Source organism: Microcebus murinus, chromosome 3, assembly GCF_040939455.1.
Source record: "Microcebus murinus isolate Inina chromosome 3, M.murinus_Inina_mat1.0, whole genome shotgun sequence".
In the NCBI taxonomy this organism is placed as follows: Eukaryota; Metazoa; Chordata; class Mammalia; order Primates; family Cheirogaleidae; genus Microcebus; species Microcebus murinus.
Genome location: NC_134106.1, coordinates 59409135 through 59481223, shown reverse-complemented (window position 1 = coordinate 59481223; position 72089 = coordinate 59409135).

The window sequence follows — 72089 nt, the reverse complement described above, 5'->3', positions numbered from 1 at the left end:
ATGACAAGAAAGAATATGAAAAGATGCTCCACCTCAAGTGTCAAAAAAAAAAATCAAGCTAAAATGAGACACTACTATACACCTATTAAAATGGTCAAAATGCAAAGCCTCAGTAATACCACATGCTGGTGAGGATATGGAGCGACAGGAACTCTTATTCATTGATGGGGGGAATACAAAGTAGTACAAAGCCACTATGGAAGACAGTTTGGCAGTTTCTTACAAAACTGAGCACACTCTTGTCTATTACATGATCCAGCAATGGTGCTCCTTGGTATTTACCCCAAAGAGTTGAAAACATGTCAATACAAAAACCTGTACACAGATGTTTATAACAGCCTTATTAATAATTGCCAAACCCTGGAAGCAATCAAGAGCACCCTTTAGTAGACAAATGAACAAATGACTGTGGTATGTCCAAACAATGGAATATTTTTCAGTGCTAAAAATAAATGAGCTATCAAGCCATGAAAACACATGAGGGAAATCTAAATGAATAATATTAAGTAAAATAAGCCAGTCTGAACAGGATATAAGCTGTGTGATTCCAACTATATGACATTCTGGGATAGGCAAAACTATGGAGACAGTAAAAGGATCAGTGGTTTCCAGGGGCCAGAGGGAGACAGGGATGAATAGGTGAAGCACAGAAGAGCTTTAGGACAATGACACTATTTTGTGTGCTACCACAGTGCAAACACAAACCCACCAAGTTGTCATCTATGTGTGAAGGTTATTGTCAGACATGTAAGGGTCCAAAGGGTATTGCATCCATGTTCCCTTCCTAGAGGAAGGGTATGTACTTGAAGACATAATCCAGCAATAAAGAACTAGAGAAAGGAGAGGGTGTAGGATAGGACTGTCAGTGAGCTCTGTTAAATATAGACTTGGGTATAAGCAATTATGGTTAATATGGTTTAAAGAAAAATGACTGCACCTGTCCAAAATTGGAGAGAAGATATCTGAGGCCTGGATGGCCATTTCTATGTACAGCTTCTATTTTAGATTCCTTAATTCTTTAACCATAAATAATTCATCTAAGCCATTAAAGTGATAACTTGATAAAAGTGGTATTTACATTGGTGCATCCATATGTAATAATTCATTAAGCTGTATACCTAAGATTTGTGTATTTTACTGCCTATAGGTTATACCATCTTTAAAAATAAATAAATGAAAGGACAAAAAAAATCCACTTACATCAAAAGTGTTAGAACTCTCACCGCTAACAAGAAATACCATTAGATCGATGCCCTTTATAGCAAATAATTGTTCCTATAATCTTTGTGTGAATTAGAAAATGCCATCCCCTTTCTCAAGATCCTTTATTTCCATATCTTAAAAATCATGCTAATAAATACACAGGTCTTTGATGGCTATGATTAAATAATAGTCCCTTAGCTTTGGTGCACTTGTGCAGTACACAACCCACACAACCTTATGGTTTAGCCTTGGCTGCCCTGCCTGCCTCAACCCCTTACCCTACAGCCTTTGCCTCCACCTAGAGTTGGAGCAGAATGAAACTGAGCTGTTTTCTTGCCTGGTTGGCAGAACTCATCAATGCTGGCCCATTCTTTACCTTCAAACTTAATTTCTGGAGTCATATGGTAGATTTCTCTGCATAGGGCAAGTCTGCCACAAGGTTTGCCAGGAGATTCCTTGCTACAATGGCCAGAAATGAGTGGATGATTCCCACATGTCAAGATGGCTTGGGAATCCCTTGTCTTTTTCTAAATCTACCACATATATTCTGGAGCCTACTTGTGGGTAGGGCATGGGCCTATTGTTGGTCGCAGCTGTCCTGTGTGTGACCAGGCACCCTAACGTGGGAAGCAAACTAGTGGGCACAGTCTCTGCAGGAACCCTGGGCTTGGTTCAGGAAGCCTGTGCCCAGGAACGGGAATTCGGCCCTGCTGCTCCCTATAAACCTGTGTGAAGCCACTTGTCCAGGTAGGGTGGGTGCCATCCCTCCCCACCTTCCTGCTTTGTTGGTCCCTTAAGGGCAGCCAGTGCCTCTACTTTCTCTTTCTCTGCCTGATTTAGTGATACTAATCACAGGAATCTGAGGGGACCTGTATTCTCATGAGTTATAACTTTTTCTAGTCCCTTGATAGCTCTAAGGCCCCATATTTCTTATCATAGAATCAACTAATTAATAAATTATCTCTTAAGGAATAAATGGGATCAACACTTTTCTATTGTAAAGAGCTCAATGGCCCTAGAGTTTGGGGGCACCTTTCCCTAAAGGTGAATTTTACAAATTGTAACAAATAAAACACCTAAGTATGACAAATTCATGCACAAAGTACTCTGCCCCAAATTGTGCCAGTTTAGTAAATGCTGTTACTGCAGAACACATACGGAGTCTCACCAACTATCCTCAAATGAGATAATAGTGTCGTGACTGACGTTCACCATGGCCAATAATTTCAGCCACAGAAGAAGTTATAAAAAGTGTTGGAGCACGTCTCCCTTTGGAAGCAAATGACCAGTTATGAGCAAAACTTTCTGCACCCATCTTGTCCCATGATAAACTGTGGAGTCAGGGAGACCTGCTTAGACCTTATTTGAAAGAGAGGCAGGTGGGCAGGGAAGGAGAGAGAAACGGAGGTCAGCTTACCTGGCTGTGCAAATATCTAAGTGTTATGTAACATTTGGGGTATCTGATGACTCATGTTCAGGCTCCTTGGTGTCCTAAAATGTCTTCCTTATTGCCATGTTAAAACAGTGTTTCTGAACCGGGAGGGACCTCACAATGTCTGGAGACATTTTTGCTTGTCACCACCTAGAGAGGGGGGTTGCTGCTGGCGTCTGGTGAGAACAGAGGCCAGGGATGCTGCTACATATTCTACAGTGCACAGGAAGGCCCCTTCCTCTGGGAATCAGCCAGCCCAAACTGTCAGTGGTGTTGAGGTTGAGAGACTCTGAAAAGAACTAGAATTAGGCCTAACTCAGAGAATGGGGTTGCCTCTGCTAAAGACAAGCACCGACACAGCGCTGGAAGGCTTCCCCTCCCCTCCCACTGGCAGCGACTTGCTCCAGGTGGGTCTGACTTCGCTGTCTCTCGCCTTCAGCACCTGACCGTGTGGCTCATAGCGAAATCTCTCTTGTCGCAGCACACGTGTGGAAGCCTTTTCTCCTTCTTGTTGGTTGCCGGCTGTGGTCAGAAACCCTAAGGGCATTTTGGGACCTTCCCACATCCCCACATGCCCCTTCTGGGGTCGGCAGGCCTTGTGCCTTCAGAGATGGAGAGGTGTCTGTGGCTTTGAGACCATTTATGCTCCTACCGTCTGTCCTGACTGACCTAGCAAACTTTCTCTCGATCTGAGCTCTCTGCCTGGGAAACGAGCGCTCGTAAGTTTAAACCACAGCACCAAGCCCTCCCCATCATCCCTCCCAGCTGGCTGGTCCCCGCACCTGGCCCTGGTTTCTGCAGTGTCCCATATCCATTAGGCACCAGAGACACAGCACCCAGGGCTTGCAAGACCTTTAAGAGTGCACTAAAATGTTTTAATTCTATCTACTTTTAAAATCAGGAGAAAAAAATATAAAAATGTGTAATAAATGAATTATGTTAGTCTTTTACCAACATAGTTGTAAAATGTAATTTTAAATGTATATATATTTTAGGGAGGAAGAGGGCCATGAAGCAACAGTGCCCAGGGTCCATGAGAGTCAGGATGGGGCCCTGGGTTTCTGGAAGCACAGAGTGCCAGGGGCAGGGATACATGTTAGCAGGTGAATTAGGGTTGTGGAAGCTGAAGGAAATCTGGCAAGGATCTCCCTTCCCCTTCCAGGAAAGACTCTTAACTTTTTAAGAAATTGTTTATCTATCAAGTCCTGCTGTTTTCACCAGGGAATCTCTTAGACTTACTTTAGTGAGTTGACATAACCCTGCATAACCTCAGCTCTCTGTCTGAGACATCCAGTATTGGATGGAGCCGCCCCCACAGGTTGTAAATCAGGCTTAGAGAGCTTTCCCGGCTTCCCTCCAACTGGGAGGTGGATTCTAGAGCCTTCGGCAGTTCATGCTGGATTAGTTCCTCCTCCAGGCACCAAGTGTCTAATAGCTTGGCTTTTGTAGTGAGGACATATTCCTTGGATGTTCAAGAATGATGCCTGAGGATGATGATTTAATTTGTGCCACGTCTGGGTACTGCCCTTAGATTAAAAACAACCTGGGCAAGCCTCCAAAGTATACCCAGGATATGATCCATCTTCAACAGACAACCGCTCTTGTCTTTCCATACCAACTTGAAGCCAACTTGGGAAACAGGAAAGGAAACCGTGCACATAGCAAATGAAAGCTGTAAGGAACATGAGACAGAGCCCCGAAGGGAATGGTGCACAACACAAATGATTTACAACTATCTCGTATATCTATGTTACCAGAAATATGATAAGAAACACAATTGTATGCCAATTATAAAACATACACTGATGCTAAAGTGGCACAGAAGAATTAGAAGTCAAAGGCTGAGTAAAAGTCTGCCAAATGAGGAAAAAGAAACAGACAGCGGAAGTCATAATAATATCAAACAAAATGACTTAATTGGATAAAGAATGGATCATTTGATAAATACTACAGCATACATCTGCTTCAGTAGTCATAAACCTTTATGCACCTATTAATATACTTTTGAACTTTATAGAGCAAAATCTGCTAAATATGCCAGGGGAAATTGACAGGAGTGTGGCATTATGGGAGATCTAGCATGTCCATCTCACCATTTGACTAACAAAATAACTACACAAGCAAGAGTATACAGCAACTGATACCACAGTTCACAAAGCAGGATTCACATGCTGATAAGCCCCACATTCTACAAACAGAATATACCTCGTTTTCAAGTATTTACAATATATTCAAAATAATTATATCTTAGCCCACAAAGAATGCCTCAAAATAAAATTCTCAAACTCTACAGACCATATTCTTTGACCACACACATAATAAAGCTAGATATTAATAAGAAAAATTGAAACAAAAAATTTCAACTACTTAGGAATTTACATTCATCTCCTGAATAACTTTTGGGATAAGGAGGAACTTATAATAATTCTGCAATTACAGATTTTTAAGAAAATAATGACAATGAGAAAGTCAATATAGCCAACTTTATATGTACCATATATGTACCATGATCATCATGTTAAAAAAAAAAACCTATGGCAAAAGGATGGGAATAAAATGCATTATAGTCTTAATGATGTTTGTCTCAGGGTAAATCTGAGTGCCTACTAGGAGCTGGGGACCATACACTGTTTTCTCATTGAATATTCCCAATACCTATAAGGTAAGAATTAATGCCCATGTTCACAGATGAGAAAAATGAAGCTCAGAGTGTATAGTGCTTTGGAAACTATCACATATTTAATGCATACAAGAGTGAGGATTAAGACCAGGTCTGATGCTACACATTCAAGTGCTCTTGCCTGCACCACACTTCCCTGTCTCTAAGTAACGCTGGGGGCCATAGATGGTTTCTAGGGTACCCTTCCAGCTCAGCCCTTCTGGGACTCTAGGAAACAAAAGAGGAGACAACACAACCCACACTTTGCCTTCATTCTAGCTGGGAAGCTAAGTTTTGCAACCTGGAATAATTCAGTGATTGGTCCACCTGGAGGGGAACATGAATCATCATGGGCTGGGGTACAATGACTTTACCTAATCCTATCAGACACACATTTATTGGGTGCCACTGGTAGGTATCATCATTGGGCATAGGACAGGTGGGCATCAGGGCTACAGAGGGCAAGTGACCAACTGTCCTCACGGAGCTCCTAGAGGGGAACTGGTACACTGTCCCAATGTCTTAATAAAACAAAGTACACTGCAATAAGAGCCATACTGGAGCCTCAGAGGATTTGGTGGAAACAGGACAAGAATTGGCCTCTGAAGCTTGGGTTGGTACAGAGAGGGGAAGGCATTCCTGCTGGACAAGTGACTTGGACAAAGACTTGAGAGCTGAGCTGAGTGCAAGGCTGACTATGCAGGCCCCTGAGCAGGACTGAGGTTGACTGTGCTCTCAACAGCTGGAAGTTCAGATCTTGGACTTCTCTTGTTTTGGGTACGAGCCACCATCTCACCAGTGTAGTGGTCTCAGCTCACCTCCTGCTCACCTTCTCAAAGACACCTGCAGAGAATGTGGTATCACTAACATCTCCACATTCTCCTCTTCCTCCAAACATCTTCACCACCCTTCCCTCTGAATATTAAGGCATACTTGAAAACTGAAATTTGTGGCAACACATTTGATGGGATTAAAAGATTTAAAACATCTTGTGACCATGCTGGTAGCTGAAAATGGAGTTGCGTGGGTGTCTTTGGCCAGAGCTCAGCTCTTGGGGCCACTGGATGGCCAGGACTCATACTTCATGGGGGTACCCCCTGCCCTTCTTGTCTTCTTGGCTGCTTTTGAGGAATCAAAAAAGGCCCCCACTTTCCCCATAAGATGGCTACATCCCAAAGGTAGGGACTATGTCTCCGCTGTCTAAGACCCCCTGAGGGGCATGTGGTCTGTATTCTCCCACACTCTTTGGCATGGTTTCACCCACAGCTCCCTGACATTTTGGAGAAAAGGACATAGCAATGCAGCTCACAGACCAGGAAGGCTGGAACATTAGCTTCATGGAATGCTAGAGATCCTCTAGGCCAGCATTTCCCAACCACCACTTCATAGACAGGCATAGGGCCAGGGCACATTTCAATGGTCTGCACAATTTTTCCTCCCCCACATTTCTTACCTCCTGAACCTTATGAACAGAAATACATCCAAGTGGCTTTCAGCCTCCACGGACAGATCCAGAGAGTTTCGCTGGGACTCCCATGGGGCTGGGGCAATTGTGTGGCATTGTTGCCTGAGTTCTGAGACCAAATCCTGTCTTACTTCCAGCATGTCAAGGAGCCTGTGGAATCCCACCCATCCTCCTCTCCTGCCTACAGATTGTGGGACAAGTCAAGGTTTGCCTCAGCTGCACGGTTTGCATAAGCTATTTCCTCTGCCTGATGCTGCCTTTGTCTGCCTGGCGAACCCCTGCTCACGAGGCATTGCCTCTCTTGGGAGGCTTTTCTTGAATAGCCACCATCTCTGAGGCTCAGCTGGTGATGCTAGCCCATGATCCCACAGTACACTGCTCGCCCATCTCACTGCACAAACACTCACACACTCACACACACACACACACCCTCTGACACTCTACCTCTGAGATTGTGCAGGTCTATTTTCACTCTCTTCCCACCAGACTGTGAATTTCTTGAGAGAGGCAACCTGGGCTTCATCACTGTGTCCTCAGGGCCTGGCATGGTATCTGGCATCTGGCAGCCGCCCAGTAACTTTCCATTGAACAAATGAGTGGGTAGATAGATGAATGAGTAGATGGATGGATGGAAGGATGGATAGGTGGATGGGTGAGTAGGTGGTTGGATGGATGTGTAGATGGGCGAATCGAAAAATAAATGGGTGGCTGGCTGGCTGAATGGGTGTGTAGATTGGTGGATTGATGAATAGATGGAAGGATGGATAGGTGGATGGATAGACTGATTAATGAGTGGATGGGTGGGTGGTTGAATGGGTGGGTGGGTGAGTGAATGGGTGGATGGATGATTGAAAGGGGGTCTGGACTTTTATATTTACACTCCAACAGGATGGGGGTGGGAACAAGTGTTTCTGGCTAAGACCCACTCAGGATAGTATATACACCCCTTTTTCTCTACCTCATGTTAGGTGAAAAGTGTATCCTGTAATCAAAGTTGAAATATTTGACAACCACATTCTTGTTACCCCCCTCTCCTTTCTCTTCTTCAAGGGCCAAGGAGAGAATTCAGGATGCACTCCTTAGTGCATAAGAGCCATACTGGAGCCTCAGAGAGCTGGTGGAAACAGGACAAGAATTGGCCTGTGAAGCTTAGGTTGGTACAGAGAGGGGAAGGCATTCCTGCTGGACAAGTGACTTGGACAAAGAGGGGTCCAAAAAAGACTGTAGTCCTTTCAATGACTGTGGCCTCAATGTTCAGGGCATAATGTGTGTGTGTGTGTGTGTGTGTGTGTCTGTGTGTGTGTGTGCATGTCCATGTGTGTGCAAATGGCCAGGTGTGTGGGGCATGGAGAGAAGTGTTGGGCTGTCCTTATCTCCCAAGCTGGGTTTATGCTGCTGCCAGCCCTTGATCACTCCTCCCTGCCATCCAGTCTTCCTGATCAGTCATTTCATCTGCTGTAGCCCTGTCCCCCAGAGGATGGATAGCCACTGTTGGGGGCTTGGATGGATCACAAATATGAACACACACTTACACATATTCACACATTCATCCATACCCACCCTTGTTCACAACACACATACATGTACTCACATGCTTACATACAAATTCACATACACACTGTCACATAGGCACCCTCTGTTTCTAATCAATGGAGAGTCAAATGATGATCAAAGCACAGGGTCAGAATCCCAATAATTTCCAAATGCAGCAATGCCTGGTGTAGGTGGATCAGGAACAGAGCAGGGCGGCCTACCTCTTACCTGAGTGCAGGCAGAGCCACTGGGGAATGATGTGGCCTTTTCTGTGCAGTGACCCAGCCCTCAGCTAAAGAGCCCTGGACATCAGTGTTTCACCAGAAGTCCCCTCATCTGACCCCTGACTCTCCACAACAATGGTGGAAATTGCTCCAAAAAAGGACCCAGCTTAACAAGCATCATGTTCTGGGGTTTTTTGCAGCGTTGTTGAGGTACAATTTACATGCCATAAAATTTACCCATAACAACGTCAGCAATAATTTTTAGTAAACTCACAGAGTTGTGCAGTCACTAGCACAATCCAGTTTTAGAGCCTTTCCTTCACCCCATCAAGTGTCTCTGGCTGAGGAAGATCCTTCCCTTCCTAGTTTATTAAGTATTTTTACCATAAATGAGAGCATCTTCTTTTGGGAGAGTAATGAAGTTCTTAGTCATTTATACCTTAGTGTGGATTAATTTAATACACTGCTTTCATACATTCATTTAGTCTATTAAGCACATATTTACTGCTTTTTCTACCATTAGTGGGGCTGGTGAGAGGCTGCTGTCCCTGGGCCCCTTAGCCAGGGGCTGGGTCACTGCACTGAAAAAGCCATGTCCGTGTCCACTGGCTGTGCCTCAGTCAGGTAAGAGGTAGGACGTCCTGCTCTCTTCCCCGATACAACCACACCAGGGAAAACCACACTTGGGAACAGAGATAGGTATGAAGTGCCCATTCCCAAAGAACCAAAGTTTTGTGCAGACAATATAGTAGTTGCACAGTAACCACGACGCAGCTTAGAAAGCTTACAGTGGGGTGACAGGTGCAATAGGACAGGGATCTGTGGAGTTTGGAGGGAGCAGAGCAGGGAGACTGGGAGAGGGCAAGGGCCTGTCAAAAGCCCTGATGGGGGGAAGCTGGGAGTCAGGGTCAGGGGAAGGGGCCAGGAAGAGTGCTGAGGACTGCAAAGCCCACTGGGACATTGTGAGGGGCACTTGTCATCGAGCTCCAGTTGTGAGCCCCATCTGGGGGGCTGTCCAGGCCAGACATTTCAGGGGCTCAGAGGCCTCTGGGTACTTTGGCCAACCCTGATGGACAGTGAGTCCCACTCAGCAAGAGGCAGGGTGGAAGACATACCAAAGCCCAGCCAAGACAAGACCTGCCTCCAGATGCTGTCACAAGGAGCTGCGGGCTGGGCTCCCTTTGAGTGTGACCTGACAAGACCAGCACCATGGCCCCGGGGTAGCCCCAGCCCAGCCAGCTAATCCTCCTAGCAGCTTCCTCTCCCCTTCAGCTCTCTCTCTCTCTTCCAGGACTTGGTTCCATCTCGCTTTATTTTTTCCGCTATCCCTTGCCCCCACCCCTGCTCTCATTTCCTCTTTCCACGGTGCAAGGGAATTTCGGCTGGAGCAGGCCACAGTGTGTGGTGGGCCTGGGGGGGCATCCAGAGGTTGCTGGAGCCGGGAGGGCCCCAGGCGGGGGCTGAGCAATGTGTCACTGCCAGGGCTTGGCAGGGGCTGCAGCCCTGGGGGGGTGAGGGGAGAGTCTGGGAGGTGGGAGGTAGAGGGCAGCCGGGCCTGGAGCCTGCCAGAGGGGACCTGAGGTGGGGGTGGGGAGGCCACGTGAGCCTGGAGTTTCTTTCGGCCTCTTCTGTCCAAGCTCCCAGGGTCTTCGGTGGGATCTCCTGGCTCTGGCCGGGTGGTACCACCCCAGCCAAGAATTCTTCTTTCTTTCTTTTTCATTAAATTAAATAATAAAGGAACTGTGTCTATCTCCATTTCCTTGTAGCCAAGTCTGAGCCTCGGCTGATCCTGGAAGCCAACCAGGTACGTGGAAAGAGGAAAAAGCAACAGCCAAAGAAAATGAAGCAATGGCTCGAAGGCCAGAGGGAGGCCATGGGCAGGGATCTGCAGGAGGCCCTGGACTAATGGGCCGGGGACGAGGAGGGGCCAGTCTGGCCTCGCAGTAGAGGGGAACGCAGGTCGGGGCTGGGTCTCCCACCGCGGGCTGCTGGGGGATGGTCAGCCAAGGTTGGAACAGGACACGGCACGGGTACTCCTCTGGATGGAGCTTCCCCAGGCTTCCTGAGGGGCCCACAGAGTGCAGGGGGGTCTCCAAGCTTGGAGGAGGGCAGGAGGGTGGGGTGGTGGGCTGGCCTGGTGGGAGGGCGGTCATCCTGTGCTCAAGCCTGCTGCCTGATCTGGTGGCCCTGGCTCTGTGCAGTCAGCCCACAGCACTTTCACTCTACGGCCGTGACACCCTCATTCCATACCCGGCTAAATCTCCCCGTGAGAGCATTAGGGCTGGGCCCCAAGAAGGAAAACACGTGAAAGGGGTGGGAGGAAGGTGCAGTGACTCCGCCCCACGGGCTTTTCCTGAGAAGTTGCACATCCACAGCTTTGCTGCCATTAGCTGTCACTCTTGTCCACCTGGTGCCCTGTGCCCGCTGCTCCAGCTGGGGCAGGAGCCCTGCAACACCACAAAGGCAAAGCCCCCCGCCCAGTTTGCTGGTGTACTCCAGGCCCCGCACACATCCTCAACCGTCTCACACGCCACAGCCAGAGTCATTGTTCTCCCTTCAAATACCAACCCCTGCCTCACATTATGCCCCACAAATGCTGTTCTCAGCTTTCGGGATAGAGTCCAAGTTCCCCAGTTACGGCCCCAAGCCCCTGCCTGATCCCCAATCGGGCCCCTCCTACCACTCCAGCACCACATCCTGTCACCCCCACCTTGCCCATGTCCTTGTGCCTACTTTGTACCACTGCTAACTCCCCCAGCATTCTTTACTCTCCCTGCACCCACCCAGCTGCACCTGCCAGGACAGTACCCTCCGACATGCACCTGGCTAATGCCTCTCATCCCAGCACCAAGGACAGCGCCTGGCACGGAGCAGATGCCAACGCAGAATGATGAACTAGTGAGTCTTCCAGACTCTGCCCTCCCTCCCCGCCCTCAGGCGGGTCAGGCACCTCTAGCTGGGTTAAGCTGCCCTGGCTTTGCTCACGGCACACTGACACAGCCTGCCCCCTTATGCAGAGGATAGGGTTTCAGTATCTCCCTCCATGTGCTTTTTCATCCCAGTGTTTATTTTCATCCCATGGCTTTCTCCTATTTTAGAGAGGCTGTGAGGCATCCATGCCTCAGGGAAGGGCTGTTCCCGTGGAAGAAATAGGCCTCCAGGGGTCACGGCATAGATCCTGAGGGATGAAAGGAGATGCGAGTCTAGACAGGCTGCCCCAGACAAGGGTACAGGGAGAGAAGGGAGATGGGAGGAGAGGAGCGGGGCCCAAGCAGGAAGACACTGTGCCCGGAGGAGGCATCATCCAGAGGAGGGACTGGCATCTGGAAAGGCACAGTCCCTCCTCGGTAGGCACCATCCATTAGTGCAGCCACATGGCAGCCAGTTGGAGCACCGCCAGATTCCCTGATGTCCATTTGCGTGGCCCCTGGGAAATTCTCCCTGGCATCTGGGCAGTACCTGCCACAGGCAGCAGCCAGAATGCTGCCGCCGACTGACCATGAAGTGAAAGGGGAAGTCTCTGTCTGTGCTCCATGTCCACTCAGTGTCCTTCTACCCGATCCAGGGTGAGCCCTCACGTTCCTGTGGGATAGTTTCCCACACCCATTTCACACTCAACAGCACAGAACCCGCTCAAGACGTCCCCCCATGCAGGACAGTGACAAAGAGCACATGTCCCTGTTATTCTCCTCTCTCTTCCACACTGGCCAGGAGCCCTGGGCCGGCTGCATCCCCAGCTCTTAGCACACTCCCTGGCGCCCTGTCGGTTCTCAGTACATCTGAGGCAGATATTGTCCCCATCTCCCTCGCTAACAGAACCTCTGGTCTGTTCAGGGAAGCAATGTGATTCCCTAAAAATAGTAGCCTTCCTAGAATCCCTTGCAGCAAGGGTGGCTTTAAGACAGTGTTCTGGATAATAAAATGTAAGTGGGACAATAAGATAAAAAAGATAGTGAATGGGGAGCCTGAGAAAAGCTTGTCAAAGGGACAGACCCAACTGACATGTTCTTTTTCAGCTTTTGCCCTTTGCCCTTTGCCCTTCATCCTTCCCCTTTCATCCATCTTTGTGCTTAGAACACAGACACAATGTTCAGAGGTACGAGAAGCAGTTTGCAATGAAGAGGACAAATTTTATACACTAAAGACAGCAATGCAGAATGGTAGGGGAAGTGTGGATTTCTAATAGCATTGTGGAGGCCAAACTATGCCATCCTTGAATTATCTATCTTTGGACTTCTTGGTAGTGAGTATATCAGTTAGCAATTGCCTCAACAGTGCTGCATAACAAATCATCCCAAAAGTCAATAGTTTAAAATAGCAAGCACTTATTCCCAATCTTGCATCTGAGGATCAGCCAGTCTTAGCTCAAAGCTGCAGGCTGAGGCTGTTCCATGTGTCTCTCATCCTCCTAGAACTGGCACATGCCCAGAGCATGTTCTTCCCACGGTGACAGAATCGTGAGAGGGCAAGCTCAACTGTGCAGGCATGTTGCAAGTCCCTGCTTCCATCACATCTGCCAGTGTCCCATTAGCCAAAGCAAGTCACATAGATGAGCCCGGAGAATAGTGAGATGATAAAGTATACTCTGCCTCTAGCAGTAGGAACCACTAATTCATGTGGCAAAGGGCATGAATATATAAAGAAGCGAACAATTGGGGCCAATAATTAGAAAATGCATGCTGAATAAATAAATGTTGAGAGCCTATAATGTGCCAGGCACCATTTTAGGTGTTTTGTATTCATTAATTATCTCATTTAAGCTTTGCAACAACTGATTTGAAGCAGGTTTTATTACATTTACTTTGCAGATTAAAACAAAAACTCTGTGGCTCAAGAGAATAAGTAGCACATCTCTTGTGAAAAGGCAGGGCTGGGACTCTCAACCCTGGCCCTGGCTACTCCAAAGGTTATCCTCATCCATTACATGTGTCTTACTTTTCCCCCAGAGTCTTCTGAGAAAGAGCAGGTGTGACTTTGAAAACCAACAAACCAACACTGGACAGAATGTCAACTTGATATCTTGTCACTGCAGGCCAAGTTGGTTCCAAGGCATGGGTGGAAAGTAGGCCAAGAACAGCTCTGAGGATGCAGACTGCATCAGGAACAGGCAACAGAAACTTAGTCTGGCTGATTTGAGTAGAGAAAGCCTATTTAGTGTCTCCCAGAATTGCACAAGAGGTAGAAATACAGGCTCAAAACCCAGATGGGAGCGGGGAAGGCTGAGAAGCCACAGCACAGAGCAGGCCACAGACGGGGTCCTAAGACCAACCAGCCGTGCACACTGGGACCACCACTGACACTGCTGCTGCTGCTGCCCCTCAAAACTGGAAGCTGCTGGTGCAGCCTCCACCAGAATCATTCTTCTCTGTTGGTGCAGCCTCCACCAGAATCATTCTTCTCTGTTGGTGTAGCCTCCACCAGAATCATTCTTCTCTGTCCTGGGTTTAAAGCCCAGGCAGGTGCCTCCAGCCCTGAGTAGATGCCCCTGTCCCAGCTGCTTGGGAAGGAAGTATCTGGCTCCAGCATCTGTAGTGGGGGTGGGGATGGGATCTGTGTTGCACCAGGACGCATTCAGTTAGGGATACCTGCAAGCAGAGGGGAGCAGCTCAGAGGCTAGGATGCCTCCACAGGCTCAGCCGGCAGCCAGCAGGTGTGATCAGTGAGGAAGGAAAGGGAGGCCATTCCCCCTCTGGGGGAGGGGGCAGCGGTGAGGCAACAGAGTACAGAGTTGGAGCCTGCACCTCCTGCCCTGTGGCCCTCACACCTGCCACAGGCCATTTTCTGATGCTCTTTTTCCCCTCAAGAGCTTCCAGTCTGGTGAGAGAAAAGTCTCACCCAGAGAAAACTTCTGGAGAACAGCACAGGGCAAGTGATGGGTCTCAGCCTTTAAGTGCTATTATGACTTCAGAGAAGGGCTGGGAATGTCAGGGAGGGCTTGGCTGAGTCAGGCCTTGGAAGAAGGTGTATGTTGCAGGATAGGGGGTAAGGGGCGCCTTCTGCTGTGAGTGGGGTTGTGGGCAGGAGGAACTCTGTCCCCTTCCTATCTACTGAGATATGCTAGCGGGTCCCTGCGGGTCCCTTCAGCTAGCCACGAAGTTTGTTGATAGAAGCTTTCTAGATGTTGGCAAGAGCATGGACTTCAGATCCTGTGCTTTCCTCTTCTGCCTTTGAGTGAGTTGCTTCATATCTCGGAGCCTCAGTGCTCCCATCTTTACAGTAAGCATAGTCGTCGAGCCTCCCTCCTAGGTCTGCTGGGAGTACTGCAATGAGCAGTAGGTGTGAAGTACAGAGGACATTGTCGGGCACATGAAAGCGCTTTATGAGGCTCAGGGACGCTGCTGCTGCTGCCGCCAGCATCAGTGACGATGAAGTGAAGTACCTGGCACGCAGGCAGGGCACGTACTAGGCTCCCAATAAATGCTTGTTTCTTCCCTTGTTCCCTCTCTCCCACCCTGGTGCACGGTGTCCTCAGGGCTGGGCTTGCTGAAGTCACCACATCCCTCAGATCTCTGAGTGTGTAATTAGGGGGTGCAGCAGGGCAGAGTGCAGGTAGGGTGGGCCCCGCCACCTCCCCTGCTCTTGCATCCTGAGCCTCGCTCAGCCTGAGCTCAGTCCGGCCTCCCCTGTGAGCCAGTTGATGCTCCCCGCACCCTGCTGAGGTCTAGCCCCTTCCTCAGTGAGTGCGACTGGGAGCTCGCTGAGGGGGAGCCATTCCTGCTACCTGGCTGGACACAGGGCTGGGTTGGGGGATAGTCTTCAGGACGGGGAGGGCATGGACCACAGCCGTAGCAAGAACGGGTCTCCCTTCTCTCCACCTCCAGGAACCCCCAAGGGAGGAGGGGGCAGGGCGCTCCATGGCAGGCCGTGGAGGCTTAGAGGAGCTTCACATGCCCTTGGCCTCTAAAGGCACTGTCGCTGGGTTGGCAGGACTGCCCCCAACCTCTGGGAGGGCGGAGCTTATTCGCCAGTTAGGGTCTGGATACTTTGCGCAGATCCGGGCCGCCGGCTGCCCCATGCAACCGGCTGAGCAGCCCTGGCCAGCCGCAGCCGCCTGCCCCCTCCCCGCCTCCCGTCCCAGCACAGAAGCCCAGTCAGGGATCACTGCAAAGCACCACGTGGAGATCTAATCTGGGGCGGGGGCGCCGAGCTGAGGCGGGGTGGAAGGGGTCGACGAGAGGAGGAAATTAATGATTAAATAATGGGTTCCAAATGTAGCGGCTCCGAGTGAAATCCCCAGCCGCAAGCCGGCGGGCTGCACGCTCTCGGCCCGGCTCCAGGAGCCCGAGGAGGCCCAAGCAGGCGGCGGAGATGCTGGTGGCGGCGGGCGGGCGGCTCCCCCCAGGCCCGGTCAAACAGTCCTGGCCAGGATGCGGGGTCAGCAGGGTGCCTGTGGGGCCCTGGTGATTCCTGATGACAGGTGGGAGCCCTGCCACTTGGAGCGGGGACCCACGGGGGGGGGGGGGGGGACGCGGCAGCGGAGGCTGAGCCGGGCAGGGAGGAGGTCTTGGCTGGCAGCTCCACCAGGCTGCAGCCACTCTTGGCCTCCATGCCTGGCACTGACACCCCCATTTCATTCCATCACTTCATCGTCCTGGCTACCCTGAGGCTCAGCTTGTCCTAGAGGAAGCCCCGGGAAGGAATCTGAGGAGAGGGGAAGGCCCAGCCGGTCTCCCCTGCTTCTCCCCCAACAATCACAGCCTTTCTATGGCAACAGGATGCTCGCCCCTTATGCAGGGCAGACAGTCTCCTACACTGAAACTTTGGGCTTGTCTAGAGCAAACTCCCTCTCATTGTGCCTCAGTTTCCCTATGAACACCAAGGGCTGGGGTTCCTCCATAGTATTCCCGTGGGAGCTAAGAATGTGTTGTGTGCATTTTTCTCTATGACCAGTAGGGAAGGTGTGTTAGCCACCCCCATCCCCACTCTGTAGACTCTATATGGTTTTCTACTAGAAAGTTCTGCCTTGGGCTCTTGACAAGCATCCTGCCTGTGGGGGGAGGGCCCAGGTCTGGGAAGCCAGGGACAAGCATCTTGGCCCAGTCGTTCCTTTCCTCCTCCTCTGGAACCCTGCTTGGAGCCTGAAATTTTCCACACTGAGCCTTTGGCTGCGGACGCTGGAACTTTTGCAATTTCCTGACTTGAAAATGACTCCCCCACCCCTATGCCTTCCACCGCGTCCCCGTAGGTCTTGTGGGGGTGGTCACCCCAGCAGGGGCTCCGAGCCCAGACTGTGGGGAGCACAAATCGAGGCCTTAGACGGTGACATTGAAAAGCTCACTCTTTGGCTGGAAGCTTCCATGCCTCCGTCTGCCATCGACTGCCTGTCTCACCTAGGGCCTCCTGGGAGGATGGCTGGCTCAAAGGCCCAGGAGAGCGGGAACCAGAGGGGAAAGGGGGAAACCAGTCTCCAGGTAAATTGGACTGAATGGTGGGAAGAGAATTTGTGTGCCTAAGTTCAGTCATACAGAACAGGTTTTAATCTCGAGGTTGGGCCACTGCTCCCCTCCAAAGCCAGGCGGGGAATGCCTGGGCCCGGGAAGGTGACACACATGGCCCTGAGGAGCGCTGGGTTCAGGGCCTGGGACCAGGCCAGCACTCAGAAAACACTGGAAGCCAAGCCGCCCACCTCTGCTCCCAGCATTGCCCACAGTGCTGAAGCTGTCACAGGTGGCATGGCCAGGGGAACCTGCCAAGCAGATGGCCACTCAGCATGAGCCTGCAGGTGAGAGCAGGGGGAGAAGGTCTTATAAGCTTTGCCCAGCAGTGCTGGGCACTCTCGTTTTCCACCCCTGCAGCTCTCCAGCGGGTATTTGGTGCCAACTTGGGGCTGGTAGCCCAGACCTGCCCCAAGCCTACCATGGCCTTTTGTCACACCTTGCTGAGTTCTGGGGCACCAATCCTGGGTCGCTTTTATGGGCCTCCATTCTGTACTACTGTGGAAAGGCAGGCCAAGTAAACGCCAGGCCAAAGAAGCCTAGGGCCTTCCTCTCCCCAGGTCCCCCAAACCGCCTCATCCAAGATCCACACGCTGTGCTGGGTTGCGCGTGCAGAAGAATTTTAATAAAAACAAGTAATTCGGAAGGTTCTGCGGGGCAGGCAGACTGACTGTGTGGCCTGGGAGGCCAGGAGGCTCCCCTAGAAACAAGCACTGCTTTGAAGATAGAGTGTCCAGGCTGGGACGAGAGGGAAAGGTCTAGGAGGGGTCACAGACAGGGGGCAGGGCTGACAGCAGGGGGCATTTGGGGTTCTGTCTTTAGGAAGCTCCCTGAGGGCAGGCATTTAGAGTAAGTGTATGTAAGCTTATTAAGGGGAAGACATTTTCATTGGCTTTGCCACCTTTCTGGCCTCAAGTTGTCACCTCAGTCAACACCATCTCCCCAGTCCCCCACACATGCAGCTTAATCAGGTACCTGCTGTCCCCAGTATGAAAATCAGTCCACTAAGGGCCCCAGGCCATGGCACAGATGGAGTGAAAACAAAAATCAAAAACAAAACTGAAAACTTTTAATCGCTTTTCTCTGTGGAGATGGATTTTTTCCAAAAGAAATTTAATTAAAGACAGAAAAAAGACCAATATAAACCAAGAAATCACACACACATGTGAAAAGTGCCATGATGGCCCTGGAGTCCTGGCCTAAGGAGAGACGTCCGGCCACAGGGTTCCAGAGCCCCAGCAGCTGGGTCTGCGGGAGCGACCTTGTCTGCGGCAGTTCCAGAAGGTCCTCGGGGGCCCCCAGCCCTCCCCAAGGCATGAGCCAGGTAGCCTAGTGGCCCCAGTCAGGGAAGCTCAGCTCTTGGTGGCCTGCGATGCATACGCAGGCCAGTGGTCGGGCCCTTGACTGCCACCCTAGGACATGGCCTCTCACTGCTCATTAGCAGGACAGTGCGGGGGGGAGGACACTCCCTGGCACTGCCCAGGGCTCAGTAATAACTTCTGCCTGTTCTGGAGAAGTATGTGACCCTTCCCTCGGGTGTATCTTTGCCGCACTCCCCCGCTTTATTTTAAAGCAAAAATTGGTCTATTTTTGTGATTTTAAAACTTTATACAATTTTCTTAGCCGAAATCAGTCCAGCACATTGTGGCCAGCGGCTGACCTGCCCCTTTACGCAGCCAGTGTCAACCACAGCCACGCTTCAGTCTCCTCCTCAAAGCTCCCCCAGCCCCTGGGCCTTCCTTTCCGACCTGACTAGGGTTTTCAGATTTTGACAATGTGACTCATCCCTTCCCAAGCCCTTGCCTCATCAATCAACATTGGTGGGCTCAGGCTGGTGGCTTCCCCTCGTCCCCAGGATGCATGATTCCCGCAGCTACGGTGCTGTCGCCCTGGGGAGATGCCTGCTCCGCTTCAGCCTGACTCTGGGCCCTTGTGTCTAGCACAGCCCCCCCCCCCCCGACAGTCCCCTTCTAGGTCTATCAGGGCCCCAAAGTGGAAATGAATGAATAAATGAATGAATGGTGAACTCGTATTCAATCTGCACACACCAAAGCCCTTCCCAAATGCCTAGGTAGAGCCACTCATTCCATTTAACCCCTTCTTCATAAGCCTTATTACACACTTGTCACACCATCATCCAATATTGATTCCCTCCAGGCCTTCCTTGCATCCCTTGTATCCTCCTAACAGTCAGAAGGAAGCCGGGCACATAGTAGATGTTCAACAAATGCCTGTGGAATGAGCGCCTAAGACCTGGGCTGTGACCCTCTCCCCTCCTGCTGTGTCTGCACCTCTCACATCTAAGCTTAGGCGGGCTCTTTCCTTTCCTCACCATGATCATTCATGACTTCCCTGGCAGCATCTGTCTTAAGGTTCCAGGGCCCTAAGGGCCTCTGCTCTCTCTCTTAAACTGTGAGCTTCTCAAGGGCAGTGGCCTCCCGTTTTTGTCCCCCATCACAGCACAGTGTTTGGCAGTCCTGGATAACTGTTGTGTGAGTAGACAGAGGAGGACTGACCGATGCCTGAACTAACGGATGACTATTTTCCTCAGCGTTCTTGGAACTCTCACTGGCTATCTAATGGTCACTGTTGGTTAGAATTCCTCTCACTTTATTTTTCTAATTAATTCCTTCTTGCCAATCAGAATTCAGTTTAAGGAAAGGCTATCATTTCCCCTAGTTGCTTCATAGACTTCTGGAAGATGATTTTCTACCCTTTATCCACTTTCCATCTCTCCCCCACAGAAGGCGCTTGGCAGCCAGCAAGGTATCAGGATAGACTAAGTTACGATTCAGTAACAGATAACCCCCGATATTGGTGACTTAACGTAACAAGGTCTGGGCGACTTGCCAAGGCCGGGTCCCCCGTGTCCTGTCTTAATGCTGACCCCCCCCCACACACACACACACACATCACAGGAGCTTCCACAGCTGCTGTGACAAGGACAGAGAGGGAGGTGCAGGGCTGAGCACGGCCAGTTAAGTTTTTCCACCGGAAGGCATGCACGTCGCATCTGCTCACATTTCATGGTCTAAGCAAGTCACTCGGCGACTCTTACTTCCTAAGGAATGGGGAAGTGTCAACTCCCGTGTACCTGGAAGAAGAGGAGAACAGATATGGGGGCCTGCCACGCTGTAATTAGGGCCACACTTGGGCCTGCCGAGGCTGGTGGAGGCTCAACCTGGGGCTGGGAAGAGAGGATGGGAAACAGGACAATGGGGACAGCCCCGCCCTGGTCTGAACCAGGACTTGGACTTCTCAGGCGCTCTAACTGCCATACCAGTCACTTCCTGGGGTTTGCGCCAGGAGCTCTGCCGGGAGCCCTGAGTAATCACAGCTTCATAGTCGCCATCAGGGAAAACTTTGTCAAACCTCTCTCAGGCCAGTGGTTTTCAACCCAGGTCTCTGGGATTGGGGCCTGGGCTTCTTCCCCTGGGGGCCTCTCATCCAAACCGTGTGCCCACTTAGGGGATGCTTCAGGGTAGAGCGACTGGAAGGAGACGGTTTGCTGGGTTGGGTCGTCTGCCACAATGTCACCCCTGCCGCCACCCACCAGCCTCTGCCCTCCCCTGCCCAACACCCCACATAGCACGGAGTGGCTTTCCTCTGGCTGTCGTGGCCAGACTGTGTGCTCTGAGTTTCTGAGGTGCAAGCTAGTGGCAGGGCAGAGAGCAGATTTGATCTGTGGCTTAAAAAACAATAAGAAAAATAAGGAGGAGAAGAAGGGGGAAGAGAATTATTAACCCTTCTGACTGGGGCAAGACTGGCTGAGACTCCTGGCCAGTGTTGGCCCTGGGCCCCACAGGGAGCACTGCCCAGCTCTTCAATCTTGCAGCCCTTGATTCTGTCCCCATCCGCCCTGCCTCCCGCCCAGCTGCTCTGCTGCCTCTAATCTGCCTCCGGAAATTCCAATGGCTCCCCCCAGCCACTCCTCAGGCTCTAAGACCCCACTCGCAGGGACAAACTCACTAGAATCCAGTATCCCAATGCCTCATATCAAACAGGGAGATGGCGATCCCACCTCTCTAACGAGCTGCCTGCAGCCTTTCCGCCTCTCTCCTGCTGATCGCATGGAGCCTGGCAAAGCTCCTTTGTCATCTGCGATTTCGGTACATTTCCTGGAAATCTAAGCGATGGAAATCTCACCTTGTGGCTTTGAGCACCATATGAGCCGACTCTTGAGCTTGTGCCCGTGCTCAGCACACTCCTCTGGGCTCCAGACAGCCTCCTAAATGCTCTCCTTGGGAGCACCACAGACTCACTGCCGTAGCACGTCCAGAAATGAGCTCCTGGGCCGCCTGGTCTTGCCCCCTCCCCATTGGTTTCTCCCCTATGTGCCCCATCCCTGTCTGCTTCATGCCAGAAACCGCTAGTGGTCCTTGGGTCCTCTCCCTCGCCTACCACATCCATCCACTGCCAAGTCCTGCGGGTTCTACCTCCCGGATTGTACAGAATCCACTTACCTCAGTTCCCTCCATCTCCACCGCCACCACCCTCACCTAAGCCTCCAACACCTCTTGCTGTCTGCAGCCCTACGCTGTCCTCCCCCGAGCCACCGCCCCAGTGATCTTCTTAGGTATCGGCTGGGTTGGGCTACCACCTGGCCTGCACTCTCAGCAGGTCTGCAGCTGTCTCAGGACACCCCAGCCCTCAGGCCATGCACAGGCAGTCCCCGCCCGTCCCTCCCAGTCTCACTCCCTCCATGTCAGCCAGTCATTGGGGTTTTGAACAAGATAAGCATTTTCCCAAGTCAGGGCCTTTGGCCTTGCTGTTCCCCTGTCTAAAATGTTTTCCCCCAACTTGTCCCCTGGTTAACCTTTCCTCCTCTCAGGTCTTAGATGAACTATCACCTCCTCAAAAGGCTCTCCCTGATCCTTAATCTAAATGAGCCCTCTTGCTTGTTCCTCACACAGCACCTAGCACCTTTCCTTCATAACACTCCTGAAATATGAAATGACAAATTTGCAGGTGGGGTTGTTTGTGCTTTAACGTGTGGCTTTCCCACCAGATTGCAAGCTTCGAGGGGTGGGGCCACGTCTGGTTAAATCCTGACTCTAATTTCAGTGCCTTGTTCAGTACTTGGTATATAGTAAGTGCTCAATAAATATTTAGTGCTAAGTGGATCATTGGCCTTACAGATGGACAAACTGAGGATCAGGTTGGCCAGGTGGCCTGCACAGTGTACAAAAGCCCAGGCTAAGACCAGAACTCAGTTCTCCTGAGTCCGCTGTCCTCTCCCCACCGACACTACCACCATAGTATTTATGCTGTCATTGCTGCTACAACCAGGACACTGATTCCCAAGGATGCTGGGCATTGGTGGGGAAGAGGGCCCAGGTGGGGGCCTTCCTACAAAGCCATGGCTTCCTTGCTGCCCCAGCTGTCCCAGGCTCCTCCTTGTGTCCCACATACCACCCGTTGTGGCCAGTGGGGCTCTGTGAAAGGATTCCCGCTTGGCATGCCATCCCTCCTGGCCACCCGACCCCTTCCCATCACTCTGGACCCTGTGGAGGGTCACCTACTCCAGAAAGCCTTTTTCAACTGTGGGGGTCCCTAACACTCTCCTGGTGCTAAGCTGCTCTCTAGCCCCTTCAAGGATGCAGGTCTCTCCCTTCTCTCCCTCCCCTCAAGACTGTGCTTTTCCAAGGATGGGGCCATTACTTTGTACCTCCTGGGATGATTCCTGCTGGGTTCCAGGCACTGTCTGGATCAGCGACACCAAAGGGAACAAGATAACATCTTTACCCTCATGGAAATTAGATTCTAGTGGGGTGCAGACAATTGATAAGTGAATAAGTAAATAAATAATATAATCTCCTCTGGGGTGATAAGGGGGCACAATGGTCCTGGGAAGAGCCTGATTTAGACCTAGGGTTCCCATGAGAAGATAGCATCGGAGACCTAAAGGATGGGAGGGAAGGAGAGTGCCTTGGGCTGAAGACATGGAAGGAGAGCTCAGCCTTTGCCAGGAGCAAGATCTCCTCTGCCTCTGACTCCAGGGCTGGGGGGAGCACGGGAGAAGGTGCTTGCAGGGAAGAATGTCTCCTTCCTGTGCGGAAGCATGGCTTCTTCCCTTGTTTCTGTCACAAGTGGCCTAGCAGAGGTTAGTCTTAGAGCACAAAGTCAACACTGGCTTGTGAGTTGATTTTTAATGATGTCCTTTCTTGATTGCCTGAATCCATGCAGCTCCTTCTGTGTTTAAATCTCTGGGTTTGGTGAGCAGAGTTGCAGCAACAAGTCTTCATAAGTCAGAGAACTTCCTTTCTTCCACCCTGCTCCCATCTGTCTTCCTTTACCATGGCTTATCTTTATAGAGTTTGAACCTTTCTACAGAAGGCCCACTTCCCTGGGTAGGCTGGGCAAGAGCTACCTTATGTCCCTGCCTGGGGGCAGGTAGGAAGTAGTCATCCCAGCCAGCTGCTGGCCCCAAGCCTGGCCTTCTGGGGCATCCTGGCCTTGCTCCCATCCCCTTAGTAAATTCTGCCACATTCCAGCCCTGCTTCAGGGCCAGGGCTACAGTGGCCCTGCCTGAGGTGCATGAGGGTAAGTTTGGGGTTTTTACCAGGAGTGTGCTGTGCTTACAATCCCAGCCTACAGGAGGGCAGAGGTCAGTGCTGAGGGCCTGCAACACTCTCTCCACTCAGAACAGTTCCCAGCCCCTAGAGGGACAGAGGGGAAAGGACCTGAGTGAGTCAGGAACGACTCATAGGTGAAGACTGGGGCACCACGAGAGCAGACATTTGGGAAATGCCTGGTCTAGGGGCTGGGATGCTGAGAAGTCTGGTCTTTCCTGGTGGGGTGGGGGGCTTAGGCTCTGGGGGTGGGGGCTGGTTCACCAAGAACAGGTGCCAATGGGTAGTCGGGAGCCCAGAGCCCGGGGTTGTGGGTGCTGGTGGCCTGGAGCTTGTGAGGCTGCAGTGGTGAAGTGGGACCTACCTGGGGCAGAAGGTGAGGTTGACATGCCCAGGCTATGGTAGTATTCTTCAAGTTCTAGTTCACTGCTTGCATTTTTAGGGTAAAATATCCCCCTTCTTCTCCACCTTTGACATTCAGCCTCACCCTCCTCAGCTTGGCTTTTTGGAGCCTTGCCACTGTCCTCCACTAGAATCTCCCCAGGCTGGGCTCCATGCCACTGAGGGCTCCACTTCCCCCCGCCTCTCCCTTCTGGGTGTTCTCTTGCTTATGGCTTCAATAGCACACGCATGCACATACACACACACACGCAGAGACTGTGCTGAGTGTCCTTCTGCCATACAGGACATGCCGCAGCCAGCCCTAATTGACACCTCTGCAGTCTCCAAAGCCTTCGCATTGAACCTCCATCTCCTCATCCTCTTTAATGGGCAGGGGCTCCCCCAAGGCTGGGGACAAAGAGAAATCCCCTCCAGGCAGACAGTCTGGGAAGCAGCCGAAGGAAGGATGAACAGCACTACTTCACAAGCTCAGTGTGACTGTGCTGGGAACGGCACAGGCCACATGCATTGTATTTAGGGCCTCCCAGAAGCAGGCTCTGAGACAAGGATTTGAATGACGTCATTCGAGTGGTGTTTCCAGGAATGGGGACATGAGACAAGGCACACTGTAACCATAAGGACACAGGAAGGTTAAAAGCAAAAAGTTTAAAAAAATATATGCTAGGCAAATATTTACCAAAAGAAAGCTGATATAGCTATATTTTCCCACCTCGGTCTGGACATACAATCTTTATTAGTGTAGGGTTTTTTTCTTTTTAATAATCACTTCATACTTGTGGTTCAAATCAGCTATAGATAATTCAAAGCCATATATCTTTTTAATAGGAACTATTATTAAGCCATGTTTTTGCCATATTGTATTTATAAATTTGACTTTTTTAATTTTTATTGAGATATATTTTACATACAGTTAATTGCACAAATCTTATGTTTACAGTGTGATAAATTTGACAAATATATATGCTGTTAAAAACCACACTTCGGTCGTGGTATAGAATATTCCTATCACCTTATGCCACTTTTCAGTTAGTCCTCCTCTCTCCCACCCCAAAAATAAACCTCTGTTCTGATATTTATCATGCTAGCTTTGTCTGGTCTTGAACTTAATATAAATGGAATTACACAGTATGTGCTATTTAAGTTTGACTTCTTTGATTCAAAAAGATGCTTTATGGGTTTATACATGTGGTTGCATGTATCAATAGTTCATTCCTTTTTATTGCTACATAGTTTTCCACCATATGATTATATCACAATTTCTTTTTTTAATTTTTTTAAATTCAGGGTATTATGGATGTACAAACATTTTGTTACATGAAATGCATTTGCCTCGCTCAAGCCAGGGCCACAAGCATGTCCTTCCCCCATACAGTGTGCCCCGTCTCCATTAGCTGTGGGTTTACCCACCCCACGCACTCTACCATCTACCCTTCCACCCCACCCAACTGACCAGACCCAGTGAGTATTACTACCATGTGAGCACTGTAGTGTGGATCAATTAGTTGATATACACTTGGGCTGCTTTCATTTGGGAGTAATTATGAAAAAGTGAATTGCGACTAATCAGGTACAAGTTTTTCTGTGGATCTATGTTTTCATTTCTCTTGGGTAACTGCCTAGAAGCAGAGTTACTGGCTATATATTATGGTTGGGTTTAACTTTATGAGAAACTGACAAACAGTTCTTCAAAATACAGTTGTCCCTCTGTATCCATGAGGGATTTGTTCTAGGACTCCCCACAGGTACTAAATTTGCAGATGCTCAAGCGCCTTATACAAATGTCATAGTATTTGGATATAAACCTGTGCAATCCTTCCATATACTTTAAAGCATCTCTGTATTACTTATACTACTTAATAAAATGTAAATGCTATGTAAATAGCTGTCATACTATGCTATTTTTCTATTTGTATTTTTTGTTGTTGTTTCTTCAAATACTTTTGATCCATAATTGGTTGAATCCATGGACACAGAATCCTTGAATACAGAGTGATGACTGTATTGATAGCAGAATAAATAGAATTATTATTATTGTATTATTTATCTTTTTATTGATTTTATTATCAATTTGTGTTTTTATTCTGGATATGAGTCTTTTGTCAGATAGATGGATAGATAGAGAATGTTCTAGTCTATTGCTTGCTTTTTAATTTTCCAACAATATCTTTTGGTAAACAAACATTTTTAATTTTGATGAGCAGAATTCCTGTTTATCATTTTTTTTCTTCTATGATTAGTGCCTTCTGTGTCCCACCTAGGAAATCTTTTCCCAAGGTCATAAAAATATTCTCTCATGATTTCTTTTTGAAGATTTATAGTTTTAGCTTTTGCATTCAAATCTAATACATCTCAAATTAATTTTAATGTTTGGGGTCAGTGTTGAATTTTATTTTCCATATGGCTATTTAGTTGTTCCAGCACCATTTATTGAAAAGACTTTCCTTCTCCCAATGATTGTATCAGTACCTTGTAGAAGCAGCGATGCACCAAATGAAAATCTGTATTTTCCAGCTTCTCTTGCAGCTATATGTGGCCACGTAAATAAATAAGTTTTAGCCAATAAGATATAAGTAGAAGTATTGCAGGAGACTTCCAGGAAAACCTTTATAAGGGAAAGAGTCATTTCTTTATATTTGTTTCAATATTCCTTCCTGATGAGGATAAAATGATGGGAACATTAATATATATCTTGGAATATGAGTGTCCTTGAGAATGGAAGACAAGACAGTAGAGCAGAAAGATCCAAGGAATTTGGATTTCTGATGATTTCATACAACTGTTCTACCAACTCTGGGTTGCCTACCTCAGGTCTCTCTAGTGGAAGAAAAGAAATTTTTTGTTTAAGGCACTGATCTGTTGGATCTCCAGTTGGTACTACCAAATCAAATATTAACTGATATAATTGTTTAGTAACATTTCTTTACCAAAATACTATAAGATCCAATATGAAAGAGACCATTTCTATCTTGTTCCCTCCTATATTTTAGAATACAAATTGGATTCATGAAAAGAAGGCAAAGAAGGGAGGGAAGGTAGGAGAAAGGAAGGAACAGAGAAAGGGGAAAATGTAGGCTATCTATAGACACTTACCATGTGAATGATCATAATCAAAGAGTGTTTATTAATGAACCAGTGTCAGCCTGAAAAATATTTTAATCTTCAATCTATACTGGTCCTTCTCTTCCTCAACATTTTCATTAGCAATCTGGATAAGAATAATGGCTGGATGCTAATCAATATAACTATTAGCAGGAATAACTAATAGATTAAGTCATAGAATCAGGAGTGAAAAATATCTTGACTGGATGGTAGGCATAATAATAGTAATAATAATAATGGTTCTCTGGAATTCATGAATGTGTTACCTTACATGGCAAAAGGGACTTTGCAAATGTGATTTTGTTTAGCACTTTGAGAAGGGGACATTATCCTGGATTTTCTGGGTGAGCCCAAGGAGATGTTGATGATGGAAGCAGAGTCAGAGAGAGATTTGAAGGTGCTGCATTTAAAGAGTGGGGAAGGGTCTTGAGCAAATGTATGCAGGCAATCTCTAGAAACTGGGAAAGACAAGGAAATTCATTATACCCCAGAGCCTCCAGGGAAACGCAGCCCTGCCTACACATAGATTTTGGTTCAATGAAACCTATTTTCAACTTCTAATCTCCAGAGCTACATGATAATAAATTTGTAGGCCGGGCGCGGTGGCTCACGCCTGTAATCCTAGCACTCTGGGAGGCCGAGGCGGGCGGATTGCTCGAGGTCAGGAGTTCAAAACCATCCTGAGCAAGAGCGAGACCCTGTCTCTCCTATAAATAGAAAGAAATTAATTGGCCAACTAATATATATAGAAAAAAATTAGCTGGGCATGGTGGCACGTGCCTGTAGTCCCAGCTACTTGGAAGGCTGAGGCAGGAGGATCGCTTGAGCCCAGGAGTTTGAGGTTGCTGTGAGCTAGGCTGATGCCACAGCACTCAGTCTAGCCTGTGCAACAAAGCGAGACTCTGTCTCAAAAATAAATAAATAAATAAATAAATAAATTTGTATTGTTTTAAGTCACTGGGTTTGTGAAAATTTGTTACAGCAGCTATAGGAAATTAATATACTGGTTGACTTTATAAGATGAGTCTAATAAAATTAAGCATTTAAACAGATAGGTTTAGTGCAAAATTTTATATTAGGGTCCCAGAAAACAACTAAATCCCAATTGCCAGGATGTAAGTGCTTGCTTTAGTATGTAAAGGACCTAAACATTTTAACTGGCTACAAGCTCAGTAGAAAACAAACAGAGAGATGCAAAAATATGTGGAGTCTTGGAATGGAGAAATGCACCATGTCTTCACTGAGGAAGGTCCCATGGGCTGCCACCATCTTTGACTTGTGGTGTTGAGTTGTGGGTTCAACCCTTTAAGTAGGATGTAGACAAACAGAAGGGGCATTTAGCTGGTGAGAGATCTGAAGACCATGTTTCAAAAGGAAGGAATAAGGTATGAAAATGTCATCAAAAGAAGAGAAAATCTAAGAAGATATGACAGTTTCTTAAAGAATAGAACTAAAAATCTCTGTGTCCCCTAGGGGTAGAACACAAACCCAGGAGCACTGAGAAGATTTTTCAATTCCACGTGAAGAAGAAATCTTTAACCCCTGCAGGTGGCCCTGAGGTGGGATGATCTCTTTGGGAGGGGACATTCTGGGATTCCTGCCCCTAGATGTATCTAAACATAGCCTGGAGGTGTCTTTTAAGATCCCCTCTGGCTCCCAAAGATTTCGTCCCTTGAATGGAAGTGTCTTACGTATGGAGTTGTGGAAAGGAGATGGATGACTCTATTTTCCCATTCAGCCATTTCACCTCTATCCAAGCCACAACTGTGGAAAGAAACCTGGATAGTTAGGAATCTGGCTCCACCTTGAAAAGTCCAAAATTCTGTTGATAAAAGAGAGAGGCTTGAGTCTCTGCCAGGAAATTCACCCCTGCTCCCACCTCAAGGCTCTCCACCACCACCAACAGTATGACAGCACAAAACAAAACAAAAGCCTGTTATTACATCAATAGTGCTTCCCACAATCAATCAAATCCTAGAATTGAGGAAATAAAGTATTTTCTGGGTCTTATGCCAGTTCTCAGAAAAAAAGAAAAAACACAGAGAGCCAAAATTAGCTGCAATGTTCCATTCATCATAGACCTGGCTTCCACTGATCATGGAGAATAAGGAAGCCCCCTCTCCAAGACCTTCCCTTGCTGGGGTACCCAGCACCCACTCCCTCGGGAGCCCCTCTCCTGTGGGGGAGGCACAGGGGAACTCCTTTCCCAAAGTGATTCACAGCTCTTGACCTCAGGGATGGCTCTGGGATCTGCCTTTCTCTTGCTGGGTCCCAGCCCTAACATATTCCTAGAGAGGGGTCAGATGAGGGACAGACCGATGAGGGAATGGATAGCTCAGGCAGGATTAGGACGTCTTCCAGGTTTCAGGGAGCAAAGGACCTTTGGGTGCAGAGGTGTTCAGGGGGGTGGGTGGGAAGGGTGGAACAAAGAATACATCTTTCCTGGAATGAACTTGAAGCTACGGATTAGTAGTTGCAGTCCTGCACATGGCACCCCCCACTACTGCCAACTTTAAGGGAATTTCCATCTTCCCTTTGCCCCTCCGTTCACCCTCCACCCCTGCACAGTCCCCAGGAGGGGTGGGAAGGGAACTGTGGAAATTCCCTTTTTAGGAACATAGAGCGACAGCAGAACAAAGGGATACCAAGAACTGAAAAGGATCCCTCAACCCCCACCCCCACTCTCATCCTCAACCACAGCATCCTCTGAAAGGAAGAGGGACTCACTAGACCCATCTGCAGGTGCTGAATTTTCCCAAGGCCTCCAGTCCACCCTCCTCCAGTCTCCCAGCCAGCCCATTCCACTGGGGAGTCAGCAGGCCCAGCCGACAGCTGGGTTGTGCAATCAGCAGCCCAGATGTGGCTGGGACTCTGACTTGCGGCAGCTGCCTCTGTCATCACCCAAAGCCTATGGCCTTCATTTCACCCTTGAGCTGTACTCTAGCAACATTCCTGTCCCCATCCCAGACAGGCCCCACCCAGCCACCATCCTCCTTCATCAGTTCCAGAGAACACTTAGCAGTCAATAACCACAGCCCAGCTCAGCCATACTATGCTCTACCACCAGTGTGGGGTGGGGAGCTCAGCCTCCCTAGGCCTCAAGAGGGATGAGATAAATAAAGCTTGAGCCCCAAGTTTTCTCCTGAATTTTCTCTGCATTCCTGAGGCCCTTGAGTTTAATGATGCATTTATTGCTTCCCACAGGAACTGGAAAAGATATAAAATCTCTTTTATTGCCCTTGGGTATTCTAAACAGGGCAAGGTCACATCCCGTTCTGCAGCTACCATGACCACTGTTTCCACGAAGCCCTGGGTGTGGTCAATCACCAGGCTATGCCATTGATTGTTTAGACTCATAATTGGCAATTGGTCAGACTTATAATCAGCCTACTCCCTTCTTCACATAAGAGCCCGGCTCAGTGGATGCTCTGTAATTGTTTGCTAAGTGGAGAAATGAAATGAAGATTCACAGAGATGGAGAGAGTTGCCCAAGGTCACACAGCAAAACAATGGCAGAGACAGGATAAAAGCCAGGTGTCCAGCCTTGCAATCAGATTCCTTTCCTCTACACCATCCTCTCTGACTTCATAATGATGGTGGTAGTGACGATGATTATGATGATAATGTGATGATGGTGGCAATGGTGGTGGTGATGGTGGTGGTGATGATAGTGATGATGGTGGTGTTGATGGTGGTGGTGATGGTGGTGATGATGATGATGGTGATGGTGGTGGTGATAGTGGTAGTGATGATGGGGATGATGGTGGTGGTGATGGTAGTGGTGGTGATGATGGTGATGGTGGTGGTGATGGTAGTGGTGGTGATGATAGTGATGATGGTGGTGTTGATGGTGGTGGTGATGGTGGTGATGATGGTGATGGTGATGGTGGTGGTGATAGTGGTAGTGATGATGGTGATGATGGTGGTGGTAATGATGGTGATGGTGGTGGTGATAATGGTGGTGATGGTGGTGGTGATGATGATGATGGTGGTGGTGATGATGTGGTGGTGGTGATGATGGTGATGGTGGTGGTGGTGCTGATGGTGGTGGTGATGATGGTGGTGGTGATGATGGGGATGATGGTGGTGGTGATGAGGGTGGTGGTGATGGTGGTGATAATGGTGGTAGTGATGATGGTGGTGGTGATGATGGTGGTGGTGGTGATGGTGGTGATGATGGTGGTGATGATGATGGTGGTGGTGATGATGGGTGGCAGTGATAATGGTGACAACAGTGGTGATGTTGGTGGAGATTATGACATCGTTAAGGTGGTGATGGTGGTGATGACAGTAATGGTGAAGTGGTGGAGACAGTGGTAATAATGATGGTTAAGGTGGTTATCATATGATGATGGTGGACACAGTGGTGGAGACGGTAGTAATAATGTCTTGGTGTGATAATGAAGACAAATTACCTTCTCTCAAGGAATTCTTGTTAGGAATACATAGCTCATTCTAATACTTTTGGATTTAATTCTTCAACCTTGGAATGGTTGGGAGTTTAAGTGAGTCCTCATTTAAATCTTTATTCAGCAGCAGAAACGAAGCCTCTCGTGGCAGCCAGAAGAACTCACTGTCCAGAAGTCCCGCTGTGGTGAGCACGTGGACAGACGGCTCCCGCTGCTGCCCTCTGGATCCACCATAGCGCTTGTGCCAAGGCCCCTCCCAATGGCTTCTCCAGCCAATGACCAAGCGCAGCAAGGGTGCTGACACTGGCCCGTTCCTGGAGATGAAGGACTCTGCAGCTGGGTGACTTTGGCCCAGGGACTCCCTGTCAAACTCCTCATCATGACTGGAACCTCCTCAGAGCAGCACTGCGACCTCAGACTCTCCCTCCCATCTCTTCCTCTTCCCTCTCTCCTCGGGGCCAGACGTGCACGGCCACGGGAAGGCTCTCCTCACCTTCCCTAGCGCCCGTCGTTCGTCCTTCACAGGCGTTTCCTCCGACAGACCTCCTCCATGTCTCCTCATGGACTTTTCTGTGCTTTCCAGCAGACTCAAACTAATAAACCTAGGTGACCAAGCTGAGTAATACCGCTCTGGCAAAAATAAAAATAATGGAAAAAATATTTTAAGAATGAGACTGATTTTCTTCTGTGACTTAAAAACTGTCTCTGAGGACAATTCCAGGCAGAAATGCTTTATATGCTTTGAGAAATGAAGTTGAGTTTGCTTTTGGCTAATACCTTGCTAGGAGCTTGAAATATAGTGGAGAGAAGAGAGGACAAAGTCCCTGAGACAGGACCCAGCTTGGTATGTTCAAGGCACAGTGAGCAGCCCCACATGGCTGGCAGGAGGAAAGGATTAGGGGAGAGGAGAAGCTACCGTCGGACAGGAGGAGAGAACCACATAAGGACTCTGAAGCCCTAGGGAGGACTTGAGATTTGATGCGATAAGAACAGAAAGACACTTGCAGGGTGGAAGTGGCACTACAGAGGGCAGGGTAAGGGGGGATTGCCAGGGCATCCAGCCAGGCCACACTGAGAGCTGGATTGAGACAGTGGATGTGGTGAATGCAAAGGTGTGTTGAGAAGGGATGAACGAGTCTTGTTGCCTCACTGGACACGAGGTCTAAAGAGGAGGTATGTGTGGAGCCTCTGACAGGAACAAGATGGCTGAAAGGAGTCGTGTTCTGGAGGGAAGGTTATGAATTGTTTGGGGTCGTGTTTTTCCAGGAGTCACGGCCACCCGCAACTTGAAAATGTGAGCCCAGAGCACAGAAAAGAGGCTTTAGGCTGGGATGTGGCCTATGAAGGCAAAGCGCGAGCGAGTTCCCCTCCAGGAGTCATCGCGGGAGCACGCACGTGCCCAGATGCCCAGGTGGAGGACTCGAGTCTGGGAAGCGCCTGCCTGGCTGCAGGGAGGGGTGAAGTGGAGACACAGAGGAGGGAGCTGGGGGGTAAGAAGACAGGAAGTGCAGAATCCCCTGTAACCAGGGCTTAGGTGGACACTGGTGGTCCTCTGGGGTGTCCAGGTTGGCCCTGAAGGGAGTGGGGGTAGGCACGCGTCTGGGGGCTTCGCACAGACCTCAGAGAAACTCTCCTCCAGCGTCACGTCAGAAGAAAGGAGTGACATTCTGGCAGAGCTCAGGACTGCAGAGCCTGCCACGGGGGTGGCCTCCCACAGGCTGCTCCTGTGGTCCGGTGGACATGTTGCTCTCCTGGGGTCAGTGCCGGGGCGGCAGCAGCCTCCGTGTGAGGTGGTGGTGCTGGCATCTGCTTCCCTGGAACAGGGACTAGGAAAACAGATGACCTCAGGCTGAAAGCGCTTAGAATCGTCGCTCGGAAGAGGCAGAAAAGACGAGGCTAAAAATACATGCAGACCCAAATTCCCTACCTCTCCAGAAAAATTACTAGCAGAGTATCCTACAAATGTGTGTGACACAGGCGCCTGGCGTTGGCTGTTCCCTCATCAGCCTGTTGACTATGCTCTCCCTGGGCTTACACACCTGCCCTCCAGCCAGGCCTGGCTCCCCACTGTCTGCAGAGCAGGCTGGGCTTGTTCCCACCCCTAGCCTTTGTCCACACACTCCCCTAACCCCGATGCACCCTCTCCTCCTCCTGGCGCATCCCCAGCTGTCCAGGGCTCGTCTCACAGATCCCCTCTGACCTCCTCCAGGGAGACTTCCAGGCTGCTGAGCTCCTCTAGACTAAGAACCTGAACCATACAATGTACCAGAAGATGGTCTATCCTTTCCTCAGTTTCTGAATGTTAGACTTATCTCTTGTAGCCATAGTAGAATCTTCTTAACAGGGGAGGAGAACTCAGCTCTACCCAAGCTGGTCTCGAACTCCTGTGTCAAAGGCTTCTCCTCCCCCAGCCTCCCGAGTAGCTGGGACTATAGGCATGTACCATCACATCTGGTGTTTTTTTTCTATCTGTAAAAGCACCCAGCCTAAAGTTGAGCACATAGTAGATACTTCATAAATGTTCCTTGTGATCAATTGAATAAATAGAATGGCTTAGTTTGAATATACTCAGCTTCTTAGGGACAGGGAAGAGTGGGTGAGGAGGGGCACCAGGAGATTATGTAGAATGAGAGGGGAAGGATGGGAGCCCTCACCCTACTGCATGCACATGCGTGCACCTGTCCTTGGATAGGACATACATGGGAAGCTCTGCCCTAAACTAAAGGAAAGAGCTACAATGCTTTGGATTATTGAGCAATATCTGGGATTCTCAAAATGGCCCTGAACGCTCTGCAGAGCTGATGGCCCCATCGTCTGTGCTACGGCTGCCTGGGCTTTGCCCTGAGCCCGCTCCCTTTGGCTGCAGATTGAGGAGCTCTGCTGGTGAGTCCCAGAAAAGAAGCTTGGTTCTGTTGCTTCTGCTGGGACCGGCCATGAGTTTTGTCTGCCGTGGCAGGAGCGAGGATGCACGAAGCCAAGGGTGTGTCCCGTGGCTGACCGTTTCTTTACAATGGCACCGTTGCCCTCCCCCTCCCACTGCCACGTCCAGCTGTCTCGCCTGTCACTTGGGAGCCTCAGCACAACAGACGACCCACAGTAGGGACCTGGAAGCTGCAGGGGAATAGAAGGAAGGGAGAGAGAGAAGCAGAGGATGGGAGGAGAAAATTAGTTTTTAGATCTAAAACTTCTGGCAGAGAGATAGTAAAGAAAAAAAAAGGGATAAATATGTAGACTTCCTGTAGCACAGTTTAGTTAACTATAGTACACAAAGAGCACAGTGGCTCACACAGACAGCGCCCTAACTCAGTTCTAATAAAATGACCATAGATTATGGTCAAAATAGTAAACGTTAAACCTTTTAGTATGCTGGAGAAGGGCACGGGACTGTGACTCCCACAGCTCAGCATGACTCACAGAGGAAGAAGTGTCCACCCAACTTCTCTGCAACTCAGGGCATGTTGGGGACAATCCTGGACCTTCTCCTCATCTCCCTCCTACCTGCTCTCGAAAGACACTTTGCTCCAGTCAGAGCTGGACTTCGCCCTGGCCAGATCTGCCAGTGGGTGGGCTAACTCAGGCTCCATCTTCTATCGGGAAGTCTCTCTTCCAGAGACTCAGCCTCCCCGGCCAGGCCCCACCAGCCTCCTGCCCACCCTCACTTCCTGTGCTGTGACATGGCTCTCAGAGGCAGAAGCAGCCATCTGCTTCGCAGCTTGCCTGTGGCCGGGTGGACGAGGCATTCGCAGCCTGTGGCTAGGTGGGGATGTGGACTCTGAGACTGCCACTCGGATCTGGCTGCCGGGACTCTAGGGACTTGGGAGCAGGCGGCGCCCCTTGGGCTTCCAGGCAAGGGCCTCTCGTGCCAGCCCAGCTTATCCAAGAAGCCCTGCTTTGGGGAGATACCGGGCACTTGTCCAGAGATTAAGCTACTACTTTGTTTCCCTTTTGGATTTTATCGTTATGTTTATGACTCCCTTGGCAGGAGACCTGGAAGGAAGGGAGGTGAGTAGGATTCAGGCCCTGAACCTCCCTGGATCCCAAACAAGGGGCCAAAGCGCAGTAACTCAGCAAAGATGCTAAATATGCCATTCTCAAGGTCACACTTTCCCCATACTCTGTCCGTTCTGTGAAATTCTGCCCACAAGGCAGCGCGATAAAGGGGAAAGAAAAGGCCGGGAGATAAGAGACCTAAGATTTTGCCTCAGCTCTGCCCATGAGGAAATCTTTACTCCTCCGTGGCCTCGGTTTTCTTAATGCAGAAAGGGACCGCTGAGGCCCTCGAAACCTCTCATGCAAAGCAACTTTACAACTGGAATTTAGTTTGACACCAGCAACCTCATGTGCAGGACAGAAGCCGACATGATCCCAGACCTTAGGATTTAAGGATGGAGTGGTGGGGTTAGGATAGAAAACTCACATGTGTGAACCAACTGGAGGAAAACACGAGACAGAGTTTGATTGAATGCCTGAGTTAGTGGATCAGACCAGCAGCGCCTGGCTTGTGGGCTGGGACTCTTGCAAGCGATCTGCACATCCAGATGCCCTACAAGCCTCGACCGAAGGCTGAGTAAATAATACAACGTGCACATGTATGTGCGACTATTTTTCAAATCATCAATGCTGCTGTCTCGAATGAAACGCAGGTTCCTTAGAAAATGGTCCTACATGCAGACCACTCTTGGGTTACCACGTGTTTTCTCAAACAGCATGCCTTATACAGACAATTGCTGTTTACAGTGAAATAAAACAATATCTGGGCTTTTCTTTAAAATACTCCAGGGAAAAAAGGCAGGGGGTGGATGAAACTAGAAGGAGAGAATGTTAATAATTATTGAAGCTGGATGAGGAGCATTCAGAGGATTATTATACTGTTGTCTCGACTTTTGTATGTTTGAAATTTTCCATAATAAAATGTTTTTTGAAAAGTATAAATGCTCTTATGTGGTCATTCATGGAATCTTTTGACATTCACAAAAGGGGTTCTTTGTGGAAAGCTGCTCACAATACATTGTTGAGTGAAAAAAAGCATTTATAAAGCCATATGTAAGTATGACTTCAATTCATTTTCTTTAAAACAGCGAGTTTGTATGTGTGTGTGTGTGTGTGTGTGTGTGCATTTGTATATGTGTTTCAGACCCTCACAAAGATGTGAATGGTGGTTAACACAAAGTAGAGGAAATAGGGCAGTTTTTATTTTCTTTATTTTGTTTGTTTGTATTTCTGATGACGATTATACTTTCTTTTTGTTATCAGCCCCAAATAGTTTGTAAGCTTCGTAGTAGGTATTCTTAGATTCTAAAAGGCTCCAGGGCATTTGTTTGGACGCTCACGTGCTGTAGGAATTCAGGACGCAGGCACGGGTGCCATGCCTCGTGAATTTGGCGTGGTGGACAGCCTCACACTGGGTCTGAAGCATAGGCAGGATTTAGAAATTCCCAGGCAGATGGGAAGGCGTGCCAGGCAACACAAAAATAAGGACATCTTGTCTTGAAAGAATGTCTTTCCCAGAGCAGGGGTGAGCCCAAGGGCCAGGGGCCTGCAGGGGGTATGGAGCAGAGATGGAAGGGGCTGGGTGGGACAAGGTCTTGAAGGGCCATGGGGTTCTGGGAAAAGAGGAGTCTGAATGTCTGGCTAAAAATTGTCCTGGGTATGTGTGTGAGTGTGCACGCGCGTATTAGCTGTGGCATTCAGAACAAGGGATAATTGGAAAAACATGACCAATGCTGAGCCACACGCATTTGGGGACATGTGGCTCCGGTTCTGAGATTGTTTGTCATTCCTTATTTCAGGAAAGCAGGAAGACAAAAGATGAAGCATTGAACTCAACGCATATTCAGATGTCACCAAAGAGTCGTCCTGAGGCCAAGACCGCCATCTATCAACAGCCATCTCGTGGGGCCGCCACCCACCCCATGACCAACTCCACAGCTAGGTTGTCAGTATGTGCGCAGTGCCAGGGCCCTCGGCGAGCCATAGGAGCTTTTGCACGCTGGGAGAGGGAACTCTGGCACCTTCCCAAGGGTTTGCCGGAAGGGAGCTGGAGGGGCAGCGGGATGCAGAGGAAGAGGCTGCATTACAGGCAAACTGGAGACAATCCGGGAAACTCCCAGAAACCCCAGCACAAACCGTAGGGAGAGCCTGGGTGATCTACAGAGGCCTCCATGACCTCAAGGACGCCCAGAGTTGCTGGCTTCCAGAAGGAGGGGAAGTTGATGGCAGGCTTCTCCCTACCTCTGCGTCCTTACTGGCAACTGAAGCAAAGGCATGAGGGTGGGAGTAGGGGTTCAACCCAGACCTTTAGGGAATCTGGAGCAGTGGAAGACCTTAGATCATTCAGAGGTTAGGCTAGGCAGGTGGACCCCTGCTGGGAAGACCTGCAAGGGGATGGCCATTCAAACCCTCTTTGATAGAGGTGGCAGAGGGTGGACTTGCAAACTGCTAGCATGGGGCTTCTCTGAGCTCCCCTCATTCACTGTTACCTAGGAGACCTTAACTTCACCTGACATGAAGAGGCGTGGGATCTTAAAGCTGGATGTGACATTACCCACCCTTGCTCTGATCTTTGCCAGAACACTAAACGCAATGCTTGGTTCTGAGTAGAAACTCAACGAACGTGAGGTCACCTTCTCAACCTGGCAGCCCTAACTCTTCTCACCGGGCTACCTCCTCCTAGGAGGCCTGGCAGTCTCCAACAGGAATGTAATAGCTTGCTCTTTGCTCTTCCAGCCAAGTCCTTTTCCCCTCCATTCAGCCAAAATAAGGTTGGACTTTTTCAAAATGTTTACTAGGAAACTAAGAAATAAACAAAGCAAAACTGAAGGCAAGTGACAGAGGTTGAAGAACTCTTACAGAATTCCAGAATCTATCGCCAATGTCAGTTCAAAAAAAACAATCTAAATCCCCCAGGTTTTTTTTATTTTTTTTTTGAGAAGTGCTTCTTATTTCTTATTTTTATTATATTGTTCTAGTCCTCATTCTCATTGTTAAGATTTGTTAATAACTTTGAACATATGCCATGTGCCAAGTATTGTGCAATGGGTATTTATTATTTTATCAGGAACAATCAATGTGTACATATATCATTTTATAATGCTGAGAAAGGGTTAAATAATTTGCTGACAGTCAGGGCAAATTTCTCCCTATGTATTTTTTTATCTTCTTGATCCTAAAGTGGCAGGGCTGGAGCTGAAACCAAGCTCTCTGACCTCAAAATCTATGTATGAATCATCCTCCATCTATCTCTCTTTGGCTGTGTATCCACACCCCTCCTTGTAACAAAAAGCATCTAAAATGGGGTGCCTACCCAGGGGACACACTTCATGAACTCAATTTTGGCCCAGCCTCCTGACTCTGGCTGTGAAATACTTTGCAACCTCAAGAAAAGAAATGAATGGGACAGTCTTGCATTTCCTTAGCCTTTTTTTTTCCTTATGGACTTCAGATGCACACAGTTGCTGTATCTACTTCATGATATCTTATCATTAGTTCACCTGTTGCCCTCTATTCATATATTTGTTTAATTTAAGAAAATAAACACTCACAGACCACCACTTATCTCAAGAAATAGAACATTACAGATAATTTACAGCTACCTATGTTCCTTCCCAATTGGGTCCCCAACCCCAACCCCTTCAGGTAATCACTATACTGAATAGTATGATTTATCATTCTCTTGTTTTTTTTTTTTTAATGTAGTTTTTACTAAAAGTTTTTAAATGTAGTTTTAACACATATATATGTATGTTTAAATACAATTTTCTTTAGTTTTTTTTAAACTTGTGGGATTATAGCTGAGAATCAGAACATTCTGAGATTTCTTTTTTCATTTAAAATTATGCTGTCAAGATTCATCCATGTTGTAGTAGGATTAGAAACAAACAAATAAATTTAACAAGATTTTTGAACACCTTTGCATCTGAAATATCTTGCACTATCTCTTGAATTTAGTTCTCTTCTTGAAAGACACTTCAGAAAGTGTCTTCAGTGTGGTCTTTTGTGGTTGTGGTCATGCACTGTCATTCAGATGTCAATTTGGTTAGATATAGAGGCATTAATTCAAAATTTTTCTTTCAATATTTAAAGAATATTATTCCACTGGCTTTATGCCTCCATTGTTGCTATTCAGAAGTCTGATGTCAATATGGCTCTTGTGCCTTTGTAGTTGTTCACTCCTTTCTCTAAAGAAACTTTTAAAATGTTCTTTTTTTTCATTGATGTTCTTAAATTTTACTATAGTGTATTTAGGAGTGAGGCTTTCTTTCTCTTTCCTATTTGTACTTTATTGATCCTTTTAATCTGAGATTATTTTCAAATCCTGATAAATGTATCTATTATTTTAACAAATACTTTTTTCCTACATATTTTTTATCTTCTTGATCCTTATGTTATGCTCTGGGACTCTTATTATCTGGTAGTTAGCACTTCTATTTCCATACTCTGTATTCTTTAACTTTTCTTGGTTATGTTCTTACTTCTTTTTCCTTTCCTGCTACCTTCTGGGAAGCTTCCTCAATCTGATCTTCCAATTCACTAATTTGTTCTTCAGGTATATTCATCCTGTTATTATTTGTGTATGATGTTCTTTATTACAACTATTATATTTTATCTAATAGCTCTACCAGTACTTTTTGAAGATTTTTTTATTCTTGTTTCATATTGCATATATGTTGCTCCATTTCTGTGAATGTGTTTAGCTCATTTTAAATTTCAAATCCATTTTTCTAAAACTTCTGCTTTAGAAGGAATGTGCAGCCCAATTGTGGTTTTCCTCTTGAGGTGGTGGTGCTCCCTCAGGCATTTAGTTATTTGGGCACATATTCTCCAGGAGTCTCAGCTACTGTCTGAAATTATGTCGTGGGGAAGGGAAGGCCATACTCTAATCATAGAGCCGAGGTTCCCTGACACCTTTGCCATCATACTACAAAGCAACTCCTCAGGCTGGGAGTGGGTGGGAAAGAATTCTCCCTAAATATAATCCACTAGCATAGAGTGGGAGAAGAGCACAGAATATGCAGTTGAATTAGTTTCAATCTGGTTTTCCCAGCTCCCTCCTCCAGAGGGGTAGGTGTGTTGCCCATATAAAACCCCTGTGTATACCTGCCCAAAATCCTAGGCCATTGTCTCCAAAGTCTGCAGTAAGAAGCATACAGTTCTTGTTCCAATAAAATGTAGGCCTTTTTCCTCAGCACATAGAACATTAACAAGTATAGACAATATGTTAGACCACAAAACAAGTCTTAAAAATTAAAAAAAATTGAAATCATATCAAGTATTTTCTCTGACCACAATGGACTAAAACAAGAAATCAGTAACAATGGGAATTTTGGAAACTATACAAACACATGGAAGTTAAACGAAATGCTCCTGAATGATCAGTGGGTCAATGAAGAAATTAAGAAGGAAATTAAAAAATTTCTTGAAACAAATGAAAGTGGAAACACAACATACCAAAACCTACGGGATATAGTAAAAACAGTACCAAGAGGAAAGTTTACGGCAAAAAGTAAACTTTTCTACATCAGAAAAGTAGAAAAACTTCAAATAAACAACCTAGTAATGCATCTTAAAGAACCAGAAAACAAGAGAAAAACAAACCTAAAATTAGTAGAAGAAAAAAAATAATAAAGATAAAGGCAGAAATAAATGAAGTTGAGATAGAGCTGGAACCCATTCTACTAAGTGAAGTATCTCAGGAATGGAAAAATTAGCACCACATGTACTCACCAGCAAATTGGTTTCACTGGTCAACACTTAAGTGGACATATAGGAATAACATTTATCGGGCATCAGGCAGATGGGAGGAGGGGATGGGTATATACATACATAATGAGTGCGATGCACACCATCTGGGAGATGAACACACTTGAAGCTCTGACTCCAGGGGGGAAGGGGGGAAAAAGCAACACATGTAATCTTAACATTTGTACCTCCATAATATGCTGAAGTTGAAAAAAAGAAATAAATGAAGTTGAAACAAAAAATTACGGAAGATCAATGAAATGAAAAGTTGGTTTTTTGAAAAGATAAACAAAATAGATATATCTTTAGTGAGACTAGGAAAAAAGAAATAAGACCCAAATAAATAAAATCAGAGATGAAAAAGGAGACATTACAACTAATACCACAGAAATTCAAAGGATCATTAGAGACTACTATGAGCAACTATATGCTAATAAATTGGAAAACCTAAAAGAAATGGATACATTTCTAGACACATACAACCTACCAAGACTGAATTATGAAGAAGTCAAAAACCTAAATAGACCAATAACAAGTAAAAAGATGGAAGTAGTAATAAAAAGTCCCCTATCAAAGAAAAGCCCAGGACCCACTGGATTTACTACTGAATTCTACCAAACATTTAAAGAAAAACTAATAACAATCCTATTCAAACTATTCTAAAATACTGAGGAGGAAGGAATAATCCCAAACTCATTCTATGAGGTCAGTATCACCCTGTTACCAAAACCAAAGACACAGCAAAAAAGAAAACTATAGGCCAATATCTCTGATGAACATAGGTGCAAAACTCCTCAGCAAAATACTAGCAAACTGAATTCAGCTACATATTAGGAAGATTATTCATCATGATCAAGTAGGATTCATCCTAGGGATGCAATGATGATTCAACATAGACAAATCAATGTGACACATCATATAAACAGAACAAAGGACAAAAATCATATGATAATTTCAATTGATGCAACATCCTTTCATGATAAAAAAAATTCTCAAAAAACTGGGTATGGAAAGGACATACCTCAACACAATGAAAACTATGTATGTCATACCCATAACTACTATTATACTCAATAGGGGAAAACTGAAAACTTTTCCTCTAAGATCTGAAACAAAAAAAGATCTTCCCGCTTTCACCACTGTTTTTCAACATAGTACTGGATGTTCTAGCTAGAAAAATCAGACAAGAGAAAGAACTAAAAGACATCCAAATTGGAAAGAAAGAAGTCAAATTATCCCTGTTTGCAGATGATATCTTATATTTAGAGAAACCCAAAGATGCCACAAAAAATTACTAGAACTGATAAACAAATTCAGCAAAGTTGCATGATACAAAATCAATGCACAAAAAAATCAGTAGCATTTCAATATGCCAACAGAGAACAATCTGAAAAAGAAACTAAGAAAATAATTCCATTTATAATAGCTAGAAATAAAATAAAATACCTAGGAATAAACTTAATCAAGGAAGTGAAATATCTCTACAATGAAAACTATAAAGCATTGATGACAGAAATTGAAGAGGACACACACAAAATGGAAGATATTCCATACTCATGGATTAGAAGAATCAAAATTGCTAAAATGTCCATACTATCCAAAGAAATCTACAGATTCAATGCAATTTCTATCAAAATACAATGGACATTCTTCACAAAAATAGAAAAAAAATCCAAAACTTTATATGGAACCACAAAAGACCAAAGCCATCCTGAGCAAAAAGAATGAAACTGGAGGAATCACATTATACTATACTGACTTCAAATTATACTACAGAGCTGTTATATAATTATAATAAACAAAACAGTATGTTACTGGCATAAAAACAGACACATAGACCAATGGAATAGAATAGATAACCCAGAAATAAATACACACGTCTATGGTAAACTCATTTTCAACAAAGGTGCCAAGAACATTGGTTGGGGAAGGACAGTCTCTTCAATAAATGGTACTGGGAAAACTGGCCATCTATATGCAGAAAAATTAAGCTGGAACGCTGTACTTCACCATCTACAAAAATAAAATCAAAATGAATTCAACACTTAAATCTAAGAGCTGAAGCTATGAAGCCATTAGAAGAAAACTTTAAGGAAATGCTCCAGGACATTGGTCTGGGCAAATATTTCTTGAGTAATCCCTTGAAAGCACAGGCAACCAGAGTAAAAATGGACAAATGAGATCACATCAAGCTAAAAATCTTCTGCACATCAAAGGAAACAATCAACAAAATGAAGAGACAACCCACAGAATGGGAGAAAATATTTGCAAACTAGTCATCTGACAAGGAATTAATAACTAGAATATATAAGGAGCTCAAACACCTCAATAAGAAAAAAATTAAATAATCCAGTTAAAAATGGACAAAAGATAAGAATAGACATTTCTCCCAAAAGAAATCATACAAATGTCCAAATGTCCATTCTGCTGTTCACAGAATGTAAATTACTACAATTTCCATGGAGAACAGTATACAGGTTCCTCACAAAACTGAAAACAGAACTACCATATAACCCAGCAATCTCATTTGGGTATATATGCAAAAGAAAGGAAACCAGCATATCAAAAAGATATCTGCACTCCCATGTTTACTGCAGCGCTATTCACAATAGCCAAGATAAAAAACCAACCTAAGTGTCCATCAACAGGATAAGGAATTGGGTACATATACACAATGGAATTAATATTCCATAAAATTAACATTACCATGAAAGGAAATGAAATCCTTTCATTTGCAACAACATGGATGGAACTGGAGAGCATTATATTAAGTGAAATAAGGTAAGGACAGGAGGACAAATTTCACATGTTCTCACTCATACATGGCAGCTAAAAATTAGTGCAATTGATCTCATGGAGTAGAGAGTAGAATGACGGCTATCAGAGGCTGAGAAGGGTAGCAGGGATGGTGGATAAAGCAGGGATAGTTTATGGGTGAAAAAAATATATAACTAGATAAAATAAATAACATCTAGTATTTGATAGCATAACAGCATGACAATAGTCAACAATAAGTTATTATATATTTTTAAATAATTAAAAGAGTGGAATTTAAATGTTCCCAACACAAAGGAAGGGTAAAGGCTTGAGATGATGGATACTCCAATTACTCTGATTTGATTATTACACATCATATGCCTGTATCAAAACATCATATGTATCCCATAAATATATACAACTATAATAATAATTAAAACTTTTTTGAATGCACATCACTGATCAACAGAGAAAGACAAATCAAAACCACAATGAGATATTATCTCACCCCAGTTAAAATGCTTTCATCAAAAAGACAGGGAATAATAGATGCTGACAAGGATGTGGAGAAATGGGAACCCTCAAACAATATTGGTGGGAAGGTAAATTAGTACAGTCATTATGGACAACTGTATGGCAGTTCTTCAAAAAATTAAAAATATAATTACTATATAATCCAATAATCCCACTACTGGGTATACATATCTAAAGGAAATGAAATCAATAGTCAAAAAGATATCTTCACTCCCATGTTTATTGCAACACTATTCACAATAGCCAAGACAAAAAATCAACCAAAGTGTCCATAAATGGATAAAGAAAATGTGGCATAAATACAAAACGGAAATCTATTCAGCCATAAAAAATGAAATCCTGTCATTTGGGACAACATGGATGGACCCAGAGGGCATCATGTTAACTGAAATAAGCCAAGCACAGAAGGACAAATGCCACATGATCTCATTCATATTTAGAATCTAAAGGCATTGGTCTCATAGAAGTAGAAAATAGAATAGCAGTTACCAGAAGCTGGGGAAAGTAGGATTGAGTGGAGAATGGGGAGAGGTTGGTCAACAGGTGCAAAGTTATAATTAGATAGGAAAAATAAATTGTGATGTTCTATTGTACAGTAGGATGACTATAATTAATAATAATGTATCTTATACTTCAAAATAGCTAGAAGAAAGGGTTTTCAATGTTCTCACCATGAAGAAATGCCAAATGTTTGAGGTGATGATTATGTTAATTACCCTGATTTAATCATTACACAATGCACATATGTATTGAAACATCACATTGTACCATATAAATTGCACATATAAATATGTGCAATTATTACATGTCAATTGAAAACAAAATAAAACTTATAAAAAATTAAATTTTCCTTCTTAAAAAAATCAGATAATAAAAAATAGAGAAAATGGAACCTTTATACACTCCTGCTTGAAATGTAACACAGTGCAGCCACTTTGGAAAACAGTCTGGCAGTTTCTTAAAATATTAAACATAGAGTTACCATACGACCCAGTGATTCCACTCCTGTGTAAATCCCCAAGAGAAAGGAAAACAAATTTTCACACAAAAACTTGTACACAAGTGCTCAAAACAGCATTATTTATAACCAAAAAGTGGAAACAACCCAAATGCCCTTCCACTAATTAATGAATAAATATAATGTGGTATATCTATACAATGGAATATAATTTTGCAATTAAAAGAAATAAAGTACTGAGACATGCTACATGGATAAACCTGGAAAACATTATGGTAAGTGAAAGAAGTCAGTTCCAATTTCCCTATTTGTTATTATCTTTTTTTAATAAATAAAATTTAATTTAATTTTTTATAAGTTCTATTTTATTTTCAATTGACACATAATAATTATACATATTTATGTGGTACAGTGTGATACTACATATTATATAATTCAGTTTATATGAAATGTTCAGAATAGGCAAATCTATAGAGAAAGAAAGTATATTAATGGTTGCCTAGGACTAGAGAGGTTACATAGGAGGAACAAGATTTAGGGGGGAGGGTGATGGAAATATTCTAAAATTAATTGTGGTGGTGGTTATACACCTCTGTGAATATACCAAAAGCCATTGAATTATACATTGTAAATGGGTGACTTGCATGGTGTGAATTATCTTAATCTTAATAATACTGCTGCTTTTTAAAACTCTTACATTTTATTCTAATTTTGTGGGGTTTGTTCTATAAATCTTTAAACTGTATGGGCTTAATATTTTATGGAGAATGTGAGAAAGGAATTTTACTTTTTTAAAGGAACAGTTATTAATCCCAACTCCATTTTTTGCATAACCTATCCACTCGTCACTGCCTTGAAATAAAACTTTTTTTTTTTTTTTTTTTTTTGAGACAGAGTCTCGCTTTCTTGCCTAGGCTAGAGTGAGTGCCCTGGCGTCAGCCTAGCTCACAGCAACCTCAAACTCCTGGGCTCAAGCAATCCTCCTGCCTCAGCCTCCCGAGTAGCTGGGACTACAGGCACGAGCCACCATGCCCAGCTGATTTTTATATTATATATATTAGTTGGCCAATTAATTTCTTTCTATTTTTATGGTAGAGACGGGGTCTCGCTCAGGCTGGTTTTGAACTCCTGACCTTGAGCAATCCGCCCGCCTCGGCCTCCCAGAGTGCTAGGATTACAGGCGTGAGCCACCGCGCCCGGCCTAAAACTTTTATTATATACTAAATTCTCAAATATACATGATTCTTTTGCTAGACAGTGTGCTCTATTTCCTTGTCTATTTGTTCTGGCATGAGTATTGCATAGTTTTGATTAGTGTAGCTTTATAGAATGTTTTCGAATCTGGCTAGACAAATCTTCTCATACAAAATATTCCATGGCATTATTTTTATGGTTATCTAATTGCTTTAGTGTTAAATATATTTAAAAATGCAAACAAATTTCAATAAGAAATTTTTAAAATAGTCAATATATACTACATTTGAAAGGCATTGCATTTTTATCATATCATAAAAATAATTTAGTTTTGTATGCCATTTTCTTTCATTACTTTTCCAAATGAACTCTTCAATAAATATGCCAAATCACATAATCACAAAAAAGTAAAAGAAATTGGGATTTGATTGAATTACATTGAAATTATTGGTCAATTTTGGAAAGTATTGCCATCTTTACAATATTTAATCTATCTTTCCATTGAAATAGGCATGTACATCATTCAGTGACATCTGTGATATCTTTACAGGTCTTGAATATTTATTGAGAAGTTTATGTCTTTTGTTACTATGGCTGATGAGAGATACTTTTGTTTGATTTTCTAATGATTATTAATAACATATAGGAAAGTAACCAATGCTTCTGTATGTATCTTATATCAAACCACCTTAGAACAGTCTCATATTATTTACAATAGCTTATCTAGTTATTATTTTGTATTTTTTAGGTAGATGTATTGTCTAGGAATTTTTTTTTTTTTCTGAAACAGTCTCTCTCTGTTGCCCAGGATAGAGTGCCCTGGCGTCAGCCTAGCTCACAGCAACCTCAAATTCCTGGGCTCAAGCGATCCTTCTGCCTCAGCTTCCTGAGTAGCTGGGACTACAGGCATATGCCACCATGCCCGGCTAATATATATATATATATATATATACATATATATACATATATATATATATATTTTTTTTGGTCCAGCTAATTTCTTTCTATTTTTAGTAGAGATGGGGTCTCACTCTTGTTCAGGCTGGTTTTGAACTCCTGAGCTCAAACAATCTGCCTGCCTCAGCCTCCCAGAGTGCTAGGATTACAGACATGAGCCACCATGCCCAGCCAGGAATTTTTTAATATTGTGTTTTTAAAAAGAAAAGGAAAATCTGCCTTAAACAGAAAGGAAATTTATTTGCTCTCAGAACAGAAAGTCCAGGACAAAGACTGACAGTAGAAGAACTTAGTTTTTCTCCCTATTTCTCCTTGACATTTGGATGTATAAAATTCATTCTCAGGCTACATGTGGTTAGTCACATGGACATCACCAAATAACCCAAGGGAATGGAGTGTTTTGAAGTGGCTAAGTCTGGTTCACATGCTTGACTTTTGCTGCTGAGGGAGGAGGTCCATCCAGATAATACGAGGCAGGAGTGCATGCAGGAGTGGATTCTCAAGTGAAATGTGTAGGCTACTTCAGAAAGAAGAGGCAACAGATGCTGGAGAGCCAATAGATAATCAATATGGAAACAATCAAGTCACCTAAAAATAATGGTGTTTCTGCCTCTTTATTTCTGATATTTATGCTACTCAATTTTTTTTCTTATTGTATTGACTAGGATGTTCAGAACTAAGTTGAAAAATTGCAGCAATAGTGACTTTAGTGGTATTTTACGATATTGGATAAAGTGATTTGGATAAAAATTTGATACTCTTAACTAAGTAATAAAATACCATTCTTGGTCAAACTGATTGAAAAATTTTAATTAAAAATGAATATTGAATTTTATTAAGTGTCTATTGATATGATTGTGTATTTGCTCTAATTTATGTAATAAAGAAATTTCTTAACATTGGAGAGTGTCTACATTTCTGTGAATTACTTTTATAATGGGGGAGGCGAATAACCAGACTATATATGTTTTATAAGAAGCAACAAGTAAGTTGTGACATTTTTCTATTTTGGGTAAGCTCTGGTTAAGGGAGAGAAATTTGGTGAGCACCTATGGAGGACATATGTGATCCAAGATTCAAGAATATGGCAGCTGGCTCTGTTTTCATCCCCAGACTTTAGGCCTGTGCCCTTCTAGGACCAAAGGCACAGATGGAAACCATGTTAGAGGCAGGCACCCAGAATTACCTAATCTACCAACGGCTTCTTCCACATGACCTCTATTAGGATGGCCATGAGGGTAACAGGCAGAAGGTCCAGTGGAGGGGGAGAGGCACTCAGAAGACAGATGAGGACACTGGGGCAGACATCCAGTGACTTGCCCATGGTTACACAGGTTTTGAGCCCAGATAACCTGCCTACAAAACCTAGATCCCGGGCTCACCACTATACTTGCCTTGGAGACTGATCTGTAATGATCAGAACAAGGACTATAAATACCTTGGAAGTGAAAATTCAAAAGAGGAGGAACCAATTCCCTTGTCCATGCTTGTTCTGAGACTTCTTCTGAGTCACAGACACCTTTTCACAAGGATTAGCTGACTGGTCCCCTCCAATACTGCTGCCCAGTCCCTCAAATATTAAGCCCTCCTATTCTCATGCCACCTACATTTTTCTAGAGAGGGAGGGTTTTTTGGGGGAAAAACAGTTTATGGAAATCTTAGCTAGACTCAGACTGGGAAAGGATTGATCCCATTACAGTGTTTGTGCAACTACTCACTCTGTGTTCAGAAACATTAGAATGGACATAAATATGAAAGGATTTGTGGTTCCTTGGAAACCTGCAGGACTTTAGGAATCCCTAAAAAGTCTGACTTGAGTTAGATATGACAAAGGGAGAGCAGGAAATTGTAAGACACATTTCAGTAATAGCCAAAGCCAACATCAGAAGCCATTGGGGTGAGCCATCTTTTCCTATCAGAGAGCTGCTTTCACAGGACTGCATAAGGGGGAAACACCACTCATTCATGTTTTTGGTTAATATTTATCTAGTTCTGTGTGCAAGGCAGCTCACCAGCTGCATAACACAGTGGTGAACACAGTGGACGTGGCTCTTGCTTTAATGAAGTTTAGAATCTAGTGGAAGAGATAGACAGTCAACAAGAAAACAAATGTCAAATTCTGTTATGAAGGAAAGGAAGAATGTGCTGTGGGAGAGAAGGAGAAAGGGGAACACTATGAAGGCATCAAGGGTGAGAAGAAGCCATCATAGCCAAGAGGGAGAGGCCACAACAGGGGCAAAGTCTTGGCAGTAGGAAGTCCTTGGGATTTCTGAGGAACTGAAAGACCTCAAACTTGTGCAGGAGCATCAAATGCTGGGGAGACTCATGTAAGAAGACATTGAAGACATATCAGGACCAAGTAATGTAGGTGCTCTTTGACCACATTAAGGGTTTTATTCCAAGTAAAATCTGGACCCATCAAAAATATTTTAGACAGGCCAATAAAATAATCTATTTTCCAAAATTGCTCTAAATTCTCTATGTAAGATAGGTAGGAGAGGGCACCATAGGAAATAGGGAAACTAGTTAAAAGCAAATTTCCAGAAGAAAAATTATAGAAGCATGGACCAGAATGGTGTCAGTGGAAATGGAGAGAAGTAAATGGACTAGAGAAGTATTTTTAAGGGAGAATCAGAAAAATCTGCTAATGATGAAGACGTCGTGAGAAATAAGGAAGAGGGGAGACTCTACAATTACTCCCAGGTTTCCGAATGGCGCACTTGTTGGGTGGTGATGCTATGTTGAGATGGAAACACTTGGAGAAGTGTTGAGTCTTGAAAGGATAAATCAAGAGTTCTACTTCAGACATGTAGAAATTAAATATTTACCTTTTCAAACTCCCTCTTCTCTAGGAAAACACACTGGGCCTCACTCTTGGGGGCCCCTAGTCTGATGGGGGTGGTGTGGGCCCTACTAGCCAACCACCAAGGACTCTAGAGCACAAGAGGGCCCTGGAAAACCTTACCACCCACTCTTTGCCCCATCCCCAGAATAACACTTCTCCAACTGCCCCACAGGACCCCGAGTACCCCTCTCCACTTCTCCATCTGGACAGAAGAATGGGATTGACCCTGGGAGTGAATCTTGGCCTCCTCTTGAGAACTGGCTCCCAGCAACCTCCTCCCCCTGCGTCAATACTTTTCCTCTGAATGTTTACCAGCTTTCCAGATGGTCTCCAGATACCCCGCACCCTCTCCCCTGGGTGCAATCATCATTCCCAGGGCCATTTCAGCCCCTTGGATCCTTCAATCTTGGGAGAGTCATGAGTCTATCTGTCATCGCCCATCCCCCCCGAGGACTGAGAAGGGCAGAGAGCCAGGCCAGCGGGCAGAGCACATCTGCATCTCCTTGCTGAAGCCCAGCTCTTTCGGTTAACCTGAGGGGGAGCTCAGCTGGGAAGTCTACAGAAAAAGCAAGAATCATTAGTTTGAGCCTTCTACCCACATACACCCCCTCCCTGTCATTAAGCATTTCTAGCCTGTCATCCCAGATTCATCTCAAGGGCCCTCTTCTTTGGGAAGCCTTCCTAATTTCCAGGAAGATCCAGAAAATCCCTCTCCTCTTGACCAAACCGCAGTAGCAGCTCTGGCCATGCTGTCCTGCTCATGTAAGGGCCTGGTGACTTGTCTCTCTTTCCTGTTAGACCTGTGCTGTCTAATATGGCTCCCACTAGCCACAGGGGACAATTTAAATTTAAATTAATAAAAATTCAACAAAGTTAAAAATTCAACTTTTCAACGGCCCTAGCCACATTTCAGGTGCTCAATTGACTAGCGGCTCCTGTATTAACAGCACAGACTGAGAACATTTCCTTTGTCGTAGAAAGTTCTATTGAACAGCACTGCACGAGACTAAAGACTTCCTGAGGACTAAACTGGCTCTTATTCGTCTTTGCACCCCCAGAACCCAGCACAGCACCTAGAACATAGAAGACACTCAGTACTTGGATTGAATGAGTGGATGAAAGATTAAGTTCTGGACATCACATTCTAGAGGAATATAGATGGCCTCTATGAAGCATGTTCAAAAGGCAAGGACCAGGAGGAAACATGATTTCAGGGAAAGGTAGAGAGAGCAACTTACTGTGGGCAGGGTGGCCTCTCCTGGCCCTGAGACACTAGAATGTTCATGCCAATGCCCTCCAATAGTGCCGTTCTGTTGGTGCCTAGCCAAGGGCACTCCTGGCCAGCCCCAGCTTGTTCCACCTGTGGTCTGCCCAGCACCACCAGCAGTTTAAGGAGCTCCACTTGGCAGCTGTGGTCACTGCCCATTTTGTGTCCAGTATGCATGTCTCATGTCCATGACTCTTCTCTCTCCTCTAGGCTGCCCAGTCCACCCCCAAGGGCCAGGTTCCCTAAGACCCAGCTTACCAGGGGCAGGAAATGTATTTTACTGATCAGAGTAAGCAGAGGCTTCCCAAAGGTTAGCATCTGTTTTCTCATAAGGAAAAGGGTTTACATGAGAAGGGCCATAGGTCTGACCTTGTGAGAACAAACCAACCAAAGCCTTGTCTACCATGGCAGACACAAAGCAGATACTTGAGAAAGCTCAGGTTGTCACTGCTTCTCCTCTACCACCTAAAGTGAACTTTGTGCAACAATTTTGCCTCCAGGCAAGTGGCTGGGCCCTGGGCAAAGTGAGGGACACAGGCCTGAATCTTGAGGATTTGAAGAGGTTGACCCTTCCCTCCTCCATCGCCTCGTGGATGCTGTTTTCCTGTGTCAACTTCTGTCTCTGCACCTTGAGCCTCACCATCTTCCTTTGTGCTCTAAGAATCCATGGCAAATGAACTAATGGTCCCATAGCCCTGGTTTGGCTCCCTAAGGGTTCTTACATAATCCTAGAGCTGTCCCTGAATTCACTGTTTCATAGAGAGGCCTCTGCCATCAGGAAGGGCTCTTTGGAGTCCTGCTCTCACCCTGGGCCCATTTCCTTGTGACCCCTGGTCAGTTCAACTGCTTCTCCCACTAGAACCCAGGCCATTCTCAACAATGGGCCCAAGGCCCAAGGTGGCAATCCCACTGCTGGCAAGACCATGAGGGTTATATAGTATGTACAATGTCCTCAATCATTCACCCTGTCCATCCACTGGGCTCTCAACACCAGCCTCTTTCACCCAAACACTGGCCCTTTGAGGGAACAGCAGCTGGTCTCTTTCTTCCCTGGAAGAAATTTGTGGTCCTCAGAAGCTCACTGTTAGAGTCCAGACAGTGGACACCGGCTCTGCCAGTCAGAGGACAGTCTCCTCTCATCATGATTTCAAAGGCTCAATGCAGCTCAGCTGTACACCGTCACACGTGGTCACTCTGAAGAGGTGTCATCTGCACAGTGTGGTGTGAGAGGTGTCGGGAGAGCGTCCTGATCTTGTGATGTGCTTTCACATTTTCCCATTAGCTCCATTCCCCTGGGCTGTGGCTGGCCTTCCCCAGCCCCTTAGTTTTAAACAGTAGGTTTCATACCTCTCCTGAGAGGTTCCTGGGGTGGGCACACACAGGGAGCCTTTGTACCCGCTGCAGAAAAGGGCAGTAGGAGCAGGTGGCCATCCTGCAGGCTGCCCCTGCTCCTTTCCCCTGGGCTGACATGCCTGAGAGTGGAGGCTGCCTTTCCCATGTTCAGCGCAAAGGCGGGGAAGAGCTGGAAGTCATCAGGGTGTTGTTTTTGCCAGTGGAGCCCTTGAAGTGGAGACAGGAGAAAAACAAACAAACTCATGTCATCTCCCCAGGGCCATGGAAGAGGTCCCTTTCACAGCCAGGAATGTGACAGGGAGTGAAGTCAGCCAGGAGGCTGCCTGCGGAGGGAGGGGTGCAGGCTCTGGGGCTGAGGGGCTGAGACGTAGAGCCAGGGGATGGGGCTGGAGCTTGGGGGTCCGCTGCCACTCACATCCCCAAGGAAAAGCATGACCCATCAGAGAAAGCTGTACCCCAAGGCTGGGAGGGCCCCAAGACGCAGAAAATGGCGCATTTCAGTGGGCCACTTAGAGTCTACCGAAGGAATCCAACAGATGTTTTCTGGAGGCCATTTTTGTGGTATACATATGGCAATGATTGCACAAATTGGCCACAATTGGCCAGGGAAATCATAGCTGGGCAAAAAAGAGGGTCCCAGGGAGGAGACAAAGTGCCAGGGATGGGAACTAGACTTAGGCTGAGAAACAGAGCTGGAGAGACCAAGTGGACAAAGGTCAAGGTCAGGCCTAGCTCTCCCAGTCCCCAGCACAACAGGAGGCCTCTGATGGGTGGACACATGTGCCACACTGCTGCTCTTTCAAGAGCCTTAACCAGGAATCCCAAGGCATGTCCCACCCACACGTCTCTGCGCCACCAGGCAGCCCTGAGCTCTGGCTGCCTTCTCAGCTCAGCACAGCCCCAGGACCAAGAGAGAGGAGACAGCGATGGCGAGGGGAAGATGCAGGAGCTCTTTACACCTTCTCCTTCCTCCTCCAAACTGGGTGTTTAGGGTCCCCCAAACCACAGCCATGACTTCAAGAGCACAGGGCTCTGGCCCCACTGCTACTCCTTGTTCTTCTGTCCCTTTGAGAGAGAATCTAAAGCGTTCTTCACCCTGGGCCCCTGCTTGGGTCCCAGCAGAGGGAGGGGAGCTGCCCTGGACTTAGCAGAGCTGGTATGCTGGCCTGATGCCACCTGTGGCTCTTTTGCAATGCTGGGCTCACCCTGAGTGATCAGGGACTCACTGTGCCCTTAGTAGAACAGGGAGACAAACCCTGACCCCTCACCTCACAGTCACGGCAGGGGGCCACGCCACATGGAACTATCACTGCCAGAGCACCCAGGAAGCAAAGTAAAGCAATTTGAAGTATTCCAGGAGAAGGGCCTCTCTTGGGGGATCTTCTGCTGAAAATGTTGAATCCTTCACTAGCCGGAATTCAGACTGTCAGAGTTTCTGGCCCAACTTCTCCATGTGTGGTTGGGAGACTAAGCCCCCCAGATCAAGTGGCCAGCCCATGCTCCAGGCAGACCCAGCACCAGCTCTGCACACAGTTCCCAGCACACGCCGCTCTGCTCCCACCTGTCAGGTGCGGGACCCATGCTCTGCAGCCTGCCAACTGGTTCTACCTTGTACCTGAGACCCAGTGTCCACTGCAGCACTGGGGTCCCCAATCCTGCAGGAGACAGACTCACCAGCTGTGTGGAGCTCACCAGGCTCCATCTGGTGGCTCCTGCTTCCCAGCCTGGGGTGTGCATGCTCAGAACTCACCCCTATCCTGGAGGGTGACAAGGGTAGGGGAAACCTGGCTACACCCAGCTCCCCCAAACCCAATGAATGTTGTCAAGGGAATGAGTTTCTCCAGACTCCATCATCTGTGCATCGCCAGCTCTGCTCCTCGCCTTTCTGTCCATATCCTTTGCACCTCCTTCCACTTCTGGCTTCTCAGGGGGTCCAGATCCAAGGCCACTTCCTGCCGCAGCCACCCAAAGCACAAGGAGGCTGATATCTCTAATCCTGGACTCCAGCTTCCAGGGAATGCCAGGACCTTGTGTTCCCCACTGCATTCCAGGCAGAGCTCTGTAGGAGTGATGGGGAGGCCACCAATGTGGTCTGGGCTCCCAGGAACACCCGGCTCCTTCCCCCTGCCCCACTCTGACCTCCCACTACCTCTCAAGCCTCTGGCTCTCAGCTGCTTGCAGGAATCTTGGCCCAAATCTCTACAACCCCTCCTACTACCTCCTCCCAAGGCCATCTTATCCTCTTGCTCTCATTCGGGACCCAAGTGTCCCCCAACTTGGGAGGTTCCTCCTATACTGTCCCTGCCCTTCTGTGCCCCTGAAAAGTAGCCTGCTGGCTCAGAGATTTTAGAAAAGTTTTCATGAAGCCCCAAATCGTGGCCCCCATTTTAGGATATCACTTCTGTACTGTTCCCTTCACCCCAGCATAGACAGACCCAGACTGAGGCCATGAGCTCGTCAGAGACTGACACTCCCTCAGGCTGTCCCCTAAACCTGGCCTCAGACCGCCTTGCCCTGAGCAACAACTGACCCCTAACTCCGGTCTTCACTTGACCCCAACTGTCCCTTCACAATGACCCCAAGCTCATCTCTCAAGTGTAGGATGTGAGGCACTTCATGTGAGACACCAGACGCCTGAGGTCTCAGGGGAGCCCACTCAAAGTTCATCTTCTGCAGGAAGGGGCTGGCCTCCCGAATTCACTACCTCAGGATTTCTTCTGCCTTCAGGAAGGGCTCTCTGGCCCTGAGCCTGTACAGTCACAGTCCTGCTCTCACCTGGGCCCGCCTCTCTGTGTCTCCTAGCTTGTATTGAAGCTCATGGACAAGGCTGGTGTAGTAACTGTTCTTGGGGACAGCTCAACATCTGCCCCAGCTAGAACCTAGGCCATTCTCACCAACAGCCCCAGTGCCCAAGATGGTGGCCCCATTCATGCCAGCATTGTGGAGGGTGATAGAGTACTTAGAGTGTCCTTGTACTCACTCTGTCCTCCACTGGACTGTCAACACTAGCCTCTTTTATTCAAACACTGTCCCTTCCAAGGAGCTAAAGTTGTGCTCCTCTCTGAGGCCCCCTGAGGACTCTGCTACTGCGCCCTGTCCTGGGTGCTCCATGGGTCTCTGAGCTCTCTCTCCCTCGACCCGCAGCTGGACCACACCAGCACTCTGAGTGTCTCTTAAGCTTGGAAGTCACTTCTTTCATACTTAACTCATCCCTGGAGCCCATGTGGGCTCCTGAAACTCCATGTGCTAAGTCATGGCCTGTCTGTCTGGATATAGTTGGGTCTCTGTGACACAGCTTCAAGGGGCAGGAAGGGCGTCCCAGGCAGATGCTCCAGAATCACCAGCACAGCCCCGATGCCCTCTGCTCCCACCCTCCCGGCTGCCCACCCAGGCCCATATGGTGACCACAAACTCTGGAGAGGAACATCTGGACCTCATCTGGAGGCATGGAGGGCACCGTGGGAGGAGCCTGAGTCTCCTGTGGCCAGGTGCAGCAGAGAGGACAGTCCCTCAGGTGGCCAGAGTCCCAAATACCTGCCTTCCTGTCCCCTGACTCTTTCCTCCCCTTTCCCAACTGCCTAAAAATGTGCCTATTCTGAATTTGTTTGAATTATAATTTTTTTTTCAAAAATGCAAGCCCCTCTGCAGAGGCTAGGCCTCATACTCATGCACATCCTGGAGTTCTTGCACGGTTGGCTGAGCCTGGAAACTTGTGGGCACTTGGAGGAATGGTGGCTGGAACAGCGGGTGGCCTCTGGGAGCCTGCTAGGGTGGGAGCAGAGAGACTGCCCCTGGCTGGCCAGAGGAGGTGCTCCAGAAAGGGGGTGAGGGCAAGACAAAAGCAAGGACCTTTGGGGACACTTTGCCCAGGGTACCCTCTTAGTTAAGATTTTCCTTCTCTTTCTCTTTTCCCCTCATGATTTCTCTTCCCCTTCTCCATATTGACCTTGTGTCTCTACTCCCCCAACCATAATGGAACGTCATTAAATTGCAGAAGGATAGGGCCTCTCCCCTGCTGCTTCACCAACTCCTTCTATATTTCTCTGCTGTTCCTTCATTTGCCAAATATTGTTTGTGACTCTACAGTGTATAAAGTGCTGGGCTCTTTCTCTATTTTTTTTTAATGATTTTAAAATAGAGTTAGGATTCCGGCCCAAGACGCAGTCTGACCAGGTCTGGGTGAGGCACGGAACTGGGGTGCAGAGCGGAGACTGAATTCCAAGCGCCCCCTCTGAGTCAGATGGAATTCCAGTGGGCACCTGCCTCTGCTGCTCCAGGCTTTCTAGTGAGGCCACCATCAATCGACCTCCCCCTCCCTGCCCCTAAGTCATTCCCACTCAGCAGCCAGGGAGGTTTTTCAGATGACAAGTCTGAGAATGTCACTGTCTTGCTAAAAATTCTTCCAAGGCTTCCCAAGGCTCCTAGGGTAAAGGTCAGCATCCTTCATGACATACCAGTTTCTGCACAATCTGGCCCCTGAACGCCCTCCCATGTTGTCCCGAGTTGTGCATCCTCTCACGTACTACAGCCGCACTGGCATGTCCAGTTCTCTGCATCCTCTCGGCACATGCTGTTCCCTGCCTACTGCACCATCCCCATCCCCACTCTCTTCTCCCTCCCAGCTCCTACACGTCATTCACATTTAAATGTAAGTGTCACTTATTCAGAGGCAGAGCCAGTGCAGGTTATTCACTCTCCTCACCACCCTAAGCATTGTGACTCTTACGTAATCATTTATGGAATCATGGTCTGCTTCCCTTGACTGTCACAGGTGCCTTGAGAGCTGGGCCCCTGTCTGGGCTGACTCAACTAACTCCAGGCTTTGTGGGGGAAGAGCATGGAGGACACAGTCCCATTGTCCCTTCCAAATGACTGGCTGAAGCCTACAGGCCACATGGGAGCAGCAGGGACGGAACCAACCTGGGTTGGGAAAGACACTCCACGTGCATTTAGACCAGGGCTCCCACTAGCCTGTACAACGCCTTTGTGAGGTTAGGAAAAGATGCCCCTTCTTCTGGGAGGACACAGCCCCACAGCAGGGCACACATCTTAATGAGTGGGGTCTGGCCTGGCTACATTCCTGCTCCAACCCACCCCTCAAAGGAAGCACTTTTTGGCAGGACATGCCCTGATTAAGACCCAGGTACAGAAATGAGCTCATTTTCAAGCAAGCCAAAGGTTGACCCTTGTTCAGAAACTCTGCAGCTTTCTGAAGACCCAGTTGGGGTTCAAGGAGTTGTGTCCCTTCTTCCCCTATAGGACCTTTGAAACCTCTTTCAAGAGTTTTATTTCCTTAGTTTGGTTCTGCAGACATCTCAGGGCCTTCCACAAGCTCTGAGCACTTAGTTCCTTAGTTCTTAAATCAGTGATTCGCCCTCCCCTGCCCTCTCCACTCTGCGGACACCTGTCAGGGCCTTTCTCAGAATCATGTTTCAAGGAAGGGGCTCTGCCATGTGGACAGGACATCCTAGCCCTGCACGCTGCACTGGGCCGCGAGTTATGCCTCTGTATTTAATGATGGGGAGTTGCACTCCCAGAGCAGGGTCTTGGGGACGAGCGGAGAAACAAGGACTGCATCTAGCTGACTCTCAGGAGGGCATGTGCTGAGTGATAAAACCACCACAGCATCCTCAGTTCTCAGCAAGGTCTGGATGACCGGTCAGTGAACAGCTGTTCTGCAGCTGGGAGAGCTCTGGCTCGCCCCGTCCTCCCCAAGGCTGACCTCCACGTGGCCCCATGGATCACACTGCCCCCCAAGCCAGCAGCCTGTCGTCAGCCTCTCGTTTCACTCTCTCCCATCCTGCAGCCTGCAGTGCACTCTGCAGCCCCCATTCTGAGAGTGGCTGGGGCCAAGCAAGCCACGGTGGGCTCCTCCCACCCTGGTGGCAGGTGTGAGAGGTATTCTGAGCCCCATCAAGCCTGAGCATTTGACCATCAAAAGCCTACCCTGACATGTTGCTAAAGTGACCCAGTCTGGCCATATGAGGCCATAGATAGGCTCCCTGTCCATGTCTCTCTCCCTGTGTAGGGAGGTCTCTCCAGGGTAGAGGGAGGGTGCCCTTGGAGCCTCGGGGACCCAGATCAGGTTTCTGTCTTGAGGGGGTGTGAGCTTTGCCTTCTCCCTGCACCAGCTGACCGGTCTTGCTGTGTGCCCCACGTGCCTTTCCTCTCCTTCTGCCTGCAAAGAGCCTGTCGGTGTTGGCAGTATTAGGTCCCCCATTCTTCCACTTCTGTCCAGCGCCTGGCTCATCAGTTCTTGGCATGAAAAGAATTGCAGCCCCCAGCTCCAATTCTATGAAGAGTCTATGATCTTCCCAGCTCATAGAATAATTTTCTCAGAAAACCCCTCTTCCCTTGGGAGCTAGGTTTGGTGTTGAGTTTTAGTGGGAAGAAGAAATCTCGGCCAAGGGCCTTGCTTACTGTAAAGATCTGGGCATAGCTTTAGTTAGCATCATCAACTTACTGTCACCAAACAATCATCTTCGTTACCATGATCCTCACCACCATCACTACAGTCTTCCCAATTGTTACCAACATTGCCACCGTCCAATAGACTTCATCCCTCTCAGTGTGGCTTCCAACTCTATCACTGTCTTCATTATCTCCACCATGATCATCATCATCGTCACTGAGAGTCATGATCATCACCACCAACATAATCATCCCTGGTTACAATTACTACTGTTATTGACATCACCACAATCATTGCCACCTTTATCATTAACTTCCATCATTGTCACCCTCACCACTAGTATCATCACCAACACCATGACCAGTATACAGTCACCATTTCCTCCACAAACATTGTCACTGTTATCATCACCAACCATCATCAGCATTGCTGTCACCATCACCTTCACAAAATCATTACACATTGCCATCGCCACCATCACCACCACTATCATCAATACCATTGCTAGTATCTACACCCATTATTGCCACCCATCGTCACCATCCCTATTGTCAATTATACTCTTTAGTTGCCTTTCCCTGTAGTGGAGTCTATAAAATTCAACTCAGTTCTGAAAATCTTTGCTAAACACATCTATGAGTTCAGCACACAATGATGGGTCATTCAAGTTGAATTAGTTAGCTTTTGCTGTGTAACAAACAACCCCAAAACTTAGCATCTTAAAACAACCACTGTTTTATTTAGCACATGACTCTTGGGTCAGCTGGGCAGTTCTTCTGGTCTGGGCTGGCTTGACTGATCTCCACTGGTCTCCGTCTTGTGTCTGTAGTCGGCTGACAGGTCAGCTAGCAACTGGATGAACAAGAATAGCCTCACTCATGTCTGACAGGGTACCTCAGTTTTCCTTCAGGTGGCCTCTTGTCCTCCAGCAGGCGAGGTCAGGCTCATGCACAGCAGTCCCAGGTTCTAAGCTTGGCCCAAGGGTGCTGCCTGAGCCTCAATTTGCATTATGTTTGCAAATGCCCAATGTCTAATGAAGTCACACTGTCAGCTCAGATTCAGGAGGTGGGGAAATAGACTTCATGGCATGAAGGCAGGATCTAAATGTCCCATTGAAAGGGCATGGATCCAGGGAGGGGAAGAATTTATGCTTATTTTACAACCCACCACACAGGTGGGCAATGAAAAAACAGACCTCTTCTTCACAACCAGTGGCATACATGGCTAAGAAGGTTCTAATCTAATGTGTCTTATTACTCAGAGGCATGCCACTAAAGTACCTTCCAGAACTGGGATAGCTTCCTATCCGGAGTCACCTAGTCTTTCTATTTTGCATACTTCAACTTCCATAAAACTCTCAACTTCCCACCTTCATGTTTTCTCTCCTAGCGTCCCTTCTTCCCTGACTTTCCATGATCTCTGAGGACCTCACCTCTCTACAGGGACCCCTTCTTCCCATCCTCATCTTCCAGATACCCTGTCTCCTGGCCTCTCTCTCCTCATTCCTCCTTCCCAGGGCCAGTCATCATCAAAGACCTCACCACCATCCTCCCCTCAGCCTTCCTTGCCAGAGATTAAGGCAGACACATAGGATGGTATTGCCTTTTGTCCTTCTGTGTATGACCCCGAAACTGGATGACTGAATTTTCAACATGGTTGAGAGATTTTAAAAGGTGCTAGCAAGAAATCTCACAAAGAAATTTATGTAGTGGGAAAATATTTTCATTTGGAGAACTTTAAATTTCACTTTGTATTTGGGTTTCCTGAAATTCCCAGCAAACCAGAGACAGGTCATACAATAGCTCAGTCCTTGTGTTTCAGGGCTGAGTCTGAGTACACACGTCCCTCTCCAGGCCTGAAGAGGAGTGGCAGGTCATTAGCCTCTAACTCAGGATAGCACCCATACCAAACCGGCCTGCCGAGTAGCTCTCCTGCCTTTAAAGATACCCAAGTCTGAAACAGAAGCAGAGAAATGTTACTGGTTGCTCATTTCTATCAGAGGCCCAACCACTTTTTCAGGAAGTCTCTTTGCAGCTGACCCAAAGCTCTCTGGCTGTAGTTCAAGCCTGTTTCTACGTACTGCTTTGTAGTGTATGTTGGAACCCTGCTGCCTTGCTACGGTCATTGGCTCTGACTTGCAAGGCTCCAACAGAACTCACAACACCAGGACACACGGTTTAACCTACTCCTTGGATCTCTGGTTAACTGGGTTCTACTTGACATGCAAAGGCTGGGAGCACTGGATAAGAGAGGCTGGGTTCTCTGCTTCACCCTGCTTAAAGCACTCTCACCAGGCATGGCCAGGCCCTCAGGTGCCAGTATTCTCAAAGGCAACTGCTAAGGTATGGCATGGGCAGCTAGGATGCCATCCCTAAGGTCATGCAGGGGGAACACTTCTGTTCTCTGGTCCATTATAAGATGCATCCCCCAAAGGTGTAGAATCTTAAAGTGTGGTGCTCAAGACACGGCAAGGCTCTGCATGCTTGTCCCTGCTGAAAGCCCCTAGGATCTGATTGGTTTGGGATCAAAGGCAGACACTGGGATCCCCCCACTTAAGCCCTCAGTTCCCTTTCCCTGACCAATGGCTACTTCCAGCGTGCAACAAAGAAGACCTATGAAGACTTTGACTTCGCAAGAGAGATAGCAGGGGAAGGGGAAAGGAAGGGCCATCTATTGAGCCTTTATTTGGTGCGCATTGTCCTAGAGAAAGCTCAAAGTGGCCCAGTGAGGCAGGCCTGGCCATCCCCATGTAGTCCTAGAGGTGACCTCAGACAAAGTTCTGACCCCTTCCCTCCTTCTGGAAAGGGGGAGGGCGGGAAAGACCCCTGTCAGGCAGCCCCGCTTCAGCGTCCCAGCACACGCGGCTAGGCTGTGTACACTGTGAATAACATCCCGTCTCAACCAGACTATACAGCGGGAGAAACTGATGATCTCGAGTTCTGGAAGGTTCCTCAGTGCTCCTCCTCCTGAGACGCTCTTGGCTCTTCCTCCTCTGTCACAGCTTCTCCCTCAGGTGCCGCAGGAATCCCCGGCATCTTACCTAGGCCTGGCCCCCAGGGGAAGCAGAGGACCCGTCTCCCCATGTCCCTGTGTCTCTGTCTTTGGTGTGAGCAAACATTCCTGGAAGCCCCCAACAGACTTCCTTCCTATCTCATTCCTAAACCAGTCACCGCAGGCAAGAGAATCATCGTGGCCAGTGAAATTACGCCAGTCAGCGGGACTCAGGCCCCGCCAGCACCACAGGCCTTCTCTCTGAGTCTCTCAGCGTCTGCTCCGACCCCTCCCAGGCCCCACCTACACCAAGCAGCGTTATGGAAAAACACAGGATGCCTCCACCGTCTGGCCTCGGGGCTCACAGTCCAGCATGAGCAGAGGACAAAAGCAACAGAGATGAGCAAGGGGCTAGGCAGAAGCCCCGGACTGGCTCCTGGGAAGTGCTCTGGAGCTGGACAGGGAAGGCCCTGGGGAGAAAACGGGGTCTGGGCAGGGTCCATGGGAACACAAAGAGCCAAAGGCAGGCCCAGAGTCAGAGCTAGGGGGGCCGTGTGGACCTGAGCAGGGTGGGGTAGGAGGAGGGCAAGGTGAGAGGAGGGAAGGTGAGGCAGATCTGAGAGGAGGGAAGGCCTGAGTTGTGCCTGGGCAGGTACCTCCCCTCCCGAAACCACATACTCTCCGAAAAAGGTCTTCTCCAGGAAGACCCTTGAGGACATGCAGGGGAGAGAGGAGGAGGACTCAGGGAACCAAAGTCCAGGTCAGGAGAGGGGGCAGCCCAGAGTTTGGAGGTGCCCAGAAGGACCGTGTAGGATCAGGCTCCTTCTGTCCAGGCAGCTCCTGGCAGGGAGTGACACACCAATTCTGCACATTCTTTCAGGGTTAAGTGACAGTTGCAGTAGAGACAAGAAAGCTAGGGAGAGTGTGCCCCCCACTGGTCAGTGGAGACGGGACTGACTGCCAACGCAGGCCTGGGCCAGGCTGGGGAGGCCATGGAGCCTGGGGACAGTGAGCCCCCAGGACATAAGCCTTCCAGGGCCCGGGGAGCATCTGTGGGGCCATTTCTGCTCTGGAATCCAAGCCAAATGCTCCCACTACTGTGGCCCAGGTCTTGCCCTTGGGGTCGGTGTGCACACTCGTCTCTCGCCTTCCTCTCTATCGGGACAGCCAAAGTACCCAAGGATCGCAGGACTAAGGGGAGAAGTCGGCTTTTCGGAACCCAAGAGCTTGGAAAAGCTTAAATGATCTTCTGAAGAAGGGATCCCAGTGTGGGGATCTGGGAAGGGCACAGTCCCAAAGACTTCCTAGCCTAGCTGGCTCCAAAAGTGAGGCTAAAACTCAGGTCCTCCCCAGCCCAAACGGGACTGGGGAGGTCTCTTTGCACGCAGGGGGCTGGAGGCCAGCAGCTTCCGGCCTCTGGATTCCACTCCCTACGATGTTCAGGCTCATAAGGGAACCCAGGAGTTGAATGAATTCATTCCTTTTTCATTTACAGGAGAAATCACACCTTTTAAAAAGGTTTCCCCAGACCTTGCTAATGCATAATGACATTCCCCATCACCTTCTCTTTTTCCTTGTCTGAATCTCTCCTGTTGCAGTTTAAACCCCTGGGACAGAGTGATGTGTTGGGCCAAAGGCCACAGAGGAAGCAAACATGGTTCCCATCTTTGGGGCCCCAGTCGGATTGTTCCTGTCCTAAAGAGCCCCCAGCTTCTGGGGGAGATGGACCAGGCCCCCCTCAAAGGAAAGAGGCCTGAAGCAGACAAATACACAAAGTAGAACAGAAATCATAAACACATTTTATTTCTAAATAATTTTAAAACCACTGGCATTGTAGCAAATTGGAATATATTTCCAGAATCGACTCAAAGAGATTTTTTTTTATAGCAACATATGAAAAATGTCATTTAAATATCCACCAGCAGCTGCACCACATGTTGGGCTCTTAGGAAAACACTTTCATTCCTTTCATCAAAGTCCCTTGATTAATGTTCCACTTTTCTTTGACACTTTTTCCATAGTTTTTTTTTTTTTTTTTTAGAAAAAAATCAAAGCCTGTACTATTATCTGGAAGAAAATTAAACCGATAAGATTTAATGTCTGCTATATTCTACAGTCATAGCAAAAAAATATAGCGCAGGCCTTGGGCCAAATGCAAATGAACATTAAGCAGAAGGTGCATCCCCACTGGAGGCTTTTGGGAGAGGTGAGGCTGGAGGCAGCAGGGAGCAGAACGGGCCCGGACGGGGCATGGGTCGGACAGGGCATGGGTCGGACGGGGCATGGGTCGGATGGGGCATTGGTCGGATGGGGCATTGGTCGGGAAATCTGCAGCGAAGGCCAGTGGGCCAGGCCAGCCTGGATGGAGGCAGGAGTAGGACTGGGCAGAGGTCATTTCTCAGCCGCAGTGTCCCAGGGCAGGGCACGGAGGCAAGGAAACTGGCCCTGTGGGAATGACAGTGATGCCCGAATGCCACCAGCAGCAGGGCCAGCGGCATGGCTGGGATTTTGTGAATGGAACTCAGAGGGAGGCAGCTGATGGGGGCTGAGGAGAGAGAAGGAGAGAGCGGGAAGGAGGCAGGGGAAAGCGGCAGGCTAGAAACTGCGCCAGTGGGAAGGCTGGGCAGATGGAGTGAGGGGAAATCGCAACGTGTCTGGCACGGCAGCTGATGCCATAATTTAAAGGTCAACTCAGTGGAAAAGGAAGAGAAAAGGGGGAGGGGGTGGTGTTGGAATGACTTTGCCTCCACAGCATGGCTCTTAACCCCTCCTGTTCCGGTGCAGCTCTGCTTGGCCTTTGCAGCCACTGGAAGGTGCTTGTTCTCTTGCCTCCATGCCCTCCAAATTCTGGGTCCCCCCGCTTCCACCGCCAACTGCGGCATGGGCTGTGCGGGCAGCAGAGCCAGCTCTGCATCCTGTCTTCTCCTGCTACTTCATCAGAGTAGAAGTGGCTTAACCTCCCTGAACTTCAGTTTCTTCATTCATAAAACAGGGGTGATACCTGTTTAATCTTCCCTGGGCTTTTATAAAAGTTATATTACATTACGAGCGTAGATGCTGGAAAACTCACTTCAAAGTTGCAGACCTAGGCTGGGCACGGTGGCTCATGCCTGTAATCCTAGTACTCTGGGAGGCTGAGGCAGGAGGAGGGTTGCTCAAGGTCAGGAGTTCAAAACCAGCCTGAGCAAGAGCAAGACCCCGTCTCTACTAAAAATAGAAAGAAATTAATTGGCCAACTAAAAATATATAGAAAAATTAGCCGGGCATGGTGGCGCATGCCTGTACTCCCAGCTATTGAGGAGGCTGAGGCAGTAGGATTGCTTGAGCCCAGGAGTTTGAGGTTGCTGTGAGCTAGGCTGACGCCACGGCACTCTAGTCTGAGCAACAGAGTGAGACTCTGTCTCAAAAAAAAAAAAAAAAAAGTTGCAGACCTTTCTGGGCTTCTCTAAATGAGGTGGCTTGAATTTACCTTAGAGAAAAAAAAATGTTCCTTTGTTCTAGGAAAAGCACCAGTTGGACAAATAAAAATTAGCAGCTCTCCTTCCTCCTAGTCACCCTGTCCTTGGAGGCACCTTGTCACCCTTAGACTGAAAGCTGTGAGGATAATGTCGCCTCACTTCCTGCCTTTCCCATTCTCTCTCTCTCTCTCTCTCTCTGCTGGCTGGGCTGCTTCTTGGGGAGGAATGTTACTTTTCTCCATATGGATTTGGACTGCCTTGTGCCTATAAATTATGGCAAGTTCTTGGGGAGCCGTGAAGGTTTTTGTTGGAATGGTTATTTGCTGGAGGGCTGAAGAGGAAACCCCAGGGACTCCAGGAAGGGCTTGGAGGCCTAGGTTTCAGCTCAGGCTGGGGGAATTAGCCAGACAGGCCCAGGGACTTCCCACTGTGGTGCTATTTAAGGATGAGAAGCCCAAACTGAATAGACATGGACTTATTACATGTAAGGGCCATGAGACAAACCCTCATTGCCAGCTGTCTCTAGTGAGACAGAACATAGGACATGAATGAGGGGTCTCAAGGCCATACCTGTGCCCCAGGTACTAGGCCACAGTGCCCAGGTGTCATGGACCCAAAGGCTGGCCCAGTCCCACTGGCCCCTCACTTCCCTTCCATCATCTCCAACTACTTAGAGATTCTAAGTTGAAGTCACAGCCTGGAGCCCCTCCTGCTCCTCCTACCAGGACACGGCTGTGAAAGGCTTCAGCTGGAAAGACAGTGAGGGTGGTCATGGTGGTGTGGCTGGTGGTGGAAAGATGAAGGGTCCCCCTCGCAGCGCCCTCATGGGCCGCAGGTAGGCTGCCATGTTCCAAGCCAAGACACAAGGGGAGTTGCACCCCTTCTCCTGGTCTCTCAGCATGCTAAAGTCCCCCTCTCCTTTGAACCGACAGTGACAGGGACACTTCAGCTCAGAGCCTGTTTGCTCCTAGGCTGGGCTGTCTGTCTAGATAATGGGAGGGGCCCCAGCCATCAGGCAGGCAAAGATGACATTGCCTTGCTTCCCACTTTTCCAAATGTTGTCTGTCCCCAGGCTGTGGTCCCTTCTCCCTCCCTGGGACGTGGAGAGCAGGGGATACAGCTCAGCACAAAGTCTCAAGGAGCCCCTGAGCTCTATGCAGTCTGGTGCTGTGTGTGCTGGGACTTGGCTGGGGTAGGGGAAGGGCGCTCAAGAAGAGGTGCTCTAAGAAGGTCACTGGAGGGAGAGAGCGGTGAGCCTTGACCTAGACCTTTGACCTTATGCCTGGTGGGCAGCACAAGGAAATTCTACCTCATGGGTCTTTGCTAGCCACAGGGCTGGCACAAGAGAGCTCCTTACAAGGAAAGATGCTCCCTTTGTCTACTTGAGACTGTAAAAGAACCCCTGGGGAGAGAAACACAGCTTCATAGTGACCACTGGGGCCCCTGGGAGAGCTGCCTCTGGAGGAAAGCCTGCAGTGACCCCTGGCCTGGCCTGTGGTCCTAGAGCAAATGACAGATCAACTAACAGATAGTGAGCTCCCCGTCACAGCAGGTATGTGGCAGAGGCTGGAAGAATTGTTTTCCAACAGAGGGAATTCTTTCTCATGCAAAATGTTTTCCTGGGTCCACCCAGCCCCAAGGTCCTGTTGACATGGCCCAGGCAAACCAACACTGACCCCCATTAGCTGACCTCACACATAGCACTCTGCCACCAGCATTCAGGGGACAGCAAAGGCTAAAACCAACCAAGACCCTGAGAGACAAACACAGGTTTCATTCATAGTCTCAATCTAGCCTAATGTAGCCATTGGCAATTCCTTGCAGATGAGTAAAGAGACAGCTCACATTCGCCTAAAATGACTACAGAATTGAAGGGATCAAACCATTAGTTCCAGCGCAAAGGAGCCCAGGGATTGTCAGTACATCATAAACCAAGGAGGGGCCTCTCTCAGGCAGGGATGGCATCTCCCCCACTGGGGCAGAGGCTTCCCAGGGCAGGGTCTTGGTCCCCTGCCCCGGCCTCCTACCACACTGGGCCAGGAAAGTCTCCTGGACATTTAAGGACATTTAGGACATTTAAGAGATGTGCCTGTCTCTCAGGAGCCCAGCTGCTGGCTGGAGCTCAGGGATGGGTTATGGGGAAGGAACACTACAGCCCTGCAGGGACCCAGGCTCCCAGCAGTGTCCGGTCCTCTCTCAGCAGGCTCCACCCATGGCAGGACCCTAAGGCCACAACAGAGCGCCTTCCCACCCTGAGTGTCTGCACCCGGTGCTGCTGCTGCTGGCGTTTCTCTGCTTGGTGTTTTCAAGAGGCAGATGCTCCTGGCACACAGGCGTCCCCTCCCCAGGGAGAACCGGCCTCCAGCTGCCACCTACTCAGAGTGAGCAAATCTCCTCGACCACACAGGGTCCCCAAAGCCACTTATAGCCACTTTTCCAAGGCACTCTCTGCTTGAATTTTTCTAGCTGTTGGTCCCACTCACCCACCTGAGTTCTACTCCATGCCAGCCAGACCTGGGCACTGGGGACACAGAAGCAAGCCACTCTCCATGAACCCCAACTCAGGTCACCCACAGCCTTGTGGTTCCTCTTAGAGCTTTGCTTTTCAGAGACCTGGTGCAGATCACAGACCCTGGCACAAATCAAAGGCTATGGCTGAGGGCAGCTTGCTGGGACAAGGGACAGAATCAGGTCTCTCTGGGACAGAGCTGTCAGATTGTTTGGGGAGGAGGGTGTTAGCCAGGAAGCTGGGAGGCAGAGAGAGAAGAGCATGTACCAGCTGCCAGGCTAGGGTCTGGGGTTGTATCTCTTGGGGTCTGGTTGGGTTCAGAGAGGAGGCATATTGAATCAAACTCCCAGTGGACTAAGTGGACCTCATATCTGGGTTCTAGCCCAGCCTCCAACTTCAGTTTCCTCCTCCAAAAATTGTCAGTATTTCCTTTGCTGTACCTGCTCACAGGGACATGGTCAGGATCATGTAAGATCTAAAGGCCACTATGAATGTAGTGGCCACTCACACTTACCGACCTGCAGGACAGGGAGCTCACTACCTCTCAGGTGAATGCTGAGTCTATTGAGCTGGCGTCTCCATGGACCTGAAGAGCACCGGAAAACCAAAGAGAGAAGGAGGCAGGCGCATCTTCAGTTGGAGACTGTGGCTTCATTAGAACCGAGACCATAACTGGGTGGAGGACAGACCCTGGAATCCCAGAAGGTGATGCTCTCTGCCTCGGGAGCCCTCCGTGAGCCTCTCCCAGCCTTGGGCTGCTCTGCCCTTGCCCCCTTGCCCAGTGGCCAGTGGCACATGTGCCAGGGGCTGGGTCCCTATCACTCACACTGAAGGGGACACATCTGAGAACTGAACGGATTCTGCTCCGTGCGCGGTGGTGGTGGAGCCTTGAGCCACCCCAGGCAAGCTATGGGACATCTGCTCCAGCCCCAGAGACAAAGCCTTGAGACTGTGCCCTCAAGGAGGAGCCCCCTGGGACTAAGGGCATTTGGGGTAGCCGGGGAGATTAGGATGAGAAGCAGGCTGCAAAGGCAGGCAGCTGGTTCAGACCCGTGGCAGGAAGTCACAACCAAGATTCATCTTGGAAAAATGCAACTAATGCTGCACAGCTGCAGCTGCTAATCAGAAACACAGGCCCAGAGGTGGCAGCAGGGACAGGCCCCGAGGGCAGGGCCGGCACCGAGGTGATAATGGGCAGCGAGCTCTCTGGCCCTCTCCCCTCTAGGCTGTGCTGCTGTTTGGAGACAAAGATTGTCACATTGCAATGTGGATGGGCAGTTTCTCTCCCCCTGCTTGCCTGCCTGCCTGCCTGGAGGGGGTGGATGCGCTATTCCTCAATAATGCTGGCAGGTGTGATGACCTTTACCTCCAGAGTCCCCTTCTCAGGTGACGGCCCTCCCAAAACCCTTGGGGCCTGTCCCCTTTCACCCCAGCACAGCCTGCCAGCAGGAGAGTTCTGAGACGAGCCTGTCAGCACTCAGTGGGCTCCCTCTCCAAAAGGGCTTCGCCACCCCGGCACAGGCTCCTTCCTGGGAAAGGCACGTACGTGGTTGTGACTTCCTACCACAGGTCGGAACCAGCCGGCCTTTGCCACTCGCTTCTCAGCCCAGTCCCCTGGGTCACCCCAAACGCCCTCGCTCCTCCTTGAAGACACAGCCTCAGTCTTTTATCTCCGGGGCTGGGGCAGATGTCTGCTGGGCTGGGGCCAGTGTCCCCCAACTGGCCTGGGGCAACTCAGGACTCAGCTGGCCACTGCCCACCAAGCCGAATCTGGTCAGCCTCTCAGACATGTCCCCTTCAGTGTGAGTGATAGGGACCCAGACCTTGGCACACATGTCCTGGCCACCAGGCAAGAACAGAGCAGCACAAAGCCAGGGAGGGGCTTCAGGAAGGCTCCCAAGGCAGACAGCATCCCCTCTGGCTTTCCAGGTCTGTCCCCACCCAGTCACAGAGACTGTGTCTTCATTAAAACCAAGGCCAGCGTCTACATGTGGGGAGCAGTGGAGGTTATGGGGAGGAAGGCCAGCAGCCCTAAGTGCGGCAGCTCCTCGAGCATTGCTCAAGCTTCCGCTGTTCCTGCTTGCTGGGCACTGAGCTCCAAGGGGAACCCTTTGTGTTCTCTGTCCTCAGGCTCACAGTCTAGGTGAGCGCAGTGACCGGAGTGCCCAGGGCCTGAGGGCTTGGAGGGGGACCACGTTGCACTCTGCTGGTTCTCATTCCACACTTCCCCTCCCTTTTCTCCAAGCTTTCCTTCTGCCATGTCTGCCCCTGGGCAGGCCCCCAGGGCTAAATAGATGGTGTGGCCCATCCCAGAGACAGAGGATAGAGAGTCCTCTCCTAGGGAGAAGAGACCAGACCCTGGAGACCCCCAGCCCAGAGGGTATCCCCTCTGAAGGCACCTGGCACCACTGAGCTTCCCCTCGCTCAGCCCCTCCTCTGCCCCAGGCCCTGCCCGGCTGTGCAGCGAGGGATTTGAAGGACCACTTTGCCCAGTAGCACCCACGCCAGGAGTCCCTCCAGTCAAGCCCAGCTTCTGCCGGAGCACGTCAGTGGTACAAACACCCACCTGTGAAGGTATCCAGAAGCCACTTTCTGATAGCTTTATGGAGCAGAAGAGATTCCCTGCCCTATGTGGGCCAAATTCAGCTTCACTGAATCTTCTAGCTTTGAGTTCCAGGTCTGGCTCTGAGGCCTTATAGCAAAAACCTCAAAGAACATGGCTAATGTGGCTGCAGCTGCCTCAGGCCCAGGCTACTGAAGATCCTGTCCCAGGAAGCTTGCCCCTTCCCTGCCCCCTGACTGCCCCAGGGACCTCCTACTCAACTGCCCCACTTGCCCCTCGCCCCCACCCTGCCCTGGGGTCTAAGGCTTTGCACGTCCTTCACTCTGGCCCAGGCAGGTCCCCTGCTGCAGCCCCAGATCATAGGGCCCCAAGCATCAGCCCAGGTGACAGCAGAGGTCCTCATCTTAAGCATAAGCATCAATCTTTCAGCTTGTCTCAGGTGGCCACTGGATTGGATTTGCAGGTGTCTTGGAGCACCCCAGTGGCTCCACCCATTGGCAGGACCCTTCCTTTCCCCACTCAGAGTGTCTAACAGAGTCGCCCTCAGGGAGCCTCCCAGGCTTTTATCTCCGGGGCTGGGGCAGATGTCTGGTGGGCTGGGGCCAGTGTCCCCCAACTGGCCTGGGGCAACTCAGGACTCAGCTGGCCACTGCCAACCAAGCCGAATCTGGTCAGCCTCTCAGACATGTCCCCTTCAGTGTGAGTGATAGGGACCCAGACCTTGGCACACATGTCCTGGCCACCAGGCAAGAACAGAGCAGCACAAAGCCAGGGAGGGGCTTCAGGAAGGCTCCCAAGGCAGACAGCATCCCCTCTGGGGATTGGTTAATCACACTCAGATGGCCATGACCTGCTCCTGGCCAGTGTTTTCACGAGCTCGGCCTTCCTTCCTCGTGCCCCCTGTGCTGTGCCCACAGAGTCCACGTGCAGTGCGAGGCTCGCTGTCCCGCTGCCCTCTCGAGTCAGACGAGAAGCAAGGTGTGAGGCAGGGGTCTTGGTGGAGCTTTGAGAAATGGAGGTGGAGGGGAAGAGGTTGAAGAAAGGAAATTTGGGCCAGTGGGTGGGAAGGACAGAGGGAATCTGGAGGGCAGGTGGTATGGAAAGGGGGCTTGGCAAATGT